A 60,948-nucleotide genomic window follows, 5' to 3' on the forward strand; every position below is an offset into this window, starting at 1 on the left:
ATAAGAACATACAATACTTAGATCAGTGAGGGAGTGATGGGGAGGGAGTGAGGGAGTGATGGGCAGGGAGCGAGGCAGGGGCAGGAGAGGAAGGAGCAAGAGAAGTAAGGTGAGGGGGAGGGAGCAAGGGAGTGGTGATGGAGTGAGGGAGGGAAGGGGAGAGCGGGAGTGAGGGGGCACCACTGGGAGGGAGGGAACAAGTAAGGGAGCAAAGGACAGGGATCAGTGGACAGGGAGCGAGGCGTGGGGAGGAAGGGAGCAAGGGTTAGGGGTAGGGAGGGAGTGAGGGATGGAGAGGGATGAAGTGAGAATGTGACAGGGAGTGACCAAGGGGCAGGGAGGGAGGGAGCAAGGGAGTGAGGGATGTGGAGAGTGGGGCCGAGGGACGCAAAGGGAGCAAAAGGACGGGGAGGGACGGAGTGAGCGTTGCAGGGGAGGGATGAGGAGTGGGGGAGGGAGTGACAGGGATCGAGGGAGTGGGGGACCAGGATCGAGTGAGTTTGCGACCAGGATCGAGGGACTGAGGGCGAAGATCCAAGGACGGGTGCGAGAGACCGTGGGACCGGGGGAGGGAGCGAGTGAGGGAGGATGTGAGGGACGGGGATGGAGGGAGTGAGGAACGTGGACGAGGGAGAGAGTGTGGGAGCAAGGGACGGGGTGGCAGAGTTTGAGGGACAAGGAAGGGAGCGATGGGGAGGGAGCGATGGAGGAAGGGACAGGCATGTGGGAGTGATGGGGAGGGACAGGGAGGAGAGAGGGAGCAAGGGGCATGGTACGGGTGGGAGTGAGTGACAGAGAGAGGTCAAGGGAGGGAGTGAGGGGTGGGGAGTGAGAGACGGGGAGTGAGGAATCAAGGGACGGGGAGTGAGTGACAGGCAATGAGGGATGTGGGTAGAGAGGGAGCAAAGGATTTGGAGGTAGGGAGCGAGGGACAAGTCATTGACGGGTAGGGAGTGAGGGATGGGGAGGGGAGAGAATGAGGGACGGTGAGGAGGCAGGGAGCAAGGGACGTGGTAAAGTTGGGAGTGAGGGATGGAGAAGGTTCAAGGGAGGGAGTGAGGGATGGAGATGGAGAGAACGGGGAGTGAGGGAGATGGAGAAATCGAGTGAGGGACAGAGAGGAAGGGAGCAAGGGATGTGAGTAGGGAGCAAGGAAGGGAAGAGCGACCGAGGGAGGAATAGGGAGGGAGCGAGGGAGGGGAGACAGTGAGAGGGATGGAGAGGGGGTGAGAGGGAGGGTAGTGGTAGGGCTGGGAGTGAGGGAGAGACGGGCAGCGAGGCAGTGAGAGATGGGGATGAGGGGAACACAGGACCTGGCTAGGGAGGGAGCAAGGGAGGGAGTGAGGGAGGGGAGGTACGGGGACATGGGGAAGGGAGGGATGGGAGTGAAGGACGCGGTGGCAATGAGCAAGGGATGAGGAAGTGACTGGGAGGGATCAAGTGAGGAGTGGAAGGGAGAAGGGGAGGGAGCGGGGGAGGGATGGACGGGAGGGGTGAGCACAGGATGTGGAGGGAGTGAGGGAGGAACAGGGAGGGGGTTGGAGGAAAGGACGGGAAAGGGCAGTGAGTGAGGGAGAGGGGAAGGAGCGAGGAAGGGACGGGGAGGGTGGGAGGGAGGGTTGGGGAGGGTGGGAAGGAGGGAGGGAGGGACTGAAGGATGGGGAGGGAGGGAATGTGGAGCGAGCGAGGAAGGAGTGAGGGATGGACACGGATGGAGTAAGGAGGGAGCGAAAGGGGAGAAAGGAGGGGGCAAGCAGGGAGCGGTGGGCTGATGACCAAGCATGGGATGAGGAGGGAATGAGGGACAGGGAGCGAGCAAGCGAGGGAGTGTGGGAGGGGAAGGGAGGGAGAAAGGGATCTGGGTGATTGTGAGGTAGGGAGAAAAGAATGGGGAAGTGAGTGAGGGAGGGATGGGGAGGGAGGGAAGGAGTGAGTGACGGGGTGGGAGAAAAGGAGGGAGCGAGGAGCAGAGAAGGAGCGACGGAGGGAGTGAGGCATGGGGAGGGAGCTAGGGAAAGAGAGCGAGTGAGGGAGAGAGTGAGAACGGAGCGAGGGAGGAAGCAAGGCAGAAGTGAAGAAGGAGCTTGGGACGGGGAGGGAGCGAGGAACAGAGATGGAGTAAGGGAGGGGTGAGGCAGAGGGAGGGAGCGAGGGAAAGGGAGCAAGTGAGGGAGACAGTGAGAACGGAACGAGGGAGGAAGCAAGGCAGAAGCGAGGATGGAACTATGGACGGGGCCGGAGTGTGGGAGGGAGTGAGGAGGTAGCAAGCGGGCAGCAAGGAGGGAGCAAAGAGGGAGGCCAGGACCAATTGAGGGACCAAGCGAGGGATAGGGAGGGAGTGAGGGACGGGCTGGGAGTGAGGGAACAAGAGACGGAGATGGAGAGATGTGAAACGATGAGGCAATTGACCAGGAGTGAGGAAACAGGAACAAGGGGCAGGGAGGGAGCGAGTGAGGGAGGGAGGGACAGGGAGGAAGCAAGGAATTGGGTGGGAAGGAGTGGAGAACGCGGAGGGAGGGAGCGAGCGATGGGGATGGAGCAAGGGAGGGAGCGAGGCACAGAGACGGAGCAAGGGATGGAGTGAGGGTTGGGGAAGGAGCGAGGGAAGGGGAGGGAGTGAGGGAGATAGCGAGGAGGGACCAAGCGAGGGAGCATGGAAGGAGCGAAGAAGGGGCACAGTGGGACCAAGGGAGGGAGCAAGGAGGGAGCAAGGGCGAAGCGACGGACAGATCGAGTGTTCAAGCAAGGGACAGGAGGGAACAATGGTCGTGGTGGTAGTGAATGAGGGAGTGAGGGATGGAGAGGGAGAGATGCGAAGCCAGGAAACGAGTGACTGGGAGCAAGAAACAAGGAGTGAGGGATAGGGAGAGGCTGAGTGACGGGGAGCGAGAAACGGGGAGTGAGGGATGGGGAGGGAGCGAGCAACAGAGCGAGGGATGGGAAGGGAGCGAGGTAGCTAGGGATGGGGAGGGAGAGGCGGGGAGGGAGGGAGCAAGAGATAGGGAAGGAGGGGCTGGTAGGGAGCAAGGGATGGGAAGGGAATGAGGGAGCAAGGGACAGGCTGGGGATGAGGGAGGTAATGAGGGATCAGGAAGGAGGGTGGAAGGGGGTAGCAAGGGACTGGGCCGGGGACAGGGAGTGAGTGAAGAAAGGCAGCGAGGGATGCGGAGTGAGCAAGGGAGGGAGCAACGGTCAGGGAAGGAGGGAGTGACGGGTAGGGAGCGAGGGACGGAGAGGGACTGAGGGAGCAAGGGACAGGTTGAGAGCAAGGGAGTGAGTGATTGGGAGGGAGCAAGTGAATGGCGGACGAGCGAGTGAGCGAGAGCCAGAGGGAGGGAGGGACAAGGGACGACAAGGGAGAGAGGGATGGGAAGGGTATGAGCGAGGGAGTCAGGGGCATGGACAGAGTGAGGCACAGGGAGGGAGGGAGCCAGGGACGGGATGGGAGGGCCTGGGAGCAAGGGACAATGATCAGGGACGAAGTGTGGGAGCGATGGACGGGGAATGAGGGACGTGTGGGAGGCAGGGAGCGAGGGACGAGTGAGGGAGTGACGGGGAGGGATCGAGGGAGGGAAGGACTGGGATGGGAGAGGGAGAGAGGGAGGGGTGTAGGGAGCGAGGGGCGCAGCTGGAGGGTGGGAAGAAGGGAGGGACTGTGAGGAAGGAAGCGAGAAATGGACAGGGAGCGAGGGAGTGAGGTATGGGGACGAAGAGAGCATGGGACGGGGTAGGGAGGGAGCAAAGGACGGAGTGAGAGAGAGGGAATGAGGGTCAGGGTGGGAGTTAGTGAGGGACAGGGAGGTAGCGAGGGATGCTGAGGGAGTGAGGGAGGGAGCAAGGAGGGAGAGGAGGGAGCAAGGAGAGAGCAAGTGGGGAGCTCTGACTGATCGAGTGATCGAGCGAGGGATGGGGAGGGAGCAAGGGACGTGGTGGGAGCAAATGATGGAGCGAGGGATAGGAAGGGAGTGCCCGAGGGAGCGAAGGACAGGGAGCAATGGAGCAATGGTTTGGGAGCAAGGGGCGACGAGGGATGGAGGAATAGCAAGGGAGCCAGGGATGGGGTGTGAGCAAGGGATGCAAAGGAAGCGAGGGGCAGGAAGGAAGCAAGGGAGTAAGGACAGGGAGGGGACGAGGGAGGAAACAAAGGAGCAGCGAGGAAGGAGGAAGGAAGTAGCAAGGGACTGAGCGAGGGACAGGCCATGAGTGAGAGAAAGAGACAGGGAGGGAGTGAGGGACGGGCAGGGACCGAGGGATGGCGAGGAAACAAGGGGTGTGTTGGGAGTGAGGGAGTGAGTGATGGGGAGGGAGCGAGTGAGTGACAGATGAAGTGAGTGAGCGAGACGCAGAAGGAGGAAGAGAGCGATGGATTGCGAGGGAGAGAGAACGGACAGCAAGGGAGCGAGGGACAGGGAGGGAACGAGCGAGGGAGCGAGGGATGGGGAGAGAGTGAGTTACAGGGTGGGAGCGAGGGAGTTAAGGATGGCGAGGGAGTGAGGGATGGAGAGGGAGTGAGGGAGCTATGGACAGGGAGGCAAAGAGGGAATGCGGGATGGGAAGTAAGCGAGGAAGCAAGTGAGCAAGAGAGAGAGGGATGGAGCAAAAGAGAGAGGGACAGAGTGAGGGAGCAAGGGACAGGGAGGGAGGGACCGAGAGACGGGGAGGGACGAAGCAAGCGATGGGGAGGGTGTGAGTGAGGGAGCGAGGGATGGTGATTGAGAGACGGAGGGAGGGTCGGCAAGTGAGCAAGGGGCAGGGAGGAAGGGAGCAAGGGAGTGAGAGACAGGGAGAGAGGGAGTGTTGGAGCGAGTGATGGGATGTGAGGTTGGGAGGGAGCGAGTGGCATAACAGGAGTGAGAGAGGGAGCGAGTGGCAGGGAGGGAGTGACGGAGGGAGGGACTGGAGCAAGGGACAGGAGCAAAGGACAGAGGGACAGGAGAGAAGGATGGGGAGACAGCTCGCAATGGGATCAGGGGATGGGGAGGGGGTGAAGGATGGGTAGGGAGCGAGGGACAGGGAAGGAGCCAGAGACATGGAGCGAGGGACAGGGAAGGAGCGAGGGGTATGGAGGGACAGGGAGGGGAAGCGGCAGGGAGTGAGGGACAGGGAAGGACAACGAGGGGGAGGGACAGGGAGGGAGCAAAGAACAGGGAAGGAGGGAAAGGGATGAAGGAACAGGGAGAGGGTCAGGGAGGTAGACAGGGTTGGACGGACAGGGTGGGAGCCTGTTTCTCTCAACACAGAGACAAACAACAATATAGTTTGCTGTGCTGTTTGGCACTTTTTAATGAACGTTAATTACATATTGAAGTTATGGTTGCAGTCAGTGGAATCGGGCCTTTTCTCACTGGCCCTCTGAGCTGAGAGAGTCATTGAAATGTTTCCCTGTAACCCCTGTGGGATAAGGTTGGATAAACCAGCACTACCATCAGTCTGTTACCATAGCGACAGGCTGCTTCATTGCTGAAACATTGAACTGAAATGAGAAAATCCTGGATGGATTGATTAATGAGTGAATTTGATTGATTGATGAATTTGGATAAAGGGATATTTCAGCACATTCTTCAGCTGCTGCCTGAACTGAGTCTGGGTCACGGCATAAATCGCGGTGTTTGTGCAGCAACTGAGGAGCTGCAGCATGAAGCCCAATTCCTGCACACAGTGGTCTAGATACACAGAGTCATACCCAAAATCCCACATCCGGTTCCACACAGAAAACACCATTAACATTGACCATAACAGGATGAAATTGGCTGAGATCACAAACAGTAAAATGATGGATTTTTTTCGTTTCCTCATTTCTGTGTCACACTGACCGTCCCCATTGGTGTGAGCCCGGAGTCTCCTGCGGGCTCTGCTGGTCACTAAAATGTGTCTGACGGTGAAAACATTGAGCAGCAGAATCAGGAGAAATGGGAGAGTCGGGGTTAGAATGTGGTGGAGGAACTCGATTGTGACCCAGGCACGAGAGACATAAACTTCGTCTATTACATCACAAAACCAGGGGAGGTTCAGCAGCCAATAGCGAGCTGTGAGCATAAAATACCAGAAAATGTTCTTTAAACAGCTCAGCACAGTCACTGTTCCCAGAACCACAGCCGCCGTTTTCTCACTGCAATATTTACTTTTCAGCTTCTGGCAACAAATGGCCACAAATCGATCAAAGGTGAAAGTGACGGTGAACCAGACAGAACAGTCAGTGGCTGCATAAAGCAGGACGGCGTGGATATTACACACAGGGATGTAGATCAGGAAATAAAACTGTTCCGGATAAACAATGGGAATGTGTCTCAATATCAGGTCGACGATAATGACCAGTAGATCGGCCACTGCCATGGCCCCCAGGTAACGTCTGACACATGGAGACAATCCACAATCGTTATAAAGCAGGACATAGACCGTCACTACGTTAACTGTGTGGAAAGAAAATAAATAAATTGTACATCAGGCTGGAGGCAAAGTTACCAGTTTGATTGAGGACCCAATGACATTTTCAAATGTATCACTGATTTATTGGAAAAAAAGAAGCTGAAATAACCCGCAGTAATGTCTCAATTTGTATTATTTTACAAAATAACTAACATAAAATACAAGAAACTTTCCCTCCTGAAAGACACAAACACACATCCATAAGGACAAATAGCTTCGAGAACATTCCCACAGACTCGATCACTGGAAAGCAAGCACCGGTCAATTCCTTACAGTTCCTGATATAGAGGGTGAAGACGTTGCTGTCCTGAAGGATTCTCTCCCAGTTCCCAGAAGACAAACGGAGGATGGAGATTTAAGTCTTTTCGTCCACATTGTGGTCAATTTTTGTTTGTGAAGAGACATGAACACAGGGAAAATGTATTCACCCCCTTAACTGCCTGAGGGGAATTTGAAACAGTGTCTCCTTCTCTCTGGAATGGGATCTTTTCCCTCAGGATCTTACCTTTTGTTCAATTAACTGGCATCCAACTGTTCACAAATAATGTCGGATACAGAATGTTCCGGGGAATGTCGGCTACAGAATGTTCCAGGGAACGTCGGATACAGAATGTTCCGGGGAATGTCGGCTACAGAATGTTCCAGGGAACGTCGGATACAGAATGTTCCGGGGAATGTCGGTTACAGAATGTGATGGAGTCATAAAAGATCCACATCACAAAGGCCCTTCTGTCCATCAGTTTTGGTGAGACCCACTCAGCCTCGCGGTGGAAATCTCTCCCCAAACTCAACACAACTAGCAAACACAAATTAAAGTCATTGCCAGATCAGCTGAAGTGGTCAGTTATCTCACATTCTCAATCCTCCTCACAGAACCAGCCCAGACACCACAAGCCCAGATGAAATATATGTTCAGCATGGAGCACTGTGCAGACCAGGCTAGTGTCCTGCTCAATACAACCCGGCAATCTGTCCAGAGTGGGACACTGTGCAGACCTCACCAGCCAAATAGATATCAGTCCAGCACGGGGAGATGTGCAGACCACACCAGTGCATTGAACTATCAACCCGGACCCAAGTATCTCTCCAGCACGGGGTCTGTGAAGTGAACACCACCGAACTGATCTGTAAACCTGGAGCAGTTACCCTCCCAGCGTGTAGATCTGTGCAGACCACCCCAGTGCAGTGCTTGGTAACGCTGTGTTAAATCACCTCCCAGCCTGGGGAAACTTGCAGCCCATGCTGGAAGTGACAGGATGTGGGGCTCCCATCCATTTACAGCTCCATATCTCCAATGTGCCATGACAAGGGGTGCCATGGGTGTGAAAATCACTGCCAGAGAGAGATGGTGGGGAATCACTTTAAATACGAACAAATGGGATTTGTTGGATATACAGACAGAGAGGAGGAGAATGAGAGACTGTGTCATGGAAGGATGTGTTCACAATTTTAGAATGCTGACATGTAGATATCTTCCCCAACACTGAAAACACTGCATCGATTCAACATTGTTGACTGATTCAATCCGGACACCTCACCACTTCCCCCTCACCTACACCATCACTAACAGCAGGGCCATGCACATTCACCTTCATTCCCTCCCTCCCTTTCCCGCATTCCAGGAGGAACAGCCTGGAATAGGACAGAAAAGGCCAAGACGGGCGGTGGTGTTCCGCACATCAGTTCCCTCACCCACCTTCCCCCGCCGCATGGGAAGGGCCTTGGATTGAGCCAGAGAGAACCAGGACGACCTGTGTGGAGATTTCAAAATATACACGTCCCACCGACCGAGTAAGGAGCAATGTTCAGTGAAGGGCAATTCTCACTTTACACCCCTGTCAGTTCCATTCCCACCTGGCACAGCTTAGAAACCGTGCCCCTGATGCCATCTCCCTTTTATGTCAAGCCGGCACAAATGGAATGCCCACGATCTCGGTTGGAAGGAGGGTGGGCTCACAACACATCGTCTCCACCAGCTCCCAGGAAGGGAGAACTGAGTCTGCCTCCTACACTCTCCTCCTTCAGACAGCTCAGATCCTGAAACTAACCTGTAATATTTACTAGTCTCCCAACTTGTCCCTACATCTTCAATAATCAAGCATTGAAAATCTCATAGTGTCACAGTCCCATGGAACAACTGAAATACTGTCACACTCACGGGAGAGAGCAAATACTGATGTACTCATGTGGAGTGACTCAAATATTGAAATACTGTCCACAGAATAACAGAAATCCTGACACACACCAGATGGAATGAATGCAGTTATTAACAAACCAAAGAACCAGAGAAATTCTGATAGGCTCCCCTTATTTGTGTAAGTATCGGTGTATTTGTGTGTGTTTCTGTGTGGGGCAGGTCTGACAGTCTCTGAGATAGTTGTGAGAGCATGGAATGCGTTGCCAGCAGCAGTTGCGGGAGCAAGGTCAGTGGGGTCATTTAAGAGACTGCTGGGCATGTATATGGTGACAGAAATTTGAGGGTGCATACATGAGGACCAATGGTCGGCACAACATTGTGGGCTGAAGGGCCTGTTCTGTGCTGTACTGTTCTATGTTCTATGTTCTATAATGGGAACTGCAGATGCTGGAGGATCCAAGAAAACACATTGTGACGCTGGATGAACACAGCAGGCCAAGCAGCATCTCAGGAGCACAAAAGCTGACGTTTCGGGCCTAGACACTTCATCAGAGACGGGGATGGGGAGAGGGTTCTGGAATAAATAGGGAGAGAGTGGGAGGCGGACCAAAGATGTGGAGAAAAGAAGATAGGTGGAGAGGAGAGAATCGGTGGGGAGTTAGGGAGGGAATAGGTCAGTCCAGGGAAGACGGGCACGTCAAGGAGGTGGGAAGAGGTTAGTAGGTCGGAAATGGAGGTGCAGCTTGGGGTGGGAGGAAGGGATGGGTGAGAGGAAGAACAGGTTAGGGAGGTAGAGACAGGCTGGGCTGGTTTTGGGATGCAGTGGGGGGAGGGGAAGAGCTGGGCTGGTTGTGTGATGCAGTTGGGGGAGGGACGAACTGGGCTGGTTTTCGGATGCAGTGGGGGAAGGGGAGATTTTGAAGCTGGTGAGGTCCACATTGATACCATTGGGCTGAAGGGTTCCCAAGCGGAATATGGGTTGCTGTTCCTGCAACCTGTGGGTGGCATCATTGTGGCAGTGCAGGAGGCCCATGATGGACATGTCATCTAGAGAATGGGAGGGGGAGTGGAAATGGTTTGCGACTGGGAGGTGCAGTTGTTTGTTGCGAACTGAGCGGCGGTGTTCTGCAAAGCGGTCCCCAAGCCTCCGCTTGGTTTCCCCAATGTCGAGGAAACCACACCAGGTACAATGCATACAGTATACCACATTAGCAGATGTGCAGGTGAACCTCTGCTTAATATGGAAAGTCATCTTGAGGCCTGGGATGGAAGTGAGGGAGGAGGTGTTGTAAAAGTGTAGCATTTCCTGCGGTTGCAGGGGAAGGTGCTGGGTGTGGTGGGGTTGGAGGGCAGTGTGGAGCGAACAAGGGAGTCACGGAGCGAGTAGTCTCCCCTGAAAGCAGACAAGGGTGGGGATGGAAAAATGTCTTGGGTGGTGGGGTCGGATTGTCGATGGCAGAAGTGTTGGAGGATGATACATTGTATCCGGAGGTCGGTGGGGTGGTGTGTGAGAACGAGTGGGATCCTCCTTGGGCGATTGTGGCGGGGGTGGGGTGTGAGGGATGAGTTGCGGGAAATGCGGGAGACGCGGTCAAGGGCGTTCTCGACCACTGTCGGGGGAAAGTTGCGGTCCTTGATGAACTTGGACGTCTGGGATGTGCGGAAGTGGAATGCCTCATCGTGGGAGCAGATGCGGCGGAGGCGGAGGAATTGGGAATAGGGGATGGAATTCTTGCAGGAGGGTGGGTGGGAGGAGGTGTATTCTAGGTAGCTGTGGGAGTCGGTGGGCTTGAAATGGACATCAGTTACAAGCTGGTTGCCTGAGATGAAGACTGAGAGGTCCAGGAAGGTGAGGGATGTGCTGGAGCTGGCCCAGGTGAACTGAAGGATGGGGTGGAAGGTGTTGGTGAAGTGGATGAACTTTTCGAGCTCCTCTGGGGAGCAAGAGGCGGCACCGATACAGTCATCAATGTAACGGAGGAAGAGGTGGGTTTTAGGACCTGTGTAGGTGCGGAAGAGGGACTGTTCCACGTAACCTACAAAGAGGAAGGCATAGCTGGGGCCCATGCGGGTGCCCATGTCCACCCACTTTGTCTGTAGGAATTTGGGAGGAATCGAAAGAGAAGTTGTTGAGGGTGAGGACGAGTTTGGCGAGGCCAATGAGGGTGTCGGTGGAGGGGGACTGCTCGGGACTGCAGGACAGGAAGAAGCGGAAGGCCTTGAGGCCATCTGCATGCGGAATTACGAGTGTATAGAGACTGGACGTCCATGGTGAAAATGAGGTGCTGGGGGCCAGGGAATTGGAGGTTCTGGAGGAGGTGGAGGGCGCGGGTGGTGTCACGGACTTAGGTAGGGAGTTCCTGGACCAAAGTGGAGAAAATGGAGTCCAGATAGGTGGAGATGAGTTCGATGGGGCAGGAACAGGCTGAGACAATGGTTCGACCAGGGCAGGCAGGTTTGTCGATTTTGGGAAGGAGATAGAAACAGGCCATGCGGGGTTGGGGAATAATAAGCTTGGAGGGCCCCTGAGGTGATGAGGTCATGAATGGTGTTGGAGATGTTGGTTTGGTGCTCGGGGGTGGGATCATGATCAAGGGGGCGGTAGGAGGAGGTGTCGGAGAGTTGGCGTTTGGCCTCGGCGATGTAGAGGTCAGGGTGCCATACTACCACCGCACCACCCTTGTCTGCGGGTTTGATGGTGAGTTTGGGGTTGGAGCGGAGGGAGCAGAGGGTTGCCCGTTCTGTAGGGGAGAGGTTGGAGTGTGTGACAGGGGTGGAGAGTTTGAGGCGGTTAATGTCTCGACGGCAGTTGGAGATGAAGAGGTCAAGGGAGGGTAGGAGGCCTGGGGGTGTTGTCCAGGAGGAGGACTTGTGTTGGAAGCGTGTGAAGGGGTTAGTGGAGGGAGGGTAAGGTTCCCGGTTGAAGACGTAAGCATGGAGGCGAAGGCGGCAGAAAAACTGCTCTGTGTCCAAATGATTCACAAACCTGCCTGCCCTGGTCGGCCCATTGTCTCAGCCCATTTCTACCCCATCAAACTCATCTCCACCTATCTGGACTCCATTTTCTCCACTTTGGTCCAGGAACTCCCTACCTACGTCCGTGACACCACCCACACCCTCCACCTCCTCCAGAACTTCCAATTCCCTGGCACCAAACACCTCATTTTCAACATGGACCTGCAGTTCCTATACACCTGTATTCCGCATGCAGATGGACTCAAGGCCCTCTGCTTCTTCCTGTCCCGCAGGCCCGACCAGTCCCCCTCCACCGACACCCTCATCTGCATCGCAGACCTCGTCCTCACCCTCAACAACTTCTCCTTCCATTCCTTCCACTTCCTACCAACAACAGGGGTGGCCATGGGCACCCACATGGGCCCAGCTATGCCTGCCTCTTTGTCGGTTACGTGGAACAGTCTCTCTTCCGCACCTACACAGGCCCTAAACCCCACCTCTTCCTCCGGTACAGTGATGACTGTATCGGCGTTACCTCTTGCTCCCCAGACGAGCTCGAACAGTTCATCCACTTCACCAACACCTTCCACCCCAACCTTCAGTTCACCTGGGCCATCTCCAGCACATCCCTCACCTTCCTGGAGCTCTCAGTCTCCATCTCAGGCAGCCAGCTTGTAACTGATGTCCATTTCAAGCCCACCGACTCCCACAGCTACCTAGAATACACCTGCTCCCATCCACCCTCCTGTAAAAATTCCATCCCATATTCCCAATTCCTCTGCCTCGCCGCATCTGCTCCCACGATGAGGCATTCCACTTCCGCACATCCCAGACGTCCAAGTTCTTCAAGGACCACAACTTTCCCCCGACAGTGTCGAGAACGCCCTTGACCGCGTCTCCTGCATTTCCCGCAACACATCCCTCACACCCTGCCCCCGCCACAACCACCCAAAGAGGATCCCCCTCGTTCTCACACATCACCCCACCAACCTCCGGATACAACGCATCATCCTCCGACACTTCCGCCATCTGCAATCCGTCCCCACCACCCAAGACATTTTTCCATCCCCACCCCTGTCTGCTTTCCGGAGAGACCACTCTCTCCGTGACTCCCTTGTTCGCTCCACACTGCCCTCCAACCCCACCACACCCGGCACCTTCCCCTGCAACCGCAGGAAATGCTACACTTGCCCTCACACCACCTGCCTCATCCCCAGCCCAGGCCCCAAGATGACTTTCCACATTAAGCAGAGGTTCACCTGCACATCTGCCAATGTGGTATACTGTATGCATTGTACCCGGTGTGGCTTCCTCTACATTGGGGAAACCAAGCGGAGGCTTGGGGACCGCTTTGAAGAACACCTCCGCTAGGTTCGCAATAAACAACTGCACTTCCCAGTCGCAAACCATTTCCACTCCCCCTCCCATTCTTTAGATGGCATGTCCATGGGCCTCCTGCAGTGCCACAATGATGTCACCCGAAGTTTGCAGGAAGAGCAACTCATACTCTGCTTGGGAACCCTGCAGCCCAATGGTATCAATGTGGACTTCACCAGCTTCAAAATCTCCCCTTCCCTACCGCATCCCAAAACCAGCCCAGTTCGTCCCCTCCCCCCACTGCACCACACAACCAGCCCAGCTCTTCCCCTCCACCCACTACATCCCACAACCTGTCCAACCTGTCTCTGCCTCCTTAACCTGTTCTTCCTCTCACCCATCCCTTCCTCCCACCCCAAGCCGCACCTCCATCTCCTACCTACTAACCTCATCCCACATCCTTGACCTGCCCATCTCCCCTGGAATGACCTATCCCCTCCCCACCTCCCCACCTATAGTCTCTCCACCTATCTTCTTTTCTCTCCATCTTCGGTCCGCCTCCCGTTCTCTCCCTGTTTATTACAGAACCCTCTCCCCATCCCCGTTTCTGATGAAGGGTCTAGGCCCGAAACGTCAGCTTTTGTGCTCCTGAGATGCTGCTTGGCCTGCTGTGCTCATCCAGCTTCACACTTTATTATCTTGGATGGAGGAGAAGATAGCTGGAGAGGCAAAGGTGGCAGAAAAACAAAACTGCTCGATGTCCCAATGTGACTGCCATTCGTGGGTGTGTGGGTGAATGGGGACAAAGGTGAGACCCTTATTGGGGACTAACTGTTTGACCTCATCAGTGGGAGGTCTAGGGGATGGTGAAAATTTGGCAGGGGTCAGCGTGGCTGTGTCCTCTGGGGCTGCTGGCTGTGGGCCGTTTGGCCTGCTGTGTTCATCCAGTTCCACACGTTGTTATCTCATGTACAGCCCAGTGAGTGATATTCCCACCCGACTCCAACACAAGCCTGACATGTTTTGAAAGACCCTCCTAGCTCCAGAAAGCCTACAAACTCCGGTCTTTATTTTCGCTAAGACTCCCTCCATCCCTTTCTCTCAGTTCCTCCGTTTCCAGCACATCCGTTCAGATCAGGCTAACTTCAACAAGAGAGTCTCCGACATGTCCACCTTCCTCCTCAAACAAGGATTCCCCAGCTCCTTTGTTGACAGGGCCCTCAACCATGTCCGATCCATCTCGCACACTTCTGCCCTCACTCCTTCTCCTTCCTCCCGCAACAGCGATAGGGTTCCCCTTAGCCTCACCAAACCTCCCACCAGCATCCACATCCAGAAGATCATCAGATGCCATTTCTGCCACTTTCAGTGTGATGCCACCACCAGACCACCTATCCCTTGATAACAAAGTGTGAAGCTGGATGAACACAGCAGGCCAAGCAGCATCACAGGCCTGCCTTCCGCAGGGATCGTTCTCTCCGGGACACCCTGGTACACACTTGCTTCACCCCCAACAATTCCCCATGGCCCTACGGCCCTTCCCCTGTAACCGGTGAAGGTGCAACACCTGCCCATTTACCCCCTCCCTCCTCAGTATTGCCAAACATACCTTCCAGGTGAAGCAGCAATTCACCCGTACTTCCCAGAATCTAGTCTACTGCATTCGCTGCTCACAATGTGGTCTCCTCTATATTGGGAAATGAAGTGAAGACTTGGTGAACACAACGTAGAACATCTATTCTTGGCTTGTAAAAAAAGTCTCTGAACTGCCTGTTGCCTGCCACTTTAATGCACCACCCTGCTCCCTGGCCAACATCTCTGTCTCTGGCTTGCTGCAGTGTTACAGTGAAACCCAAAGCAAGCTGGAGGAACAACACCTCATTTTCCACTTGGGGACCCTGCAGCCCTCTGGACTCAGTATTGAGTTCAATAATTTTAGGGCCTAAACTCTCCCATGTCCCACACCCCACTGCACACACCAGGCCTTGTTACCACATACCCTGCCATTACACACTCCCTGTTGTTCGTCACTAACAGTCCCTATTAGCAACTACTCACCCTCCCAACCTGATCGTTATTAACTCCTTTGTCTGTCCAACTTCTTTCTCTCTCTTTGGGCCCTAGCATCTCGTTTACTCTCTGCCCGACACACATCCCTATTTTCAGCATATAAACTGACATCTTCTCAGTCACCATCAATTCTGTAGAAGGGTCACTGAACCCCAGACATTGACTCTGTTTTTTTTTCCTTCAAAGATGCTGCCAGACCTGCTGAGCTTTTCCAGCAACTTTGTTTTTGACCCTGAGAATATAATTTGTTGCTGTGTAACATTTTATGCTTTTAGGGGGAGGGCAGTCACACCTCTGCTATATGATCTTTTGGGGTTGGAAATTATGCTCTTTTGTCGTGTCTGGTGTTCAGTAATGGCTAATCGAGATTCTTCATAGTGCAGAACATGTCTGCAGAACTTCTTTCCCTAACATTGCACTCTCCAGATATAGTCGGAACTGCTGCTGCTGGAGGATCTGAGATAACAAAGTATTGAGCTGGAAAACACAGCAGGCCAAGCAGCATCAGAGGAGCAGGAAAGCTGACATTTCGGGTCTGGACACTTCTTTAGAAATGTGGGAGGGGAAGGGGATTCTGGAATAAATAGAGAGTGAGAGGGGGAGGCAGATGGAAGACGGACAAACGAACAGATAGGTGGAGAGGAGACAGACATCTCAAGGAGGCTGGGACGGAGCCATTAAAGGTGAGTATAGGTGGGGAGTTAGGGTGGAGGTTGGTCAGTCAAGGGAAGACGGACAGGCCAAGGAGACAGGGATGAAACTGGTTGGTAGGAGGTAGGGGCGGGGTTTGAGGTGGGAGGAGTGGATCAGTGGGAGAAAGGATGGACAGGTCAGGGAGGCAGGGACGAGCTGGGCTGGTTTTGTGATGCATTTGGGGGTCGGGATATTTTGAAGCTTTTGAAGTCCACATTGACACCATTAGGCTGCAGGGTTCCCAAGCAAAATAAGAGGTCCTGTTCCTGCAGCCTTTGGGTGGTATCGTTGTGGCATTGGATGAGGCCCAGGATGGACATGTCATCCAGGGTGTGGAGCGTAGATGTTCCACAAAGCAGTCTCGAAGGCTCTGCTTGTTTTCCCCAATGAAGAGGAGGCCACATCAGGAACAGGGGATACAATATACATCAGCAGATGTGCAGGTGAACATCTGTTTGTTGTTGAAGGTTATCCTGCGGCCGAGGATGGAGGGTACGGGGTGGTGGGATCGGGGCAGGTTCCGCACTTCTCTCAGTTGCAGGGAAAAGAGCCGGGTGACGTGGAACTGGAGAGGAGTGTGGAGCGGACAAGAGATTCATGGAGATAGTATTTCCTCCAGAAAGCAGGGAAGAGCCTCGAGGGAAAAATGTATTTGGTGGTGGGGTCAGATTGCAGATGGTGCAGGTGCTGGACGATGATGTGTTGGATCCGGAGGTTGGTGGGGGTGGTCGGGGCGGGTGGGGTACCTAAGGATGAGAAGATTCTGTTTTGCTTTTATTGAGGGGAGGGGGTGTGAGGGATGAGTTTCGGAAAACATGAGAGATGCGTTCGAGGGTATTTTCAACCACTGTGGAGGGGGAGTTGCAACCCTTGAAAAACGAAGACATCTGGGATGTCTGGGAGTGGAATGCCTCATCGCAGGAACAGATGCAGAGGAGGCGAAGGAATTGGGAATAGAGGATGACATTTTTGCAGGAAGGTGGGTGGGAAGAAGTGTGTTCTAGGTAACTGTGTGAGTTGGTAGGCTTGAATTGGATATTGGTTTCTGGGTGGTTTCCAGAGAGGGAAACACAGAGGCCCAGGAAGGAGAGAGATGTATCACAAATGATGCGGGGAATCTCAAGGTTGGGGTGGAAGATGTTGGTGAAGTGGATGAACTGTTTGAGCTCCTTGAGGGAGTACGAGGCGGCACCGATACAGTTATCAATATAACGGAGGAAGAGGTGAGGTTTAGGGCCAGCGTGGCTGCGTAAAAGGGATTGTTCTATGTAGCCTACAAAGACGCAGGCATAGCTTGGGCCCATGCGGGTACCTACAGCCGACCCCTTTGTCTGTAGGAAGTGGAAGGACTTGAAGGAGAAGTTATTAATGGTGAAGACGAGTTCAGCTAAGTGGACAAGGGTGTCAGTGAAGGGGGACTGTTCGGGCCTGGGGGACAGGACGAAGCAGAGGTCCTTTAGGTCATCTGTATGGGGATTACTGGTAAACAAGGATTGGAGGTCCATGGTGAAGATGAGGTGTTGGGGACCAGGGAATTGGAACTTCTGGAGGAGGTGGAGGGTGTGGGTGGTATCACGGACATTGGTGGGTGTTGCTGGAGCAAGGGAGAGAAAATGGAGTCCTGATAGGTGGAGATACGTTCGGTCGGGCAGGAGCAGGCAGACAAAATGGGTTGACAGGGCAGGCAGGTTTGTGGATTTTGGGAAGGAGATAGAAGTGGGCAGTGCAGGATTAGGGAACGATGAGGTTGGAGGCTGTGAGTGGGAGGTCACCTGAGGTGATGAGGTTGAGGATGGCCTGGGAGATGACGTATTGGATGTCAGGGGTGGGGTCATGATCAAGGACGCAGTAGAGGGAGGTGTCAGAGAGCTGGCATCTGGTCTCAGCAATGTCAAGGTCAGTGCGCCATTCTACAACTGTGCTTCCCCTGTCGGCGGGTTTTATAGTGAGGTGAGGGCTGGAGACAAGGGAGCGGAGGGCTGTATATTCTGCGGGGCGAGGTTGGAATGGGTGAGAGAGGTGGAGAGGTTGAGGCAATTGATGTCTCAATGGCAGTTGGAGAGGCAGGGTAGGAGGCCTGGGGATCATGTCCAGGAGGAGGGGGTGTGTTGGCAGTGGGAGATGGGGTCAGTAGAGGGAGGATTTCAGCTATTAACAATTCAAGCTGGAAATCATAGCCAAGCAATTAAAGATGTTAATAGTTTATCTCAATGGCACAGCACATTCCCTCAACATCCTGTAGTTGAGGCAAGTACCCTGCATTTGTTCACCACTGAAAAATCTTCCCTGTGTAATTCAGTAAATTTAACCAGAATTTGATACATCCAAACTCAGCTGAAAGTTGGCACGTAAAATGTGACTCAAAATCTGGGTATGACTTTGGTCTTGTGTAATGGGTAGTGCCAATGCCTCTGTGCCTGTGCTCTGATTCAATTCCAATCTCTGAATCTATGATAATGTCACTAGCTCTGGACCAGACGTTCTGGATATAACTCCTGCCAGTTGCAGAGGTGTGTCACAGCCTGTCAGAACAGGTTGATGAGCAAATATACGGGGCAGTCATATTGTAGATTCAGGGGCCATCGCAGTGTAGTGGCCTTCACCTTTGGACCAGAGGTCTCGATTCAAATCACACAGCAGTGTTTCATAAAATGTCTAAACAAGTTGGTTAAATTTTTTCCAGAATTGTGACTTGATTGAGAAGGACCAGTGTTGAATTTCAGAATTCAGGCCCGGGATAACAGAAAGCACAGCCATTCGTGTTGATTGGAGTAAAATGTGCACCTTATATATGTTTATAAAATCATGAAGGGCATAGATAGGGTGAATAGTCAGGGTCTTTTTCCCAGAGTATGGGGAGTCAAACATTAGAAGGCACAGGTTAATGGAACAACAGGAAGGATTTAAAAACCATATGAATGAACTTCCAGATAAAGTGCTGGAGGCTTGTGAAAACACCATTTCAAAGGATGGGTATGTGTATTGGAAGGGTCCAGAGGAATGTTGGCCAAATGCTGGCAAATGGGATGAGATTAATTTCGGATACCTGGGCAGATTGGACATGTGGACGAAAGGATTTGTTCCCATATTGTACATCTTTGTGATTCATTCATTTGCTCAGGATCTCTTTGTCATCTTGGAAAACCTTGTCTGTCCATGGTTCAAATAATCTCAGTGTCATCCGGAAACTTGCTAACCTTGCCTTCTATAATTTTCATCTAAATCATTCATTTAAATGACAACCAAACGTAAATCTAGCACGAATCCCCGTGGATCACTGCTGACCACAGGCTTCCTGTCTGAAGGACAATCCTCCATGACCACCCTGTCTCCTGCCATAAAACAGAAACGCACACGCACACGTGCACACGCTCGCACATGCACACATTTGCACACACGCACACAGCCGTGGAGATAGGTACATTTTGATGAATAAGCAGTTCAAGGGTTATGGTGAGAAGGCAAGAGAATTGTTTTGAGAAATATTCCAAGCATAATCGAACAGCAGAGCAGACTCGGTGGGCCAGATGGCAAATTCTGCTCCAATTTCTTATACTGTCTGGTCTGAAGTTATTGGGAATATTTAGAGGAGGTAATTTGCTGTGAAACTAACACACTTTAAGCAGTCTCCCAATTAAGACTGAGATACGAATATATCTTTCTCTTTAACATTGTGCTGTCTGTGGTCTTCTCATCCCCAGGAAATAGTGAACACTGGGTTAGTGAAGATATTCAAGGCGGAGATCAACTGACCTTTAATGGACAAGAGAGTCCATTATTGGGAATAAACAGGAAAAGTGTGTTCAGCCACAAACAGATCAGCCATGATCTTTCTAAATTAAGCAGCAGTCTCGAGGGTCCAATTGGCCAAATTCAGCTCGTATTCTGTTTGTTGTTGTCTCACTCCGCCCTTCAAAGCTGTTACAGAGGAAAAGGATGTCCCCATTCAAACAGTCATGGTTGCTCTCATAGAGACACACAGATATACAGCATGAAAACAGACCCTTCGGTCCAACTCACCACGCCATCCAGATATCCTAAATAAACCTGGGCCCATTTGCCAGCATTTGGTCCATTCCTCTCTAAACCATTCCGAAACATATACCCATCCTGATGCCATTTAAATGCTGTAATTGTACAAGCCTCCACCACTTCCTCTGGCAGCTCATTCCATAAACACATCACCCTCTGCATGAAAATGTTTCCCCTTCAGTCCCTTTTAAACCTTTCCCCTCTCTCATTAAAGCTGTGGCCTCTCGTTTTGCACTCCCCCACCCCGGGGAAAACACCTTGGCTGTTTAACTCCTGTGCCCCTTATGACTTTGCAAACGTCTGTAAGGTCACTCGTCAAAGACTTTTTATTTTATTGTGGACCAATTGTGGCAAATTTTCCACACAGCACCCACAGCCAAAAATGAAATTAACCAGAAGTTTATCTATATTTGTGATGTTCTTAAAGGGACAGATGTTAACCATACTGATAGGAAATCTCCCCTCCTCCTCGATACATTTCCGCGGATAATTGAACACCTGATTGAGAGGGCAGACTAGATTTATTGCTGCATCTAAAAGACAGCATTTTTGACCATACAGCATTCTACTCAAGTGTCAGTCTATATCCTGTGCTTGTTTTTTTAAACACTCAGGGAACAGAATCATTGACAGTACAACCTCTACCTGATGATCTAAAAACAAATGGCCCTAATGGTGTAATGCTGAGCTCAGATCCTTCTCGACAACCAGCTACACACCACAGGAGAGGCCCTGCAACCGTTCTGGGCTGCAACACAGCGAGTCCTGGTTCACTAACAAGAAATGCAGAATATAGATAATTATTTAATTTCAGGTTTGAAACCTGCGACTAATGGAATTCCTCAAGGAATGTTGTGAGTTCTTCAACAGTTTACAATCCAGATTAACAAATTCGATGAAGGGCTGATAGGATTGGAGCTCAATGTGCTAGTACAGCATTATAGTCACCCAATAAGATGACAAGTGGAGGGAGGCGATCTACACTGGTGTGCAGACAGGGGGTGTTTGGGAGCAAACTTCCGGCAATGCAAATAAAACAGTACAGTGTGGGTTGTGGGACATTTGTGTTTTGGGGAAAGGATAAAACAGCAGTAAATTATACGACTGGAGAAGTAACAACAGAGATTGGTGCTACTGAGTGATTTGTGTGTCCTGGTACAGAAATCATATAAAGTTAGTCTGAAGATGTCGCAAGTGATTTGGAAAGTAAACGGAATAGTGCTGTTTCTTGAAAAGGGTGCTGGGTATGATGTTAGGCATGTTTCCCTGCTTCTGTACAGGGCATTGCTGAGAATCCATCTCATGCTCTGTCTGCAGTCATGATGCCTGAAACTAAAAAAAAATCACAATGGCCTTTGAAACTTTTCAAAGATGGTTCTCTATAGACTGTCCTGTGATGAAGGCATCATGTTATGGAGGATTAACAGTTTAGTTCTGAGAACCAGAAATATTCTTGACGACATAAGAACTTGAGGAGAGTGTAAATGGTGAATACCTGACGGATAATTTGTCTTGATTGGGAGAATACAACTGGGGAAATAATTGTAAAAAAATAAAACAGATTCTGAGGAAGGTTCACTTGACCTAACATTAATTCTAATTTCTCTTCATAGATGCTGCCGGGCTGCTGACAGTTTCAACTAATTTCTGTATTTCTTTAGGAGTAAGACACATTCAGTTTAATATAGATGTTGTGAAGACGTCAAGGTTTGTTATTTTTAAATTATACAGGCACATATAAACATGTCTTTAAATCAAGTAGGCCCTTTCGTTGCTCAGGAAATGACTCTGGGTATGACAGCAGCAATGGTGCGTCAACATGGAGCAGGGAATGTGATGGAAACTAATAGCTCCGACAATGTTCAAGAGGACCTCACATGTTCATGTTTGGGGGTTGGATAGCATTATTGCGCGATTCAACTCAGAGAGGGGAAATGAAATGCAACCTACCTGAAAAGCAACAGCCTATCGCTCCCTCTCTATTTCCTTGTTCCTCATCACATCAATGTATGAGAGCTGAAAACGCACCAATCATCTTTACCACTCATGGAGGATTCATGATTGGGATTAATTGGTATCTCCCACCGCCTGTAGCAAAGGGAATTCAGTCAAATCTAACAGTTCCAGGAAATAATCCCATTGCAAACAACTTGTGCGAGCAGAATAAATTTGGAAGCAGAATAACAGTTGGGACAATCTCTCACATTTTTCCTTTTATCATGAGTTCAACTTTTACGAGGACAAAGTTCTTTCAAATTAATATTTCAGCTTGTCATCAAATATACGTGTGTGTGTGTGTGTGTGTGTGTGTGTGTGTGTGTGTGTGTGTGCATGTGTGTGTGTGTGTGTGTGTGTGTGTGTGTTTCTTCTTTGCATCACAGTTTGAGTAAAATTGGTTTGGTCATAAATGTGTCACCTTAGCAGATTAAAGAAAACTGTCTGACTCTTTCCTTACACTGACCCTGACCCAGTCTGAGGCCTATATTATCAGCCACCTGACCAACCTGGTTACTTTTAAAATTTGAAGTGATCGGGGAGAGGTGGGACTAGAAAAGGGAACAGTGACCCGGCAAGCCAGGGAACCATTGACCAGTGAGCCTGACATGAGAGCTGGGTAAATTGTTGGAGGGGATTCTGAGGGATAGGATTTACATGCATTTGGAAAGGGAAGAAGTGAATAGGGATAGTAAACATTGCTTTGTGCAGTGTAAATCACGTCTCGCTAACTTGATTATTTTGAAGAAGTGATAAAGAAGGTGAATGAAGGCAGTGTGGCAGACATTTTCCAAATCGGCTTCAGGAAGGTGTTCCAGAACGTTCCGAATGGTAGACAGATTAGTAATGGGGAATCACATGGGATCCAGGGGGAGATAGTCAGAAATAGGAAGGATGCAGTAACAATATCGGGGCTGTACTACAGGTCTCCCAACAGCGAGCGTGAGGTAGAGGTACAAATGTGGAAACAGATAATGGAAAGGTGTCGGAGAAACAGGGTGGTGGTGATGGGAGATTTTAATTTTCCCAACATTGACTGGGATTCACTCAGTGTTAGGGGTCAAGACGGAGCATAATTTGTAAAGTGTGTCCAGGAGGGTTTTCTCGAGCAGTATGTATGTAGTCCAACTCGGGAAGGGGCCACACTGGACCTGGTGTTGGGGAATGAACCCGGCCAGGTGGTTGATATTACAGTAGGGGACTACTTTGGAAATATCGACCACAATTCCGTACGTTTTACAATACTCATGGACAAGGGTGGGAGTGGCCCTAAAGGAAGAGTACTAAACTGGGGGAAGGCTGACTATACCAAGATTCTGCAGGATGTGAGGAATGTAAATTGGGAGAAACTGTTTGAAGGTAAATCCACATTTGGTATGTGGGAGGCTTTTAAGGAGAGGTTGATTTGTGTGCAGGAGAGACATGTTCCTGTGAAAATGAGGAATAGAAATGGCAAGATGAAGGAACCATGGATGACAGTTGAAATTGTGAGATTAGCCAAGAGGAAAAAGGAAGCATACAAGAGGTCTAGGCGACTGAAGACAGACGAAGCTTTGCAAGAATATCGGGAATGTAGATCGAATCTGAAACGAAGGATTAAGAGGGCTAAGAGAGGACATGAGATATTGCTGGCAAACATGGTTAAGGAAAATCCCAAAGCCTTTTATTCATACATAAAGAGCAAGAGGGTAACTAGAGAAAGGATTGGCCCACTTAAGGACAAAGAAGGAAAGTTATGTGCTGATTCAGAGAAAATGGTGACATTCTTAACGAGTATTTTGCATCAGTATTCACCAAGGAGAGGGACATGCCAGATGTTGAGGTTAGGGATAGATGTTTGCTTACTCTAGGTCAAGTTGACAAACGAAAGGAGGAAGTGTTGGGTATCCTAAAAGTCATTAAGGTGGACAAGTCCCCTGGTCCGGATGGTATCTATCCCAGGTTGCTGAGGGAAGCGAGAGAAGACATAGACGGGGCCCTAACCTGTATCTCTGCAGCATCCTTAGACATGGGTGAGTTCCCAGAGGACTGGAGACTTGCTAATGTTGTACCCTTGTTTAAGAAGAGCAGCAAGGACAATCCAGGTAATTATCGACCGGTGAGCCTGACATCACTGGTAGGGAAGCTACTGGAGAAGATACTGAGGGATAGGATCTATTCCCATTTGGAAGAAAATGGGCATATCAGTGATAGGCAACATGGTTTTGTGCAGAGAAGGTCATGTCTTACCAACTTAATAGTATTCTTTGAGGACGTGACAAAATTGATTGATGAGGGAAAGGCTGTAGATGTCGTGTACATGGACTTCAGTAAGGCGTTTGATAAGGTTCCCCATGGCAGACTGATGGAGAATGTGAAGTCACATGGGGTCCATGTTGTGCTAACTAGATGGATAAAAAAACTGGCTAGGCAACAGGAGACAGAGAGTTGTAGTGGAAGGGAATTTATCAAATTGGAGACCTGTGACCAGTAGTGTTCTACAGGCATCTGTGCTGGGACCACTGTTGTTTGTGATATATGTGAATGATTTGGAGTAAGGAGCAGGTGGTCTGATCAGCAAGTTTGCAGATGACATTAAGATTGGTGGAGTAGCAGATAGTGAAGTGGACTGTCAGAGATTACAGCAGAATATAGATAGACTGTAGAGTTGGGCAGATAAATGGCAGATGGAGTTCAATCCGGGAAAATGCAAGGCGATGCATTTTGGAAGATCAAATTCAAGGGCGAACAATACAGTAAATGGAAAATTCTGAGGGAAAATTAATGAACAGAGAGACTTGGGTGGTTAGGTCCATTGTTCCTTGAAGGTAACAACGCCGGTCAACAGGGTGGTCAAGAAGACATATGGCATGCTTTTCTTCATTGGGTAGGGTATTGATTACAAGAGTTGGCAGGTCATGTTGCAGTCGTATAGGACTTTGGTTCGGCCGCATTTGGAGTACTGTGTACAGCTCTGTTTGCCATATTACCAAATGGATGTGGATGCTTTGGAGAGGGTGCAGAGGAGGTTCACCAGGTTGTTGCCTGGTATGGAGGGTGCTTGCTATGAAGATAGGTTGAGTAGATTAGGATTATTTTCATTAGAAAAACGGAGATTGAGGGGGGACCTGATTGAGGTCTCCAAAAACATGAGGGGTATAGACAGGGTCGAGAGCAAAAAGCTTTTTTCCCAGAGTGGGGGATTCAATTACTAGGGGTCATGAGTTCAAATTGAGCGGAGGAATGTTTAAGGGACACATGTGTGGAAAGTTCTTTACACAGCGGGTGGTGGGTGCCTGGAACGCGTTGCCAGCAAAGGTGGCAGTTGCAGACACGTTAGTGTCTTTTAAGATATATTCGGACAGGTATATGGATGGGCAGGGAAAAAATGGGCCCAGACCGTTAGAAAATAGATGACAGGTTAGACAGAGGATCTTCTGGATGTGAGTTTGCTCGCTGAGCCGAAAGGTTAGTCTACAGATGTTTCATCACCATTCGAGATAACATCATCAGCGAGCCTCTGATGAAGCGCTGGTGTTATGTCCCGCTATCTATTTATCTGTTTGGGTTTCCTTGGATTGGTGATGTCATTTCCTGTTCTTTTTCTCAGAGGATGGTAGATTGGCTCCAAGTCAATGTGTTGGTTGATGGAGTTCCGGTTGGAATGCCATGCTTCTAGGAATTCTCGAGCGTGTCTCTGTTTGGCTGGTCCTCGGATGGATGCATTGTCCCAATCAAACAGGCAAATGGACAATCAAATGGACAAACAGGCAGAAAGCTAGCCACCAGGATACATGAACATCAACTAGCCACAAAAAGACATGACCGACGATCACTGGTATCCTTACATGGAGATGAGGAAGGACACCACTTTGATTGGGACAACACATCCATCCTAGGACAAACCAAACAGAGGCACGCACGAGAATTCCTCGGAGCATGGCATTCCAACCGGAACTCCATCAACAAACACATTGATTTGGAGCCCATCAACCATCCTCTGAGAAAAAGAACAGGACATGGCATCACCAACACAGGAAATGACATCACCATACCAAGGAAAACTAAACAGATAAATAGAAAGCGAGACGTAACACCAGCGCTTCATCGGAGGCTCACTGATGATGTTACCTAGAATGGTGACAAAACGTCTGAAAACTAACCTTCCAGCTCAGCGAGCAAACTCACATCCAGAAACTCAAGTTGAGCTACAAATCTTCACAAAACTCGCTTACAGAGGATCTTGATTGGCATAGGCTTGGAGGGCCGAAGGGCCTGTTCCTGTGCTGTAATTTTCTTTGTTCTTTGTTCTTTGTTCTTTGACCCATGGGCAAAGGCTTACAATTAGAGGCAATAAATTTAAAACTGAAATGAGACGACATTTCTGCAGCCAGAGAGTGGTGGGCTTGTGGAATTCATTGCCACGGATTGCAGTGGAGGCCAGGACGTTGGATGCCTTCAAGGCAGAGATCGACAAATTCTTGATCTCACAAGGAATCAAGGGCGACAGGGAGAGTGCAGGGAAGTGGAGTTGAAATGCCCATCAGCCATGATTTAAAAGGCAGAGTGGACTGGATGGAACGAATGGCCTTACTTCCACTCCTATGCCTTATTGTCTTATGGTCTTATACAGTTAATGCTGGGGCTGTGGGGAATGTTGCTGAATAAAGAGACCTTGGGTGCATACACGGAGTTCCTTGAAAGTGGAGGAGCGTGTGAGACAGGGTAGGGAAGGACACATTTGTCATGATTGCCCTAATCAGTCAGAGCATTGGGTATCGGTGTTGGGATGGCATGTTGCCCCTGTACAGGGCATTGATGAGGCCACTTTAAGAATACTGCACACATATCGGTTGGCTCTGCTAAAGGAAGAAATTTGTTATTTTTGAGAGGGTGCAGAAAAAAGATTTACGAAGATGTTCCTCGACAGGAGGGTTTGAATTATAGGCAGAGGCTGCATAGTTTGAATGGTTTTCCTCTGGAGTGTCAGAGGCTGAGGGGTGATATGACAGATGTTTATAAAATTTCAATTCTATGAATATTCTGAATAACCAAGGTCCATTTCTCAGGGGGAAGGGAGACCAAAAGTCAAGTGTTAAGTTGAAAGCTGAGAGCGGAACAACTTAGAAGGGAACTTACAAAGGTCAAAGAACAAAGAAAATTCGGCCAAACCTGGTCAAGCCCAGGCAGGTGGGAATAGGATAGTTTGGGATTATGTTTGACAAGGGCTGGTTGGACTGAAGAGCTGTCTGACCCAGTAACTCTTTCACTAGCTCCATTCCCACCTCCATGTATTCTCTGGGATGTACCAGAGCAAAGTACCAAACTTCAGGCAGTCCGATTACATTGCACATATTGTAGCTCAAAACTGGGCATTCATGTGGTGATGTAAACCACAGCAGCAGCAGAAGCAGAATTGTGTTCAACCACAATCTGTAACTTTTTGTCCCAGAGAATCCCTCAGTCTATGGTTACCATGAAGCTGATCAATGGTTCAGTGACGAGCGCAGGCAAACACGCCGGGGTCAGAACCATCTGAACCTAAACTGATGCCAGCCCATTATAAATGCCAGATTTGGCTGCTTGCATTCCAAACAGCAGAACCGACACATTACACACAGGGCAAAGTGATTGCAACAGCAACAGACCAGAAGTCCTGCCACAACCAGTCATAAATGGTGATTGACAGTTAAACAACCCCCTGGAGGAGAGGGCTCCACAAATATCCCCATCCGAAACAATGGAACAGTCCTCCACATCAGTACAAAAGTCAAGGATGTAGTATCTGCGCCATCCTCAGCCAGAAGTATTGAGTGGATGACTTAGCTCACCCTCATCATGACCCCCGACAAAATCACAGATACCAGTCTTCAACCAATTCAATTCACTGCACATGATCCCAAGAAAAAGATGATAAACTAAAGATACGAAGAAGATAACTGGCCCTGTCGCCATTCCTGCAATGGGACTGAAGGCTTGTGCTGCACAACAAGCCGTGCCCCTGGGGAAGCTGTTTCATTCCAGCCCCAACTCTGACACCTACCTGGCAATGTGGACAATTACTCAGCTGTGCCCAGTCCCCTAAGAGGAGAATAGTTACAATCTGAGCAACTGCCACACCCTCAGTCTCATCAGGGTGGTCGGATTGGTGGAAGTTGTTTGTGACAGAGCTGCCAAGCAGCACAGAAATAACCTGCTCAGTGTGGGTTCTGATGGGTCCCCATGTGGAGATGTTGCTGTTGTGGATATATCATTAGATTACTAATCCAGACCAGGCTAATGCTTTGGCAGCCAAGGAATGTAAAGACAATTAACAAAATACCAAAATTTCAAATCTGATGTCAGTAAAAGTGGGCCTTGAAGCCAATATCAGTTGTAAAAACCAATGTGCTTCAACAATGTACTTTCAGGATGCAAATCTACTGTGCTTTCCTGGTATGTCCTAAAAGTGACTCCAGACCCGTGTTGAACTCTTCAATGGTCTCTGAGGCAGGACAGGCTGCAACATGACCTGCAAAGTTTTATACTCAATGCCCAGGCCACTGAAGGCTGTCATGCCATATGCCTTGTTGACTACCTTTTGCACCTGTGTCGCCACTTTCAGTGATCTGTGTACTTGGACACCCAGATCCCACTGCCTATGAGTGCTCTTCAGGGTTCTGCCATTTACTGGATATTTTCCAGCTGGATGAGACCTTCGAAAATGCATTACCTCACATGTTTCCAGATTGAACTCCATCTGCCATCTCTCTACCCAAGTCACCAACCTATCGATATTCAGCTTTGTCCTTTGACAGTCCTCATCGCTGTCCGCAATTCCAACAACCTTTGTGTCATCAGCAAACTTACTAATCAGACCAGGTATATTCTCCTCCAAATCACTTATATATATGACAGATAGCAAAGGTCCCAACACTGATTCCTGAGGAACGCCACACTTTTGATCTCAATATGACCCAAACTATCTACACACCCTTCCCCAGACTCATCATCCACCACGTCCTTCTCTATGGTAAATACTGACACAAAGTGCTCATTTAATACCTCGCCATATTCCTCTGGCTCCGCATATAAATTCCCTTCCCTGTCCTTGAGTGGGCCATCCCTCTGCCTGGCTACCTTAATTTTCCTTAATCTTGTTGGTCAATGACTTTTCATGACCTCTTTATAGCCGCCCTGGCTCCTCGTTTAAATTTCTTTCATCTTTGCTTGTATTCCACCCTCGCTTCGTATATTCCCATCCTCCTTGCCTTAATAAATTCTTCCTTTTTCTTTTTAATTAGGCTCACAATATCTCCCACTATCCAAGGTTCCCTAAACTTGCTGTACTTTCCCTCATACTTACAGTAGCATACTTGTCCTGAGTCCCCAGCAACTTACACTTGAAAGACTCCCACATATCAGATGTGAATTTGCCCTCAAACATCTGCCCCAATCTACATTCTTCAGTTCCTGCCTAATATTGTTGTAATTAGCCTTTCCCCAATTTAACACCTTTCACTCGATGACTACAACTAACATTATCCATCAGGACCCTTAAGCTTACTGAATTGTGATCACAGTCTTTGAGCTATTCCCTTCTTGAGACACCGACCACCAGGGCAGGTTCATTCCCCAATATTAGGTCCAGTACGGCCCCTTTCCAAGATGGGCTGTCTACATCGTGATTCAAATAGCCCTCCTGGATGCTTTTTACAAACCCTGTCCCATCCGATCCCCAAGCACTAATTGAGTCCCAGTCAATGTATGGGAAGTTAAAATTACCCACAACAATAACCTTGTACTTTTACATCTTGCCAAAGTCTGGCTACAAACCTGTTCTTCTATCTCCTGCTGACTGTATGGAGGCCAATAGTAAACCCCAAACATTGTGATTGCAGCCTTCCTGTTCCTGAGTTCTACCCATATTGCCTCGCTGTATGAGCCATCCGAGGTGTCCTCCCATGGTACAGCTGTGATATCCACCTTAGCAAGTAGTGCAACTCCCCCACCCATTATCTACCTGCCTCAATCCTGCCTGAAACACCTGTATCCTGGAACGTTAAGCGATCAATCCTGCCCCTCCCTTAACCAAGTCTCTGTAATAGCAACAACATCATAGCTCTGAGTTACAATCCAAGCTCCAAGTTCTTCTGCCCTACCTGGCCTACACTTCTTGCATTGAAGCAGGTGAACTTCAGTCTACTAGATACGCTTTGAACAGCAACCACTCCCAGACTGTTCTTTCTCTGAGCCTTACTGGCCCTATTCTCTAGTTCCCTTTCAGTCCATTCACTTTGCATTGATTCCCACACCGCTGCCAAGCTAATTTCAATCCTCCTGAGTGACACCAGCAAACCTTCCAGCCAGAATATACACCTAATATTTTCAAATCCCAAAACATCAACTTTCCTGAACCTCTGATACTGCCTGGCCTGTTGTGATCATCCAACTCTACACCTTGTTAACTCATATTCCAGCATCGTCAGTTCCTACTATCTCTGAGGAAGTTCTGGAATGAAACCAGTTCACTTGATGACCATTGTCAGTACTGGCCTCTCCCTGGTGCATACATGGCGCGCTCTCTCAGTGTTGAAAATGCCTTCCTCTCCTTAGTTTATTTTCCTGGCTGATAAACTGTTATATCTCTGTGCGGTCACAATGAACTGAAATTTTAATGTGCCCACACTGAATAGAAGTGGTTGACAATGTAATTGCACAATTTTCTGTACCACAGTCACAGTAACAGCAACAACACTATTGCTGCTGGAGGTGACTGGGGATGTTGGGGATGAGATGGCCTTGTGGAATTATTTCTAGACTATTAATCCAAGGACCCAGGTAATGACCCACACCCCAATTCAAATCCTGCCACGGCAGATTGTGGAATTTGAATTCATTGAAATACCTGGAATGATGAAACTATTACGCCATCATTGATCATTGGGGAAAAAAACACCTGGCTCACTAATGGCCTTCAGGGAAGGAAATCTGCCATCCTTACTTGTCCTGGCCTACATGTGACTCCAGACCAACAGCAATGTGGTTGACTCTCAACTGCCATTTGGAATGACCAGTCCAGCCACTCAGTTATATCAATCAACACAAAGTCTCACAGAAATGACACAGGGCTGACCTATTTACCAGCAATATACAGCATGTGTACGGTAGGGATGCAAGAAAAAAGCTCACAAACACCTTCTCAAGGGCAACGAGGAAAGGGAAGTAAATGCTGGCCCAGCCAGTCACACTCACAAACCATTAATGCATAAAGAAGATGACCACATTCAGCAAAGACTGAGGTGACACAGCTTACTTTAAGCAGGGACTTAGAAGTATATCTACATGGGCATGATATTCAGGAATATGGGAAAAGGCAAAAAAAGTAATTAATTTCACATTTTATTTCCATCCCATCTGAGCATCAACAACCCCTTTTTTTGCTTATATTTGTCTCTTGCTGTCTCTTTCTCAATTTATTCAACTCATTCCTTCCCCATTCAAAACAAATATCCCTGTCAACAGCATAAATCACAATACTTGCCAGCAGATTTCAGTTCTGAATTTTTTTCAGTCGACTTGAAATGTTAACTCCATTTTTATTTCATCAGAGACTGCCAAACTGTTCACTTTCCTCAGCACTTTGTTTTATTTTTGTTTCAGATCTCTGACATAATTCTTTCTTTGGTTTTACCATTTTTAAAATAAATTTCACAGGGTGTTGAAATCATTGGCAAAAGAAACATTTAATGCCAGTCATTAATTACCTTTAGCTATGACCATTCTACAAGGCAGTTTGAAGCCAGAAACATTTTGTGGGTCTGAATTCACACTTAATTCACCCCGGGTAATAACGTTAGATTTCTTTACCAGAGGAGATCAGTGAAATGAGATCGGTTTTTTGACAAATTGCTGCTGGTTTTATGGTTGCTACAGGTGAAATTGGCCATGGTTACAATTCTTATCATTAGAATGAAAGTCCGACCACCAATTGTGGTAGGATTTGAAACAATATCTGTTATGTAATAACCAGTGTCTCTGCATTACCTGCTGATTGACTTAACTACTCTAATATGGAGTCCCTATCGTTAGTTAGTTGGAAAACAAGAACAAGGGTGTGATCAAATTATTTGTAACTTGGAAGACTGGTCAGAAGACAGCTGGAAAAATAAAGCCTGAATTTTACCAAGGCACAGATAATGGTTTATCCAGCCACAGCGCAGAGGCAGAGGGGGAGAGTGCAGATATTATGGAGCTGGTGTCGGACAAATTTGGTGATGGAGACAATAGTAAGGCATAAATCAAAAAAGGCCCTCAATGTTGTGAACAAGCCTTGTTCTCAGATGCTTGCGAAGGATGAGTCTGAAATTCATGGACAATAAAGTGAGGTTTTAATTGAAACTGAAGATAATTGTTTAAATCTTTTCCAAATACAGGTAACAGAAACGGCAACAAAGTTGTATATGCCTTGCGGCAGTAGTGACTGGACAGAGATAGTAAGGCTTACCAGGAACACCAACAACAGCGAGAATGGGATAGTAACCAGCCTGAACAATCATCAGTACACCTTCTATTCGAAGTGGCAACGTTGACCAAGATGCGGCAAGATAAATAAGACCCGAGGATAAACCCCTGCCCATTGTTGTAACATTCCAGTCTATTGTTCTGAGATTCTGATCCATTGTTGTAACATTCCAGTCTATTGTTCTCAGATTCTGATCCATTGTTGTAACATTGCAGTCTATTGTTCTCAGATTCTGATCCATTGTTGTAACATTCCAGTCTATTGTTCTCAGATTCTGATCCATTGTTGTAACATTCCAGACTATTGTTCTGAGATTCTGATCCATTGTTGTAACATTCCAGTCTATTGTTCTCAGATTCTGATCCATTGTTGTAACACTTCAGTCCATTGTTCTCAGATTCTGATCTCTCTGCCCCCTCTCTCTGCAGCTGCCGATCCCTGTTAGTGCTGTCAGTGTTGCCGGGCAGGAATTATCTCCAACAGGAGGCAATCCAAAAGGTCCACCTTGATATTCAATGAGATAATCAACTTCTAGTGAAAAATATCCTGTGTGTAACTATTCATCAGAAATTCACCAAATCATTGAGTCAGAAAGTTGTGAAGAATGGAAGCAGAGGCTTCAGTTCACTTCATCCATACCAATTACATATCCCAAATAAATCTTGTCCCATTTGGTAGCTTTTGACCCATATACTTCAAAACCTTTCCTAGTCACATACCCATCTTTTCAAATGTTGTAATTGTACCAAACTCCATTACTTCCCCTTGCAGCTCATTCCACACACTCACCTCCCTCTGTGTGAAAATGTTACCCCGAGGTTCCTTCTAAATCTTTTCCAGCTCACCCTAAACGCACAACCTCTAATTTTGGACTCATACATCCCGCTGAAAACACCTTGTCTAGATACCCTATCTAATGTCCTCCTGATTTTATAAATCTCAGTGAGGTCACCCCTCAGACTTCGAACCTCCAGGCAAAAGCCTATTCAGTTTCTCCCCGCAGCTCAAACCTTCCAACCCTGGCAACATTCTTACAAATCTTTTCTGAACCTTTTCAATTTTCACAACATCCTTCCGATAGCAGGGAGACAAGGAGTGCATGCAATATTCCAAAAGTGGCCTAACCAGTGTACAGCCACAACAGGACCTCCCAACAACTACACGCAATGCACTGGCCAATAAAGGCAAGTTGTACCAACTGCAACAGTAGTAGACTCCGAACTTTAAGGGCATTTAAATGGTCATTGGATAAACATGTGGATGATAATGGAATAAAGTCGTTTAGGTGGACTTCAGATTGTTTCACATTTCAGGACAACATCGAGGGCCGAAGGGCCTTCACTGCACTGTAATATTCTATGTTCTATGATAAGTGCTTTCTTTACTATCCTATCTTTCTCTGAATCCACTTTCAAGGAACCAGGCGCCTGCACATCAGGACTTATTGCTCAGCAATACTCCCCAGGGCCTTACCATTTAGAGCACAAGTTCTGCCCTAATTTGATTTCCAAAATGCGACATGTCCGATTTTTTCAAATTAAATCTACCTACCATTCCTTGGTCCATTGTCCCATCTGATCAAGATCCCATTTTACTCTGAAGTAACCTTTTCCAGTGTTCACTACATTTCCAATTTGGTGAACTTCTAGCTGGAAGTTTTCAAGGTCAAATACTGCCGGTCTAGCTCCACTAAAATCCCAAATGAATGAAAACGAAAGTCTGATTTTCCAGAAAAAATATTGATCTATAGAGCTAATTGCTGTATTTGATGTTGTGGGATATATTTGCAAAATGCAGTTCATGCATAACGTGAAAGAAAAAGCCAAATCACAGCTCAAGTCACAGATAATTAAAGACAACGTAGCATTTTTTGAAGCAGCTGGAGGAGCACTCAAAATGCCATGCCTAGTGGGTGTCGACGTCAAGGTAAGTGTGATTAATTTAGTTTTGTTTTTTTTATTGGAACAGACATGTTGAGCTGAAGGTCCTGTTTTTATGCTGAATTGCTCTCTGACCTTAATTTTTGAAAACAGAAAAAACAGTCTCACAATTTCCATAATATGTCAGCTTTTGAGCTCCAGAGAGCCTGTTTGGCCAGCTGTGTTCATCCAGCTTCACACTTTGGTATCTTGGATTCTCCAGCATCTGCAGTTCCCATTATCTCTGATCACAATTTCCATATGTTGTGAGCATCAAGTGATGATGATTACAATCTCCAAGACCAGACAGCATCCTGGCTTGAATCTATATCATTGTCCATACACTGACACTTCTTCAGAATCCTGAACATCTCCATGAAACATATATTAGTGTCCCTGGGTTTCACAATCATATTCTGAATGGAAATTAGACATATGCAATAATTGCTGGTCTTGCCAACAAAAGTCATCTCAACAGTACAAATAAAAGTAATCTGTACTATGAAGGACATATATTCAGCCCAATCTGTTCACTAAAGCAGGTTTATTGAGATTTTAACTTTGTTCTATGTCTCTGATCTTGCTGAAAAACCATGAAACTTTCCTGAGTATTTTCATAGTGTTGTTCAAAAATCGTATTTGCAAGTTGTACACATCATTCTGAAAGGCAGCGCCTTCGTGGCCATGTGAAAACTTGGATCAGGAGTAAGTGATTAGAAAAATCAAACCAAGCCTGGCATGCGGTGAGCTCTTGAATGATGTGGCCTCAAATAAACATTCCTCTCCACCCCTTATAACATTGGTGTGTTATTGTTAGTCAAGAGTCTGTCTGCCTCTCTCTTAAGAATATTCAATGATGTATCCTCCATGTCTCTCTGGAAAGACTTCCATCAACACACAATCCTTTGAAAGTGTAAAAGAAATAAGCCACCATTGTCTAACTGACATATTCTCCAGTTTAACGGTCCATCTTGTGGTGTTAATCTCTTGCACACATGGAAATCATGTTTCAGCACTCAACTTGAAAAGACTGCTCAGAATATTTTGCGTTTAAACAAGATCATGTTTCATTCGCCTGAAGTTCAATAAATCCAGGGCCAGTCTGGTCATGATTTGCTCTGAAGATAAATACTTCTCGAAGGAATCACTTCAGTCAATCATTTCTGGATGGCTTCGGATTTCATCATGCACACAGCCTAATGCAGTTTCACCGTTACTCTGGAAAAGTGTCCAAAAACTGCCCTCTTCAGCCATGAGACTGCTCGACCACATCCTGCAGCAAACCAGGTACTACAGCCACATCACCTTCCTTTGTACCTGCCTATGGAACCAGATCATCCCCATTGGACTACAGTCCACGTTCAAGCCTTCCCAACTTTGCCCCAAACGTGACAATGTCTACATCCAGAACATTACAACACTTCAGAAGTGTTTCTCCCAGCGACTCCTGAAACACATACTCGCAGCAATGCGACAGCATCTCCAGGCACTGCAATCCAGCCTACCTCATCTCAGAGCCTCCCTCTCTCAAACCTACAAAGGACCTCTCCTGTTTTTTATTCTTCATAGGATCCAGAACCTGAACTCACAATTCTACTTAGCTCTGGTGGACACAAAAAACCGTAAGTACAGTAAACTTCCTGGTGCCTACCTTCCAAAACGGGCAGCCTACACCTCCCAAATTCCCAACCCTACCCAAGAACTCCCCCACAATGTGCCCGCAGCATTGGCCATGTGGCCACTGTCGGAGCAACCAGGGATGACTTCACATCCTCCACCGCCGGATACACCGTTTCCGGGACAGCAAATGCCACAGCCGCCATTTCCGAGTCCAACACCACAGACACTGAGAGCACACCGACCATCACCGCTGCTGCCTCCTCCGACCCCGCTCCTCCCACCACCAATGCAAACGGCGCTCCGCCCACCACCGATGCAACTCCGCCCATGCCAATGCAACTCTGCCCACTGCTGACGCAACTCGACACACAACCATCTCCGATGTCCACAGCCAGCACAGCCAGCAGCTCCAGAGGAGACAGAAACACTGAGCCCTGTCGAGTCTTCACCATCCCCACAGACCTCCCCCTTACTGAGGACAAATGATCAGTCCTCAGTAAGGGGCTCACCCTTGTCCCCCTGCACCCACACATCAATCAATACCGGTTATGCTTGGACGTTCAGTAGTTTTTCCATTGCTTCTCCCTCCATGCTTACTTCTCTAACCGTCAGCCTAACACTCCGTCTGCTGACCCCTTCATTCAGCTCTAATGCACTCCCTCCTCCTGGGCACCATCCCAAGGTCTCCGACCCTCCCTCGACCTCTTCATCGCCAAGTGCCACCGTGACATCAAACGCCTCAACTTCTCCACCCCTCGCACTCACTCCAACCTCTTCCCTGCAGAACGTGCAGCCCTCCACTCCAATCCCAACCTCACCATAAAACCCATGGACAAGGAAGTCGCAGTTGTAGTATGGCTCACTGACCTCTACAACACTGAGGTTACATGCCAACTCTCCAACAGAACCTCCTACTGCCCTCTTAATCATGACCCCACACCCGACCACCAAACCATCATGTCCCAAACCATCCACAACCTCATCACCTCAGATGACCTCCCACCCACAGCTTCCAACCTCATCATTCCCCAACCCTGCAACGGCCGCTTCTATCTCCTTCCCAAAATCCACAAACCTGCCTGCCCTGGTTGACCCATTATCTCTGCCTGCTCCTGCCCCACTGAACTTATCTCCACCTAACTGGAATTCATTTTTTCACCCTTAGCCCAGGAACTCCCTACCTACATCTGTGACACCACCCACGCTCTCCATCTCCTACAAAACTTACAATTCCCCAGCCCCAACACATCTTTACCATGCACGTCCAGTCCCAATACACCCGCATTCCCCATACAGATGGCCTAAAGGCCATCCGCTTCTTCCTATCCCGCAGGCCCAACCAGTCCCCCTCCGCTGACACCCTCATCCGCCTAGCCAAACTTGCCCTCACCCTTAACAACTTCTCTTTCAATTCCTCCCACTACCTACAAAAGGGGTGGCCATGGATACCTGCAGGGACCCAAGCTGGGCCTGCGTCTTTGTAGGTTATGTGGAACAATCCCTCTTCCATACTTACACAGGCCCTAAACTCCACCTCTTCTTCCGTTACAGTGATGGCTACATCGACGCCACCTCATGCATCCACGAGGAGCTCAAACAGTTCATCCACTTCACTGACACCTTCCGCCCAACCCTTAAGTTCACCTGGACCATCTGTAATGTCTCTCCCTCCTTCCTGGACCTCTCTGTCTCCATCTCCTTCAACCACCCAGAAACCAATATCCATTTCAAGCCCACTGACTCCCACAGCTACCTGGAATACAACTCCTCCCACCCACCTTCGTGCAAATATGCCATTCTCTATTCCCAATCCCGCTGCAACTGCTCCCAGGATGAGGAATTCCGCCCCTGTACATCTCAGATGTCCTCATTTTTCAAGGACCGCAACGTCCCCCGACTCAGTGGTTGAGAACTCCCTCGAACGCGTCTCCCACATTTTGCACAACTCATCCCTCACACCCCGTCCCATCCCTTGTCTGCTTTCCGGATGGACTACTCTCTCCGAGCCTCTCTTGTCCACTCCACACTCTCCTCCAGCCCCACCACACCCGGCACTTTTCCCTGTAACCGCATAAAGTGGTCCACCTGCCCCTACCCCTCCCTCTCCCCCCCACTCATCTCGATCAAAGGCCGCACATCAGCTAATGTGGTAGACTGCATCCACTGTTCCCATTGTGGCTCCGCTACACCGGAGAAACCAAGCGGAGTCTTGGTCACAACTTTGCAGATCACCCATGTTCGGTTCGCACTAAACACTCCCCCTCCCATTGCTCGCCCCATCCCCCTTTTATGAAGAAGGGTCGAGGCCCGAAACACCAGCTTTTGTGCCCCTGAGATGCTGCTTGTCCTGCTGTGTCCATCCAGCTCCACAGCTTGTTATCTCACACTCTCCAGCATCCGCAGCTCCCATTGTCTCCCCCTGATTGGTGGAAGAATAACCCCGCCCACCCGCCGCACGAATGACGTGACCAAAAACAAAGCCCAGCGGGTCTCGCAGCTTCTGTGACGGAGTAAATACAGCTGACGTTTCGGGTCCGGGGATTCTCGCTGAGAAATGGGCCCCGCCCTTGTCCTCTGATTGGTTGGAGGAGAAGCATTTCCGGTGCCTTTTCTGTCCCGCCTCTTGCTTGCTATTGGTCGTTAGATGTCAACCGGCATCTTCAGCTATGGAGCATGCGCACAGCTCATTGTGACTGTGAGCATGCGCACTGGGAGAGATATCCCGAATGCAATGGTCCTCCCTGAGAGCCACAAGCGGTGAGTACAGGTTAAAGGGGAGGGCAGCTTCGGTGCTGTATTCCAGCAAGAGGGCTGCAGGGTTGCTCAGTTTAGGTCTCAGGTCCCAAACAGGGGTCTTCTGGTGCTGCGTGTAGGTTGCAGAGAGCCTCAGGCTTCTTCCCTGAAACAGGCCGAGACTGTCCTGTGAGAGGGAAAGTCCTGTCAGCTTTTACCCTGTCAAGCCACTTCAGAATGTGATTACAGCAATGAGAGGTGTTCTCAGTAAAGCAGAACTCCAATGTGCACTCACTGGTTAGAGGTCTTTCCACTGTGTCCTGTGTTAGCACCCGCGCTGAGTTTTTTAAAAATCATTTTGGTTTGAATCTGAGAGTTGAACGGTGACGTCTGGTCTGTGAGCAGTAGTTGTGCTAAAAATACAATACAAAATCAATTATTGGTTTCTGAGGCCAGGCCTGGAAGTTAATTGCAGGTTGTTTATTATTCAAAAACTGTGTAGACTCTTTTGGCCATCAATAAGATTAGCATCTGAGAACTGGTGCCAGCAAGTTTGGGAGGGAATGTGGTCAAACAGAATGACTTTAAAACTGGGCCAAATGCGCATCTTTGACACTGAGCCTCTGTCACAGCAGCTGGCTGCTGGTCTGACCGAGGCTCAGAGAAAGACCACAGAGTGGAGGGAGAGAGCTGAGCAGGGTGGGGCCCTGTGGTTTGGATATTGGGGTTATTCTTCACCCATCACCCCACCACAAAATCCAGCCAGTTGTTTATCTCATTGTTCCCTTCCCCAAATTTGCCCCCTTTGTACCTGCAGCCCCTATCCCACCCCTTGCTTCCCCCAGTATCAGCAAACTTCCAAAGATATTTCTGACATACTCTCTTACTTTTCTCAGAACATTCAACAACTTGAAAACTGGATGAAAATGAGAGACAGAGCAGCCACTGCAGAAGCTTCCAAAATCACTCTGCACGTTCTTGAACTGCTGCAATCTGCGTAGTGAAGTAGCTCCCATGTTGCAATTTGGTAAGGAGTTACAGGATTTTCATCCAGTGGTGATAAGGTTGTGCTGTTTTTTTGTATCAATTATCGTCATTTTGTTCTTATGTTCCACCCTTCAACAGAATGGAAACATAGAAAATAGGAACAGGTGCAGGCCATTGTAGCTTTCGATCCTTCTCCGCTAGTCACTTTGATCATGACTGATCATTCTACTCAGCCTCTTCCCGCTTGAGAGCCAGACCCTTTGATTCCTTAAGCCCCGACAACTATACATATTATCTTCTTCTTGGAAGCATCCAGTGTTCGGCCTTAACTGCTTTCTGTGGCAGCAAATTTCACAGGGTCACCAGTCTCTGTATTTTTTTTTTGATTTCCTCATTTCAATCCTTTACAGCCTAGCCCATGCCCCTAATCTCTGACTCCCTGGTCATTGACAACATCCTTCCTGTATTTACCTAGAATTTTATTGGTTTCTGTGAAATCTTTCCTCATTCTTCTAAACTCCAGTGAATTTCATCCTAACCAATCCATCCTATTCTTATATGGAAGTCTTGCCATCCCAGGAATCTGTCTAATCAACTGCTGTGAACAGCCTCCAGAGCCAGAAGTTCCTTCCTCAGATAAAATTTAGAAATTTACACATACCATTCCAGGTGTGGTCTCACTAAGATCCTGTACAATTTCAGCAAGACATCCCTGCTCCTGTACTCAAATGCTGTCACTCTGCAGGTCAAAATACCATTTGCCTTCTTCACCCCCTGCTCCACCTGCATGCTTCCTGTCAGTGACTTGTGTTTTCCTAGTTTTGTAATCCAACTTGATAATCTCGAACTGAGACACATTTCTCATTTAAATGACTAATTGATTGTATAAATACCTGGGATCCACCATGGACCACAGTACCACACTGGTCACTGGTCGGCATACAAGAAGTGACTGTTACCTTGTGCCAAACAGTTCTGTATCCCTGTGAATACCCAATCTCTCATGCTTTAAATGTACGTGCTAATCTCTTCTGTGGGACCTTTGAATTCCTTCGCAAAGCCGACATAAGCCACATCCACTGCCTTTTCAACTCTAAATGTTGCATTCTTGAAACATTCCGGCAGTTTTGTCCAACATGATTTCCCTTTCGTAAATCCATACTGACTCTAATTCTGTCACTGTTTTCCAGTGTTATTCTAAGGTTCATAGTTCTCAGGCTTCTCCCACATCCCTTCTAAAACAAAGAGATAATATCAGCCTCTCTCCAGTCATCTCACACCCACCCATATTTATAGATGATACGAATATTTCTGCAATTTCCTCCCTTACTTCCCACAACATCCTCAGATACACTAGATCAGGTACTGGAGATTTGTCAACCTTTATATTTTCTGAGACATTTAGCACTTCGTCTCCTGTAATGTGAACTATTTTCAAAATATCAAAAATTATTTGAGTTCTCTAGCCTCCTTCATTACAACTTGTCCATGCCGACCAGGCTTCCCAAACTGAACGAGTCCCACTTGCTTGAGTTGGGTCCATATCCCTCTAAACCTTTCCTATTCATGTACCTGTCCAAATGTCTTTTAAATATTGGAAGTGTACCTGCATCTACCACTTCCTTTGGCAGTTCATTCCACATAGAAACAACCTTCTGTTTGAAACAGCTTCCCCTGGTTTCCCTTCAAATCTTTCTCCTCTCCTGTTTAAAAAATACCTTCTAGTTTTGGACTCCCCGATCCAATGGAGAAGACCCTTGCTGTTCACATTATACCCCTCACGATTTTATAAACCTCTCGAAAGCCACTGCTCAACCTCCTATTTTCCAGTGAAGTCCCAGTCTCTCCTCATAACTCATACCCTCCAGTACTGGTAACCTGTAGACTGTAAGTGCAGCATGAAGCCACCCAGAGTAGAAAGCTAATCCAGCCACGAGAAGCATCACCTAACCTCCACCTCTTTGGCCCTTCGTCAAATAGTCTGGCAATAAGAACTGCCCAGATTCTGACATGAACAGGGAACGTTTCAGTTTGCTTTCTGCAGCCCCCCAGTCTTGAAATTCCCCTCGCAAATGAAAAGGGATCTTCCAGTCACCTTAGGTGTACTCTTCATGATTTTATAAACATATAAATCACCCCTCCATTCTTAGACTGCAGTGGAAAAATGCCTCAACCAATCAAGCCTCTCGTTATGATTCTCAACCTCCATTCCTGGCAACTTCCTGCTAAATCTTTGCTGAATCCTCCCGGGTTGATGATATCCTTCGAAGAACAGGAGATCTGAAGTGGACACACTACTCCAGAAGAGGCCTCACTGATGTTCTGCACAAGTTCAACATAACGTCCCAACTCCTATACTCAAAAGGTCTGAGCAGTGAAGGCAAGCAGGCTAAACACCGACTTCACCACCCTTTCTACATGTGATGCCAACCTCACAGAATTAAGGGCCTGAACCCTGAGGTCTCTCTGTTCGACAACACTAACCCCAAGGCCCTACGTTTAATTGTACAAGTCCTGATCTTGTTTGTTTTACCAAAATGAAATACCTTGCCTTTATCCAAATTAAACACCACCTGCCATTCCTCAGCCTCTTAACCCTATAAATCAAGATCTCTTTGTAAACTTGGACAGCCTACTTCGCTGTCCACTATCCTGCCTATTTTGGTGTCATCTGCAAACTTACTGACCATGTCTCCACTATTCTCATCTAAATCGCTTTTTTTTATATAAAGTCAAACAAAATTGGAGTGAACACTGACCCCTGTGGAACACTTCTGGTAACAGGCCTCCGGTCTGACAAACAACCCTCTACCACCAGTCCCTGTGCCCTGTCACTAAGCCATATTTGTATCCAGTTGACAAGCTCCCCCGAATCCCATACGATCTAACTTTACTGATTAGTCCACCTTGTTGAACCTTGTCAAAAACTTTACTCTTGTCAAAATAAACTACGTCCACCGTTCTGCCGTCAATAATTTTCTTTGCTACTTCTCCAAAAAACTCAATCAACTAATCATTCCTTGACTCTCCAAATGCATAAATCCTACATTTGACAATTACCTTCAACTACATGCCCAAAACCGAAGTCAGACTCAGGTCTACAGCTCCCAGGCTTCTCCTGATATTCCTTAAACAAAGGCACAATTTTAGCCACTCTCCAGTCATCTGGCACCTCACTCGTAATTATAGATGATACAAATATTTCTGCAACGTGGCCCCATGTTTTCTCTTTAACTTCCCACAACATGGTTTGATGCACTAGAGCAGGACCTGGAGGTTTAAAGTCAGAGTGTAATACAGCATGGAAACAGGCCCTTCGGCCCAAACTGGTCTGTGCTAACTATGGTGCCCACTCAGCAATTTCTAACTGCCTGCATTTGGTCCATATCCCCCTCTAAACACTTCCATCCATGTACCTGCCAAAATGTGTTTTAAACGTTGCTATTGTACCTGTCTCAACGACTTCCTCTGGCAGCCCATTCCAAATATGCACCACTGTCTGTGTGAAGAAGTTGCCCCTCACGTCCTCCTTAAATCTGCCCCCTCTCACCTTAAATCTGTACACTCTAGTTTTCCATTCCCCATCCCTGGGAAAAAGACTACGTGCATTCATTCTATCTATGCCATTCATGATTTTATTCACCTCAATAAGTTCAGCCCTCATTCTCCTCCATTGCAAGGAATAAAGTCCAATCCTGGCCAACCTCTCCTCAGAACTCACCTACTATTCCTAGCAACATCCTTGTAACTCCTCTTTGCACATTTTCCAGTTTAACTTTGCCTTTCCTGTAACAGGGTGACCAAAACTGTACACCACACTGCAAGTGTGGCCTCACCAATGACCTGCACATCTTTAACACAACATCCAAACTCTTATATGCAATGCATCGACTGAAGAAGGCCAGCATGCTAAATGCTTTCTGAACCACCCTGTCTACCTGTGATGCTGCTTTGAACCAACTGTGCACTTGTGTTTCTCGGTCTCTCTGTTTCACAATATTCCTCAGAACTTCACCATTTACTGTATAACTCCTACCTTGGCTGAACTTTCCAAAGGCCAACACCTCACACTTAGCTGCGTTGAATTTCATTTGGCAATCCTCAGCCCACTTCCACATCTGATCACAATCCCCCTGTAATTTTTGATACCTCAGCGATACCTCTTAAATTTGCAGGTGATACAAAATTACTAATCATGGCATATACATTCATATCCAGATCATTTATGTAAGGGACAAATAGCAAAGATCCCAGCATCGACCCCCGTGGCACACCATTAGCCACAGGCCTCCAGTCCGAGAACCAACATTCAGCCATCATGCTATGCTTTCTACCATCGACCCAATTTCGAATCCCATGAGCTAGCTCTCCCTGGATCCCACACAACCGAACCTTCATGACTAGGCTGCCATAACGTACCTTGTTGAAGGCCTTACTAAAGTCCATATAGACAGCATTCGCTGCCCTAACCTCATCAGTCCTCTTGCTTAACTCCTCAAAAAACTTGAATAGATTTGTCAGACATGATTCCTGTGCATAAATCCATGCTGACTATCCCTCATCAGATCTTGAATATCCCAGCTTTGGTTGATTGACTCCCTGAATATCATCTCCAATACCTTGTCTACCACTGGTTCACTGGCCTGTAGTTCCCTGGCTGGTCTTTGCTACCTTTCTTAACCAATGGGACAACATTAGCCACCCTCCAGTCTTCTGGAATTTAAGTCGTGAGAAAAGATGAAGGGAAAAATCTCTGCAAGGGTCTCTGCAATTTCTTTCCCAGCCTCCCACAGTGTCTAAAGATGGACTTCATCAGATCCAGTGGAATAATCAACCTTAATGTGCTTTAAGGCTGCAAACGCCACCTCGATGGTCCAAAACATACCCACTTGCTTCCCTTGTTTCCTTAGCATCCATGATTCTCTGCTTAGTAAATACTGAGGAGAAATATTCATTGAAAATCTCCCCCATCTCCATGAACAGTTTTCAAACCAAAATATTTCCACCCCTGACTTGTCCCCCGTCAATTTCTTTCTCAACAGTGAAAACTGATGAAATATATTCCTTTCAAATCTCTCTCCTCTCCTGATGCTCAACACAGAGTTAATCTCTTTCATCTTTATGGAGCCCTGCTTGCTCTTTCGGTGCTCACTTGCTTTTAATGCACTTGTAGAAACTCTTTGAATTATTCTTAAGCTTATCAACCAAGGCAGTTTCATGTTTCCTTTTTGCCATCCTGATCTCCTGTTTAAGAATGCCCCTAACACTGTTTACACTTTCAAGAGATTCATTTGAGCCAAGTTTTTTTTATATATCTACTAATTCATATATTTTTTTATTCTTGACTAAAACCCGAGTATCTTTTTTCACCATTGTTCTCTAATCCAACCAACCTTACCTTTCACTCTTTCAGAGACATAATGACTCTGAATTGTCACCTTTTTGAAAGCCCTCCCCGCACTTATCAGACATCCTTATACCTGCCGTCTACTCATGTCAACTTTTGAAAGTTATAAAAACAGAAGCTGCTGGAAAAGCTTAGCAGGTCTGGCAGCATCTGTGACGGACAAATCAGAGTTAATGTTGCGGGTCTGTTAATCCTTCTTCAGAAGTGTTGAAAGTTCTTTTCTTATAGCATTAAAATTTGCCTTACTCCAATTAAAGCTTTTACTTTTTCTGGAAGGCATATCCTGTTCCAAAATTGTTTTAAAACTGATAGTAATTCTGTCACAAGACTCAAAGTTTCCCTGTACTGTCACTTCAGTCACTTGCTATGCCTTATTTTTTTTCCCATAGGAACATCGATTTATTGATAAAGAAAAATTTCTTGATCGCATTTCAGAAAATACTCCCCATCTAAACCTTTAACACAATGGCAGTCCCAGTAAATGTTTGGAAACTGAAAATCACCAACTATTATAACCTTGTTATTCTTACACATATCTGAGATCCCTCTGCATATTTGTTCCTCAGTTTCCCTCTGACTATTCGGACACCTATGGTACAATCCAATTAGATGATTGTTCCTTTCTTATTTCTTATTTCTAATTTCAACATATGTTTTCATGGGATGATTTTTCAGAAACATCTCTTCTAGTGATAGCAGCAATGTTTTCCTTATTTTTAAAAAAAATCCCTGCGATTGGCCCATATTCGCTCCAAACCATTCAAATTCATGTCCTTATCTGAATGTTTTTCAAACATCGTTACTACCCACATCCATCACTTCCTCTGGCAGTTCATTCCACACACTGAGCACTCTATATAAAACAAAAAAATGCCCGTCATGTCTTTTTTAAAATCTTTCTCCTGTCATTTTAAAAATATGCCCCTGGTTTTGAAATCCCCAACCTGAGGGAAACGACCTTTGCTATTCTTTATCTGTGTCTCTCATTATTTTTTTTAAACCTACATAAGGTCATCCCTCAACCTCTTACCTTCCCGTGAAAGAAGTTCCCGCCAATCTAGCGTATGTTTATAACTCAACGCCTTCATTCCTGGCAATATCCTGGTAAGTGTTTTTCCAAACCCAATCCAGTTTAACAATATTCTTCCCACAACAGGATAACCAGAGCAGCACGCAGTCCTCCAGAAGAGGACTCGCCAACATCACTTCCCAACTCCTGTACTCAAAGGACTGAGCAATGAAGACAAGTGTACTAAATGCCTTCCTCACCACCCTGTCTACCTGTGATGCAAATTTCAAAGAAAGATGTACCTGAAACCCGAGGTTTTTTTTTTCTGATTTGCAACACTACCCAGAGCCCAACCGTTAATTGTGCAAGTCCTGCCCTTGTGAAGTATTGCGTTGTGGTAAAACAAACATTTATCCAAATAAAATTCAATCTGCCATTCCTCAGCCCATTGCCCCAATTGATTAAGATCTCTCTGAAATCCAGAAAACCACGAGGCCATCTCCCTTGTTATGACAACAAATAATCATCAATGAAAAGATGTTCTGCTTCATTTGTACAAGGAAGGTGTCAAACCAAATCTCGAATACTGTCTGCAGGTTTTGGTCTTCCGTTCGTTTATTCAAAGTGGCTCAGAGGAGGTTTACAAGATTGAAACCTGGAATCAGTGGGTTGTCTGAGGAAGATGGATTGGGCAGGAAAGAAGGAAAAGGATTTGTCAGGAGCTGCTGATTAAAACAGGAAACTGATGTGAGCCAGGATATAGGGTGTATTGAAGTAGAGTCTGTTTGGGTTCAGCTGAGAAACACCAATGGGCAGAAAATGACCTTAGTGCTGCATATGGACCCCAAGCTGCAGTAATATTGGGGAAGGCATTAGGGTGGAATTGAGAGATACAAGGCATAAAGTTATGGCTTTAATTACAGGTGACTGCAACCTACTTATCAATTGCCCAAATCACACTGTAGCAGTACAGTGCAGGAGGGATCCTTATTGTCTATATGGTACAATTTTATGAATCAACATGTTGAAGAATCAGATGGGTATTGTATGATGAGGATGGAATAATTGACAATTCAGTTGAGTATGGGCCCTTAAGGATGGATGAGTGACCACAATAGGATAGAATTCTTCACAAAGCTGGAGAGTGATCATGGGATGTGCGGGAGTGGAATGTCTTATCGTGGGAGCAGATGCGACGGAGGCGGAGGAATTGGGAATAGGGGTTGGAATTTTTTGCAGGAGGGTGGGTGGGGGGGTGGTGTATTCTAGGTAGCTGTGGGGGTCAGTGTGCTTGAAATGGACATCAGTTACAAGCTGGTTGCCTGAGATGGCGACTGAGAGGTCCAGGAAGGTGAGGGATGTGCTGGAGATGGCCCAGGTGAACTGAAGGTTAGGGTGGAAGGTGTTGGTGAAGTGGATGAACTGTTCGAGCCCTCTGGGGAGCAAGACGCGGCGCTGATACAGTCATCAATGTACCGGAGGAAGAGGTGGGGTTTGGGGCCTGTGTCGGTGTGGAAGAGCGACTGTTCCACGTAACCTACAAAGAGGCAGGCATAGCTGTGGACCATGCGGGTGCCCATGGCCACCCCCTTAGTCTGTAGGAAGTGGGAGGAGTCAAAAGAGAAGTTGTTGAGGGTGAGGACGAGTTCAGCTAGGCAGGTGAGAGTGTTGGTGGAGGGGGACTGGTCGGGCCTGCGGGACAGGAAGAAGCGGAGGGCCTTGAGGCCATCTGCATGCGGAATGCAGGTGTATAGGGACTGGACGTCCGTGGTGAATATGAGCTGTTGGGGGTCAGGGAATTGGAATTCCTGGAGGAGGTGGAGGGCGTTGGTGGTTTCACGGACGTAGGTGGGGAGTTCCTGGACCAAAGGGGAGAAAATGGAGTCCAGATAGGTGGAGATGAGTTCGGTGAGGCAGGAGCAGGCTGAGACGATGGGTCGACCAGGACAGGCAGGTTTGTGGATTTTGGGAAGGAGATAGAAACGGGCCGTGCTTTCCCTGAAGGATAGCCGTGAGCCAGATGATTTTTTTTTCCTGACGATTGACAACGGTTTCATGATCATCATTAAACTCTTCGTTGAAGATTGGTAGTGAAAGACTGGTCACGAAGAATATGGGCTCTCCTTACAAGCAGAAACAATGAATTTATAATGGGGTGCAAAGTGATGGCAGACCAATTAAATATAACTGAGGTTTTCAAGAAGGAGGATACAAATAATGTCCCAAAATTAAGGGGATCTCAGGGTCTAATAGGAAGGTGGAATCAGTATTAGTAGGAAAATGATATTGGAAAAACTAATGGGATAACAGGCAGATAAATCTCCAGAGACTGATAACCTTCATCTCAAAGTACCTTAGGAAGTGGCTGTAGAAATAATAGATGCACAAGTGGTTATCCTCCAAATTCTATACACCGTCAGTTTTTTATGGATTGGAGGATTGCTAATGTAACCCCAGTATGTAAGAAGGTAGTCAGAAAGAAAACAGGGAATTTGCATAAAATTGTTGGTTGGAAAAATATGTTAGGGTCAGCTATAAAAGATGGAATAACAGAGTCCTTGGAAGATAGTGTCAAGGGCAGACAGAGCCAGAAGAGCCTTTTTCCGTGCTGTAGACTGTGTTGGGCGTGAATTCCCTCCACGCCACTCACCATCCTGACTTGGAAATGTATTGCTACACCTTCAGTACTGCTGGTTCAAAATCCTGAATTCTCTGCCTAACAGCATTATGTGTCCACCTACCACTCATGGGCTACTGTGGTTTATGCAGGCAGATCACTGCCACCTTCTCCATGACAACTAAACTCAGCCAGCAATGCCCACAGGGTGTTTTTTTTTAATTATTCAGGCCAAGTGGGAATGTGGAATCGAAGCGTAAATAGATCAGCTTTGACCTTCTTGAGGCTCGAGGGACAGAATGGACAACTCTGATTCCTAATTTGTGTGTTCTCTACTCCGATTTAAAATGCATCATCCCACTAGGAATGATGTTTTCCCTGTAAGTTAGAAGGATGACGGCTGATGTGATTAAATTTTTTCCAATGTTAATTGAAGCTGTTTGGGGTGTAGAGAGGAACTAATCCACTGGGTGAGTGAAGTGGGAATACAAACCCTGAACCCCCTCACCCACAGTAATCAGACAAGACTCGAGTTTCTTTGTCTTGCGGTTTATTCAAACAAAGGAATGAGGAACAAGTGTAGGCCACTCGGCCCCTCGACCCTGCTCTGCGACTCTATAAAATCACTGCTGATCTAATTTCAACCTCAGCTCTATGTGCCTGCATATCTCAGAATATCTTTCATCGTCTTGGTCAGCAAGAATCTGCATCCACTGCCTTTTGACGAAGGGAGTCACAAAGGTTCTCAGCCCTCTGAGAGAAAAGAAATGTTCCTCACTATTTCAAATGGACTCACCCTTACCTTTAAACAATGACCCTCAGTTCTAGATCCTTCCAGAAGAGGGACCACGTTTTCACCATGCATCTGGTCAGGTCCCCTCAGGAACTTTCATGTTCCAATTTAGTCTCCTCTTTCTTTTCTCACCTCCAGAGGACACAGGCGAGCCTGTCTCGATTTTCCTCTAGATTTTCTTTTAAGGCAATCCACTCATTCCAGGTATTAGTCCACTGAATTTGCCCCGAAATGTTTCATAACCTTCTTTAAGTTGGGTGACCAGAACTGAACACAAGTACTCAAAATGCAAATCTCACCAGTGCAAAAGGGGAATTAATTATCGAAAGGAGGACCATGAATTCCGACTTGCTTACAGGAATGCATTTTCAGCAAGCCTCGGTCATTTACACGTATCCAGTTACAGAGTGACACAGGTTATGGTCAGATAGGTGTACGGTTTGTATTGTTACACCGACAGCATTGTTGTGGTCTCACTCAAACCTCCCACTCTGGCTCTGCACAAATAATGATTGGCTCTGCAGCCAGTTCCCACAGCCTGATTTGTCCTGTATTTTTCATCTTCTGTCCTTTCAAAGATATCAAATGATCCAAGTGGAATAGCTCAACAAGACTGACAACATCGTGAAGGAAAAAAAAACAGAATTTCTGTTTCGTGTCTGGTGACCCTTACTCTCAACTTGAGAAAGGGTCACCAGACCTGAAACATTCACTCTGTTTTTTTTCATTCACAGATGTTGTCAGTCCTGCTGAGCTTTTCCAGCAACTTTTATTTTCATTCCTGACTTGCAACACCCCGCAGTTTCTTGTGAGCCAGGTGACAATCCGGCAGCTTTCATTCTACTTTTACTGTATTAAATTTATTTTCCAGGAAATTTGAAAGGGAACATTTACTGACAGGCAGCTCAACTCAAACACGGGATCAAAAACTGCCAGGGACACGTAATTCTCAGGAGCTTTGAACATGGAAGGAACAAGCATCGTTTACAGTGAAGAGAAACCATACATGTGGTCTGTGTGGACAAGCCTTCAGTCAGTTGTCTGGCCTGTCAGTACATAAATGCAGTCAAAACAGGGTGACAACAATGACATCAAGCAGCACTTGCTTTGTAATATCACAGTGATGGATCTCAGTTTGAGTTAAGCAAGGGCCACTCATCTCCTCTCCTCCCTACATTCTTGGTGCAAACATGGACCAAACAGCTGAATTCCAAATGTGAGAGTGACTATCCACTATCTTAAGGCTCCATTTGACAGAGCATTGTATTAAGGAATCATGACAAAGTTAAGTTCAATAGGAACCAGAGAATATTATTCTTCCATGGATAGCTGGTTTTTAAAAAACATTGTGTCTTCAGACCTCACTGGATTGAAACAAGGTGAGTTTATTCAAACTTGTACCACATACACGCGGAAGAGGTCTATCAGCCGAGCTCGGAGACACTTCCATTTACAGCTACTCAGAAACAGCATATTAAGGCATTTTCACGTCAGAAGGGTTGCATGTAACATTGATATAAAATAAATGTATATGTAAGTTCTTACAACAAAACAGGATGCTGTTCAGTTTCTGACAAAGTTCTGAGTCCTCTAATTTCAACAGGACTGCCACTTCCATACTATCTTCAGAGCTTCTCTACCCCACTATCAGCTCACAGCTGGGCGAGTAATATTTACATGACTGTTATACAGATAGTTTCAGAGCCCTAAGTAACTGTTGATGTTTCGCTGTTATGGACCTTCAGTTAAACTGTCTGAGGCATGTGAATGTGAAAACATCCCATTCATTTATATACTTCTATAAATTAAAATCTTTTGTCTGCATTTGATTCCTGCACAGAGACTTTAATTTATAGAAGTAAACTCTTATCCACCTACACATTGATATGCAGGCACTACCCTGAAGCTTCCTGCCCAGTTAGGAATTCAGTGTAAAGCTTTTGTAACTCCTTTTCTTCTCACACATCGGTCTGCAGACACTGTCTTAAGATTCCTGACTGAATTAAAATCCGAATCAAACTGTTTCAATAGGGTTAGCTGGGGAAGTTTTGTAAAGGTGTGAAACCTCTGAAGCATGTAACTTCTATCGCTGACAAAGGGACCAGGGCACTGACTTTGTTCTAGTCAGACACACTGGCAACTTGAAATCAGAATCTGTCCCGGCCAACAATTCGAAATCGCCTCCTGCCATTAGCAGCTGCTTCACTAGCAATCGATACTATATCCTGGTCTTTTATATTGTTGATGGAATAACTGTTTGGTATCCTGTTTTTGTCTGTTGTAGTAATTGTTTTATGTATCATGTCACTGTAAGTTGTGAAATCGTTTTATGTATCATGTCTTTTGTAAACTATAAAAAGCGGGGACTGTCCGCTGCTCGGGGAGAATTACTTGAGACTGTGCACTCTGTGCTGGGTTGAGTACAGTAATTCTCCACAGCTTGCACTTAGCTGGTTATAAAAGGATTTGTGTTTTTCTAAACAGGCCAGTGTCTTGTTATTGCAGTAAGTCCATGAGGGTCTCCGAAAACGAACTTGACAACATCACAGCTCCGGAACTCAATCCCTCTACCAATAAAACCTAACACACCGTAAGCCGCCTTGACAGCACTATCAACCTGGGTGGCAACTTTCAGGGGTCTATGTAGATGGACACCAAGATCCCTCTGCACATCCACACTACCAATATTTGTTTTCCAATGACCCAGTCTTCTGCCTTCCTATTATTCCTCCCAAAGTGAATCACCTCAAGAGTTTTGAGAAGATTTGTAGCTCAGGTTGAGGTTCTGGATGTGAGTTTGCTCGCTGAGCTGGAAGGTTTGTTTTCAGACATTTCGTCACCATTCTAGGTAACATCATCACTGATGATGTTACCTAGAATGGTGACGAAACGTCTGAAAATGAATCACCTCGCATTTATCCGTATTAAACTCCATTTGCCAAGTTTCAGCCAAATTCTGCAGTTTATCCAAGTCTCCCTGCAACCTGCAACATTCTTCCACACTGTCCACCACTCCACCGACTTTAGTGTCATCTTACTCACCCATCCACCTATGCTGGCGGCCAAGTCATTTATCAAAATGACAAACAGCAGTGGTCCCAAAACAGATCCTTGAGGCACACCACTAGTGACCTGACTCCAGGCTGAATATGGTTATGGGGAAGTCTGTGCTATGATGGAAGGATAATATAACAGTAAAGTACATGAAAGCGATTGCAGAACATGGTGGTGCTGATGTATCTGTGAGTCCTGGCACATGAATCCTATAATTTTAGTCTGCGCATGTAGCCACTGATTAAGAAAGTATATGGAATGGTGCTGTTTTATGCAAAACCTATCTCTATAATCATTGGATTGTTATACTACACCTGTACTGGGCTTTACTAAGACCACTCCCGATATATTCCGAGCAGTTACAATTCCCGAAACTGAAAACAAAATGCAATTGCTTCAGAAGCTTATCAAATTTATTTCATGTTACCCATTCCTGGAAGGAAAGTCTTGTCGAGCCACAGAGTCATACAGTTCAGGAACAGACCCTTTGGTCCAACCCGTCCATGCTGACCAGAATTTCCAAACTGATGTATTTCCATTTGCTAGCATTAGGCCCATAACCCTCTAAACCCTTCCTATTCATGTATCCATCGTGGTGCTTTTTAAATGTTGTGACTGTACCAGCCTCAACCACTTCCTCTGGCAGCTTATTGCTTACACACAGCACCCTCTGCATGCAACAGTTACCCTTCAGGTCTCTTTAAAATCTCCTCCGTCTTTCAATATCTCTATGCACTCTATTTTTGCACACCCTCACCTGAGAAAAAATGACCTTGGCTGTTCCCTGTATCACGCAATATTCAGAGAAAAATTGCCATCTTTCAGCCCCCCGAAGCAGTCTGTGTACATGTGTGGGATGACAACAGTCAAGCTTATGCTGTTGAAGTGTCGGTAATATTCATGTAACAGTACAAAGTTATACACTGCTCATGTCCACGGTAATAATGGAGCAGTTTTTCCAGCTCTTCAAGCTGGTTTCAAAGGAAGGGGATGAAGCCATTTAGCTCATCAAAACTATTGGGAAATAAGGGGCACAGCCCATTCACTCTCTCCTGCCTATTACACATGAAGGCAAGGAGTCTCGACAGCACATCGAGCTGTTAAACAGGTACCGGGGTCATCCGATCAGGTCCTTGAACCTTGTCCCTGGGACCAGGAGCCGGCCATTCCGACCCTCAAGCCACATAAACAGAAACAGAAGGATGTCATTGATGCTCCAGCATGACAAACCAATGAAGCAGAGAATGCACAGACTGCTCCATGTGGTTTCTCCTGGTGCCATTGCTCATGGTACACACATGTGACTTTAACGTCAGAACAAAAACAAAGTCACTGGAAAAACTCAGCAGCTCTGGCAGGATCTGTGAAGGAGAAAACAGAGTTAATGTTTCGAGTCCGGTGACTCTCTCTCAGAACGGTTACTTTAATGTCACTTGCTGATGGTTAGGAGGGACAGTGGATGATAACGGAATAGTGTAGGTTAGATGGGCTTCGGTTTGTTTTCACAGGACGGTGCAACATCGAGGGCTGAAGGTTCTGTACTGCACTGTAATGTTCTATGAATCATATCAGATCGCATGGATCAGTTACAGCAGTAGCTGGAGGCAAAGAGGAATTTACAGGAGCGAGGGAATGTGATGAATATCTGTTCCGGGGGTGGAAATACTGCAGATGCAGTGAGGTTGATGGGTTACTTGTAGGAAATGTAGGATGGGTTGACAGGCAATGCAGGAGTCTCCTGTAGCCATCTCAATCTCAAACGATTATGCTGTTTTGGGGAATTCGGGCGTGACAGACTCTCGGAGGCATATAGCACTCAGAGCCAAGTTTCTGGTAGCCATACTGTCTCTACTGTAATGAGGATTACATCAGGTTCCAAGTGATTGATTTCAGGGAACTGTCAAGGCAGAAACACAGGCAGACGTTTCTGCAGCCAACAGCAAGACAGCAGGATAGTGTGTTGCCTACAGAGTGCGAGGGTTAAGGATGTCTTGGACAGGGTAAATAATATTCTCAATGGCTCGACAGACGAACAGGAGATTGTTGTACACTTTGGAACTAACAACATAGGACGAGAAAATGGATGAGATTTTGAGGGTAGCACATGGGAAATTAGGGAAGGATGTATGAAAGTTGGTTGCTGAGTACAGTAATACCTGGATTACTTCTGGTGACACGAACTAGTGAGGTTTGGAATAGAGAAGATCGAGCAGATGGACTCGGGGCTGAGGAGCTGATATGGGGGAAAGGATACACATTTCTGGATATTTGGAATCTCTTCCGGGTTGAAGTGAACTTTACAAAGAGGATGGATTGCAGTTGAATGGGAAGTGGCCTAATATTCTGGCATTGAGAATTGTTCTAGCCATCCAGGAGGATTTAAACTGGTAAGATGGTGAGGGTGGGATGCAGGGTTGGTGCAGATGGATATGCTGGAGGGATCAAGTGACATTGTGAGAAAAGGGAGCAGTCTGAGTCTGTTGCAGTAGTTTTTTTTTAAAAAAGCAAGTCAAGTAGGCAAAGCAGGCTGGAGCAAAGCAGAGAATGAGGTAGGTATGATAAGTTAAACTGCATTTATATCAATGCACGTGGCCTGATAGTATTGCAGCTTAACTCGGCACGGTTAGTGACTTGAGACTGGGATAACATAGCTATCAGAAATGTGGCTCCTGGATGGACAGTCATGGCAGCTTAACGTTCAAGCAGATAGCTGCTGTCAGACAGGTCGAAAACGTTGCAAAGGAGGTGGGGAAGAAGGGCGATGACATTTTTGATTTGGGATAACATTCTGGCTGTACTTAGGGAGGATATTCCTATGAGTATGATCAATGAAGTTATTTGGGTGCAATTGAGAAATAAGAAAGAGTTGACCACATTGTAGGAATTGTACTCCCCACCACAAAAATAAACAGTCAGTAGTTCAACTGAGAAGCAAATTTGTTAGGATATGATAGTTATGTGTTAAAATAATAAGGTGGCCACGGTAGGGGATTTTAACTTTCCAAAAATAGACTGAGCTTGCCATAGTGTGAAAGAATCAGATAGAAGGAGGGTTCTTCTGTGTATGTTCATGAATTTTTTTTGTTCAGCATGTGGATTTACCTCCAAGAGAAGGTTAAAGAATGAATTAGACGTACTCTTGGGGAATAAGGCAGGGAAAGTAACCGAGTTGTCAGTGGGGTAGCACTCTGGGGCAAAGAAAATCCATAATTTTATTCATTTTAAAATAAGTATGAAAAAGAATTGACCTGACCTAAAAGCTAAAGTTCTAAACTTCAGCAAGGTCATTTTGAACGATATTAGCCGTGAACTGTCAAAAGTTGATATGAATGATATTCGCAAGTAAAGGGATGGCTTGCAATGGGAAATCGTCACAAATTTATAACGAAATTCCAGCGACAGTACACTTGGTTAGGATGAAAGGCAAGGCTGATAGGTGTAGGGAATGCTGGATGACTCGAGAAATTGAGTTTCGGATCAAGAAAAAGAAGGAGGCATGTATCAGGTATCGACAGCGGGGATTGCATGCATCCCTACAGGAGACGAAGGAAAGTTGGAGTATACTTAAGAAGGGAATCATGAGGGCAAAAAGTGGTCATGAGAGAGTTTCAGTAAATAGGGTTAAGGAGAAGTCAAAGGATTTATGCAAATACATTTTGGAGAAAAGAGTATATAAGGAGAGAATGGGGCCCCTTAAAAATCAGCAAGGTTGCCTATGTGTGGAACCGCAGGAGATGAGTGAGTTACTAAAATGAACAAATTGTATCTGTGCTTTCTGTTCAAAGCATACGAACCTGAGGGAACTCGGGGAAATAAACAGCAAGAAGTGTCCACGTTACGGAGGTAGTGGTGCTGGCCCCTTAAAATGTATAAAGATGAATAAATCATCAGGATCTGATCAAATATATCCTCGGCATTTATGGGAACCTAGGGAACTGACTTATGGGCACCTTGCTGAGATATTTGTATCATCGATAGCCACCGATGATGTGATGGAAGGCTGAAAGTTGGCTATCATGGTCCCACTATTTAAGGAAGGTGATCAGGGAAAGATAGGGAACTGTAGACTGGTGAGGATGACATCAGTGATGGGCATATTGTTGGAGGGGATTTTCAGGACAGGATTTACATGTATTTGGAAAGGGAAGGGCTGATTGAGGACTGTCAGCATGGCTTTGCGCTGGGAAATTGTGTCTCAATAACTTGATTAAATTTGAAGAAATGATGAGAAGGATTGATGGAGGCAGAGTGTTAGATGTTGTCTATATAGGTTTCAGTCAGGCATTCAACAAGGTTCCACATGGTGGACTGGTTAGCAATGTCACATCACATGGAATACAGGGAGAACGAACAATTTGAATAAAAATTAGCTTAAAGGAAGAAGACAAAGCACAGTGACAGAGTGCTTTTCGAAATGCAAACCTGCGGCCAATGGTGTCCTACAACGACCAGTAATGGGCCATTGTTTTTGTCATTCTACAATGATTTCACTTTTAAAACAGGAGGTATAGTTGGTAAGTTTGCAGATGACACTAAAATTGGTGATGTAATGAACAATGAAGCAAGTTATCTCAGGAAAAAATTGATTTGAATTTCCCACAGTTCCTCATTTTCACTATTCACCATGTTCCCTGCTATTTCTGGAAGAGTTTCTGTTCCTCCCTTCATGGAAACAGAACATCACATTCACTACACCAGGCAGGGCTGGCGTTTGTCATGTTGTGAATATATTGGAGGTCGGCACTCTGGCACATGATGGATAAGTCACCCACTGCTGCAAAGAAAGTTCTAGAATGAGATAACAATGTGAAGAGCTGGATGAAGCGCCCAGACCCAAAACATCAGCTTTCCTGCTTCTCTGGTGCTGTCTGGCCTCCTGTGTTCATCCAGCTCTATACCTAATCTCATATTCCAGTATCAGCAGTTCCTACTATCTCTGAGTAAGTTCTAGAATGAAACCAGTTCACTTGATGCTCTTTGTCAGTACTGCCCTCTCCCTGATGCATACATTGTGTACTCTCCCACTGTTGGAAATGCCTTTCTCTCCTTAGTTTATTTTCCTGGCTGATAAATAGACATATCTCTACACAGTCGCAGTGGCCTGAAATATTAATGAGTCTGCTCTTCATAGAAGCAGTGGACAATGTAATTGCACAATTTTCTGTATCACAGTCGCGATAGCAGCAACATGTGAACCATCGTCAATTACCTTTAACTGTGACCATTCCACAAGGCAGTTTGGAGCCAAACACATTGTTATGGGTTTGAATTCACACTTAATCCAGACCAGTAAAACGTTAGATTTCTTTATCAGAGGAGATCAGTGGAATGAGATCGGTTTTTTAGTCAAAATGCTGCTGATTTTATGGTTGTTATTACTGAAATTCACTTTCGTTACAATTCTTATCATTAGAATTTAAGTTCTACCACCAACTGTGGTGTGATTTGAAACAATATCTTTAGAGTAATAACCTGTGTCTCTGGAATTACCTGCTGAGTGACTTAATTGATCTGACATGATGTTCCTATCGTTGATTACTTCAGAAACAAGAACAAGGGTGTGATCAAATTAATTGTAACTTGGAAGACAGGTCAGAAATGAGCTGGAACTATCAAGTCTGAATTTTACCACGTCATAGATAATGGTTTATTCAGTAACAGTACAGAGGCAGAGGGGGAGAGTGGGGACATTATGGAGCTGGTGTTGGACAGGTTTGGCGATGGAGACAATAGCGAAACATAAATCAATAAAGGCCCTCAATGATGTGAACAAGTCTTCTTCTCAGATGCCTTTGAAGGATGAGTCTGAAATTCATGAACAATGAAGTGAGGTTTTAGTTAAACTGAAGATAATAGATTCCATCTTTTCCAAATGTCGGCAACAGAAACAACAATAAAGTTGAATATACTTTGTGGAAGTAATGACTGGACAGAGATAGAGAGACTTACCAGGAACACCAACAATAGCGAGAATGGGATAGTAACCAACTTGAATAACCCACAGTGCACCTAGTATCCGCTCTGGTAATGTCGACCTATAGTTAGTAAGATAGTAAAGACCCGAGGATAAACTCCTGCCCATTGTTGTAACATTCCAGTCTATTGTTCTCAGATTCTGATCCATTGTTGTAACATCCCAGTCTATTGTTCTCAGATTCTGATCCATTGTTGTAACATCCCAGTCTATTGTTCTCAGATTCTGATCCATTGTTGTAACATTCCAGTCTATTGTTCTCAGATTCTGATCTCTCCGCCCCCTCTCTCTGCAGCTGCTGATCCCTGTTAGTGTGTTTGCTGATGTCTCACTTGTACTGTGGGATAACACACTGAATGGAGTCCCTTAGTAATAGGAGAGGGAAAGCCTCCTGTGACACAGTTCGAATCTGTGGAGACTGACATCAATCACAGTCACCGAACAAACAGTTCCAGATAACGCCTTTCAATACACCTTCAGTGAATCTTCAGTTCACAATTAAAACTGGACTGGATTGCACGTTAACATCGTTGGCTGTAGGTCTTATATACCATTAGCTATTGCTCTAATGACGTCTGTCGTGGGGGAGAATGATGGATGTTTTCATTTTTCAGGCTAAATGGCTCTGCCCTGTTGTCCATGTGCAATGCTGTAACCACCTGCACCAACACCCTCCCCCTCCAAAAAAGAACACAATCAAAATGTTATTACTGTGCTGATTACTCTGACACAACCAACAACAACAAAAAATAATCGCTGGGCATAGTCGGGCTGACCTTGCAGAGTAAGTGTGGTTTTCTCGCTGCTGTAATAAAACAACAATGTATCTTCAACATGCAAAGTTCTTCATTGCAGTTTATGTGCTTTAACACACTAACATTTACATTTCTTGATTCAATTGACCAAAACTAAAATCAAATGCAGCGTGTACAATGACATTGTCATTAAACATCATGGACGAAATAGTCAGGGACAAAATGAATGTGACATTGGTTCAGAGACGAGTGGAATGGTGGCAGTGGCTGTAGTGACTGGAGCGGAAGACAGTAATATCCCAATGTCACCAGTATTTAACTAGCACTTATTCTGACAGACAGAATGAAATGCAAAGCAGAGCAAGTCAATACGTTATACTTGGGAGATGGAGTGCCAAACAACAATATGATCATAGTATGATAACTTTAAATGTGATGTAGGAAATTACGTATTATGTATACACTTTTTAATCATGGGGTATCCCCAGGATATTCAAAATTAAAAGCAGATCAAGATTTCAAAATGTTAGGTGTATCTCGAGATGACAGAATAATAATAGTAGGAATACAGTTCATCCCCAGCCGGTACAGAGATGATGGGCTGAGTGACCACAGCTTTGCTGTAAATATTCTGAGATTTGTATGAAAAGTTTTCAGAGCCTGAGGGGAGATGCTTTCAGTGAAGGGCACGGATTGTGCTGTCATGAGTCATCTATTTCTGTTGTCTCATGAAGTGCAGCCACCTCTAAAATTACTTTTAATCAAAATTGATTTCCAGATATTCATGCATTTAGGATGATATTCGCATTTTTTTGGAACTTAAAAGAAGAAACAGACACTGGGGCATGATGGGTGTAATCGGCAGAATAACGCTAATGGAAACAGGAATGGATGATATTGTCAAAATCCGACCAAGCTGGGCCAGTCCAGAAAAGCAAAATGCTGGAGATTATGGAAATTTGAAACAGAAACAGAAATTGGTGGAGATGAGGCAACATCTGGAGACAGACTTTGAGTTAACATATCTAGTCTGTTATGAACCTGTTCTGAAAAAGTCATATTACAGATGCTGCTGGACTGGATAAGTTACATTCCAGAATTTCTTTTCTTTCTTTTGGACTGTCACAATTTGTCTGATCTGGATCAGAACAATAAAGCTGCCATTTGAGTTGACCTTCAAGTATTTGTGAATGATCATTAAATGAGTCATTGCAAAGTTTCCGCATTAAAGATCCCTAATATTGATGCCATGTCGCATTGAGATAAATTGCCAAGAATGGATTGAACTCAGTGCCACTGATATCGCATGGTCAGTCCTCTGATTGAAAACGATGAGGATCCTTACCACAATGTCATGCCATGCTCCTGATGTTGCTGGGCTTACACTCATTTGGCAAAGTCTTACCTTCCAAGACTTTAGACTCAACTTTGAAACCATAAAGTATCTTGATATTCTTAATAAGACACACTCATCCATGCATTTTAGCAGGCACGAGCAAGGACAATGTTTATTTTTCATCAAGAGCTCTAGAGAACGTAACATGAAGCTGCCTTCCTGAAACGCTTCCAATCCAAGTGGTGCAGAAGTACACACAGAACTGTTTATAAGGGGTTCCAAGATTGTGCAGGATTGTCTCCAATTTGCATTGATCACGTTTTTACTTCGGGTCCATGATGCCATAATGAGTGAAGTAGCATGGGCGGCATGGGAAGTTACTCTGATCTCACTTCAAATGATATTGGAACACCAGCTGAAACAATAAAGAGTGAAAGTACAGAACACTGTGCTCACTGTCCTCACAAAATTCCGAAGAATTTTCAGTATAGACTTGCAATTCTGTCAGGTGATGTTTGTCCTATTTGTGACGAGGCTATTTGGTGTCTGAAATGTACTGCTTAGGAGGATAGCTGAGGCAGGTAACATGCCAAACTATAAAAAGCATTTGGATCAGCACCTGGTAGTGCAGTCTCA

General features: G+C 46.7%; 1 long non-coding RNA gene across 1 annotated transcript; it reads left to right on the plus strand.

The window, feature by feature from the left end:
- Positions 1–38,299: 38,299 nt before the first annotated feature.
- Positions 38,300–51,674, plus strand: LOC132207890 (uncharacterized). Its single transcript, XR_009443968.1, has 3 exons — positions 38,300–38,404; positions 39,277–39,407; positions 50,065–51,674. It is a non-coding gene; the product is annotated as an uncharacterized LOC132207890 (long non-coding RNA).
- The last annotated feature ends 9,274 nt before the right edge of the window (positions 51,675–60,948 follow it).

This window comes from Stegostoma tigrinum, unplaced genomic scaffold, assembly GCF_030684315.1.
Source record: "Stegostoma tigrinum isolate sSteTig4 unplaced genomic scaffold, sSteTig4.hap1 scaffold_195, whole genome shotgun sequence".
In the NCBI taxonomy this organism is placed as follows: domain Eukaryota; kingdom Metazoa; phylum Chordata; class Chondrichthyes; order Orectolobiformes; family Stegostomatidae; genus Stegostoma; species Stegostoma tigrinum.